Source organism: Microcaecilia unicolor, chromosome 2 (genome assembly GCF_901765095.1).
Source record: "Microcaecilia unicolor chromosome 2, aMicUni1.1, whole genome shotgun sequence".
Classification (NCBI taxonomy): Eukaryota; Metazoa; Chordata; class Amphibia; order Gymnophiona; family Siphonopidae; genus Microcaecilia; species Microcaecilia unicolor.
This window is the reverse complement of record NC_044032.1, coordinates 295,261,139-295,333,227: the sequence shown is the minus strand read 5'-3', so window position 1 is coordinate 295,333,227 and position 72,089 is coordinate 295,261,139.

Here is a 72,089-nt window from a genome sequence, read left to right as displayed (position 1 = left end):
TACTTATTTGGATCAAGGGTTTCCTGACCACTAGAACATATCAAGTGAAATCAAGCTCAAATATATCACCACCATGGAAAGCAGAATGTGGAGTACCTCAAGGATCACCACTATCACCAATCCTTTTCAATCTAATGATGACCCCACTAGCCAAATCCTTATCCAACCAAGGCCATAACCCTTTCATCTATGCGGGTGATGTCACAATATACATTCCTTACAAACGTGATCTGACAGAAATCACCAATGAAATCAAGCTCAGCTTGAATATCATGGACTCATGGACAAACGCATTTCAACTAAAACTCAACACAGAAAAAGCACACTGTCTCATCTTCTCATGCCAATACAATACGAACAAACCCACAAACATAAACACCCCAGATTACACCCTCCATATCTCAGACAGCCTGAAAATTCTCGGTGTTACAATCAACCGTAACCTCACACTAGAGAACCAAGTGAAATCTACAACAAAGAAAATGTTCCACTCAATGTGGAAACTCAAACGCGTGAAACCATTCTTCCCGAGGGAAACATTTCACAGCTTGATACAATCAACGGTACTAAGCCATGTAGACTACTGCAACAGAATTTATGCGGGATGCAAAGAACAAATTATAAAGAAACTTCAGACCGCTCAAAACACGGCAGCCAGGCTTATATCTGGAAAAACACGATTTGAAAGCGCCAAACCCCTCCGAGAAAAACTGCACTGGCTACCAATCAAAGAATGTATTGCTTTCAAAATCTGCACCCTGGTTCATAAAATTATCTACGGCAAAGCCCCCGGATACATGACAGACCTCATAGACCTACCAACCAGAAACACAACAGGATCAACACGAACATACCTAAATCTCCACCACCCAAGCTGCAAAGGACTCAAATACAAATCAACCTATACATCCAGCTTTTCCTACATAAGCACACAGCTATGGAACGCATTACCAAAAGATGTGAAAACAACTTATGATCACCTAAACTTCCGGAAATCATTAAAAACTAACCTGTTCAAAAAGGCATACCCTACCGACCCAACTTAAATGCCTGTACCCTGCAACACAATGAAACCAAAGCTCGTAATGGACATATAATAACTCTTCCTCTCTACGATTCTCTTCCTCTCTACGATTCCCTAATGTGTCTGTACACCCAAACCTTATTCTACCACAACATTACTGTATTTGTTCATACCGGAATTGGCGAACGCCTTTACGGTACTATGTAAGCCACATTGAGCCTGCAAACAGGTGGGAAAATGTGGGATACAAATGTAATAAATAAATAAAAATAAATAAAAGTACTTCACCACCAAAACTCAACTGCTCCCTCAGGTTTTCGTAGCCCAAATGCATGACCCTGCATTTATTTAGAATTTAATTTCTTAGCTGCCAAATTCTGAACCATTCTTCAAGCTTCACTAGGTCCCACCCATCAGGAGTGTCTATCCTATTGCAGAGTTTGGTATTATTCACAAAGAGGCAAACCTTACCAGACAGCCCTTCTGCAATATCACTTTTCAAAAATGTTAAAAAGAACTTGTCCAAGAACCACTGATAGCATCCCTTTCCTCAGAATGAGGTCCATTTACTACTACTCTTTGAGCCCATATTGAGGGCACTCACTTTATTTATGTCATCTATGTGGAACTAAGTCAGTAGCATTGCTAAAATCTAAGTACCCCACATCTAGTGCTCTTCCTTGATCTAACTCTGGTCATCGAGTCAAAGAAGTTAATAAGAATTTTCTGACAAAACGTGCCTCAGAACCTGCAATCCACTGGAACCCAGAAATCTTACTATTATCTTTTTTGAAGTGTTTTCATTAATTTGCTTAACAAAGATGTCAGACTAACTGGCCTGTAATTCCCAACTTCCTCTTTACATCCGCTTCTGTGAAGAAGGAACACATCCGTCATTCTCCAGTCCTCCAGGACCACTACCAACTCTAGAGAAGAATTGAATATGTCAGCCAGCTGATCTGCCAGAACTTCTCCTTCACCCTAGAATCTCACAATGATATTTTTGCACTTCCTCCTATCACTAACATATCTAAAAATGTCTTGTCTCCCCATTTTACTGTATTGACTTTTTATTTCCATTTGCATGTTTACTTTCTTGACTACTTTGCCAGCTTCTCTTAGCTTTTCCACATGTTACTTGTCTTCCTCTTTCTGCAATCTCTTATGAAGGATAACCTTTTTTTTCCTTATCTTTTCAGCTACTACTTATATGAACCAAAGTGGCCTTCTTTTCCTCTTACTGTTATTGACTTGCTTCACAAAAAGCTTTATTGCCCTTAAAATAGGTTCTTTCTGTTTCTGCTTTCCTACTTCTAACAAATGTTCCCATCCAGCTAACAACTTCATGAGGTAATCCCCCATCTCAACAAAGTTAGGTTTGTTTGCTTTTTTAAATCTAGAACCTTTACTTTTGAATGAATCCTCTCTATACCTGTCTTAATATTGAACTACCACCAATAATCACTGGATACCAGATGATCATCCATTATAACATCAGAAACACTATCCCCATTTATAAGCACTAAGGGGCAAATTATATTTACATCAGCCACAAAACTGGCACACACACACACACAAAAAACAATGCTTAGTGTGATTCTATAAGGAATATGCGTCCTTTATAGAATCACACTTACCGTAAAACCACACCTAAATGTAGGCGTCTGGAATTAGGCCTAATATAAGAAGGCCTAAATGCAGGCACCTACATTTAGGTGTGATTCTAGATTTATGCATGCATATCCTGCGAACACCCCAAGAATTCCCCCAGAACACCCCTAACTATGTCCCCATACAGGTATGCATGATTAAAGTTAGACGCATATCCGATATGCGCCTAACTCACAATTAAGCCCAATTAGTGCTGATAATTGGTTGTTACCACCTAATTACAGCACTGATTTGCTCATTATTCAATTAAGTAATGCATTTAAATTGTGCATGTACCCAATTTAACGTGCACAACTCAAGGAGCCATATACAGAATTTGGGGGTATGTCAATATGGCTCCATCCTTGTTGGGTTCCATTGCCCTCTGCTGGAACAGTTCTTCCTGTAGAGATTCCAGGATCTCCCTACTTCTAGATAACTCCAATCAACAACTGGCATATTAAAGTCACCTATTAATAGTACTTCCCCTTTCATAGAAGTATTTTGAATGTCTTCAATTAAATCTCAGTCCACTTCTGCCTAAGAAGGAGGCTGTATATGACACCAATGTAAAAAGACTTTCCTTTCCCTCTTTCTAGACTGACCACAGTGCCTCTTCCTTAGGCCATAAGTCCTGTAATTCTGTTGCTTTAATATTGTCTTCAATATATAATGCCACTTTCCCTCCATTTCTTCCTACACTATCTTTCCTGAACAGATTATTGCCCAGTATAACTATATCCCAATCATGGTTCTCTGAGGCCAAAACAATTATTAAAATATAAAACCGGGGTTTATACTAAGGAAGGAGGGGGATCTCCTACAATAGTACCCTCCCTCAGTTTGTGATGTAACACATTAGATCCTCTTTCCTTCTGCAATAGGATGGAAAAATGTAAGAGCTGTGTAGTGCTCTGCTTTAATGAAGTTTAGACAAATTTCTTCTAGGAAAGTCTATCAACAATTATTAACTGGATTGACTTAGGGAACGCCATCCCTTATTCTTAAAACAAGCAGACCCTGTAGTGGTTGCCCTAGTATAGAAGGGTGGAAAGTCCATGGAGCTGACCAATTTTGGCATTGCCAATATAGGTGAGGGCTGTCAAGTGGGTGGAGCCCTGGGAGGACTGGATGAGGTGCTGGAAGGGCTCCGTTGTCTCACTAGCTGGGGGAGAGAAGGGAAGCAAAGGTAGCGTGGATGCCCTCCATGGCACAATGGGTGCCCTCCATGCTGGTACATAGAGAGGTGATGTGAGTCATGCATTGTTCTTCAAATACCCTCCTGGCACTCACCTCCCTAATAAGGACATACAGCCTCCTGTTAAGTCTAGTGACCTCCTCCCTGAACAGGACTTGTTCCCGATGAATATTCTATCCAGTGTTAACTAAAATGTTTTCTTCATCCTGCTCAAGGAGGCCAGAATGGTATTCTGGCTCTTCAATTCCCCTCAGTTGCTTGTCCTTCTGCATGGTATCAGGCACCTTATCCTCAACCTACTCCTCTACAGCCTTATCCAGTTCCTCTGCTGCTGCTGGTGCTGCTGTTCCTATTGGTTCTGCTAGTGCTCCCTGACCTTCCACCAGCTCCTCCTGCTGCTCCTGCTGCTCCTGCTCCTCCTCCATCTCCCTTAGAGCCTCTGGAACCTGGCCTTGAGCAGCCTGAGCATCTGGACATCATGGACAACATGGGATATTAGCATGGCCAGACATGTGAAATTGGTATGTGGGCACATAGCAGGACCCTGGAACAATGAAGACTGAAATGGACACACTAGACATGCTGAATAGATATGGCAACACAGCTCACTGCCAGTTATGCGAACAGAGACCTTTGACATAACATCAGAGGCTTCCTGGCAGGTAAACTGTTGATTTTCTGGCCTGTTGCTGTACATATTTTGTCACAGATCACTGAACCCAAGCTGTTAGCATACACAAATATGACTAATAGTGCTGTTACCATGAGTTGAGGAAGGAATAGGGAGGGGGCAAGTGGCTTGCAATGAGGGCACTCCAAGACAGCAGGTCAGATGGTTCATGTGACTATCCATCACCAAACAGCGTTATACAGGAGTGGTTATATGGATGAGGGATGAACAATCAGTGGAACAGTTACATGAGGGTGTGAGCAGAGCTATTTACCAGATATGGCTTCCAAAAAAGACTTCTGCAGCTGAGGATGGATTCCCCCACCTCCCCAAAAAATAAAACACATTTTGTTTTCTATTAGTGTACAAGTCAGCCTTAAACTTCTGACTTTCTGCTTCAGAGGCAGCCACCTTCCAGGTAAAGCTATTCTCTTCACACTGCAATGATTGAGAAAAAGTCCTGCTTACCTCACCCCCTAAGGTTTTCTCTGCATGAGTCCGGCCACCTTTTTTCCTAGAAGAAAAAATCAATGGTTATATGGGATGTATAGTATATAATTTTACTTCTGCATCTGCAGGCTATGTCTCGCCCTCCAAAACCAGCCACCAGAGTTGACGGGTCTACTGTGGCCAACACCTCCCTCTCGATGGCAGTCAGAGTAATGTTGATGCCAGGTTCTTCTTCCTCTCTCCGGTTGTGCTTAGTTCAGGCCCAGTTACACAGATCCTGCCATTTCTTTTGTAAATCTTCTGCCTTATGGTTTTGGCAGTATATGTCATTCATGAAGATGTGCTCCCAGATAGCAAGTTTGGCATTGGCACTCATTTTAGCTTCAACCCCATACAGGATATTGTAATTTTCCATTATGTCCCTCGCTAGGAGGCACAACTCTACAGGCAAGAAATTACTATTTCTCTTCCCCGACATTCTACAGATCCAAGCATGTCACTTCTGTAAGGAAGCAGGTTTTATATAATATGGCGTTTAATTAATATGTGATGCTATCAGCCAATCATGTGTTGAACGTTTTGGCATGGAAATTACTACAGTAGGGTGCACATTTGCATGCTCAGCCGCCTTCTGTGGCAATCCTTTGGTGTGGTTTTCCTCACCCAACCACCCCCTTTTATTTTACATTGCATTGTACAGACATAGGTGCTCCCCCCCCCCCCCACCCCATGATCTCTGCTTCTGTAGAATACTTCACCCTTTCTTAGAGGACCTTTAACTCTAGCTGCTCCCTGCAATCAGAGTTAATTTCCTGTCTCATCTGTGCTGGCATTTTGAATTCAGCTAGAATGATAAGGGTGGAGCATTCCAAGCTTATATAAGTGATATGCTTCCCTCATTTCATAGATCTCTCTACTCTGAAACTCCTCTTGGATGCCTGATTGGCTGAGAACATATGCATCATGGCAGGAATCAGGATAATTTGCACAGACATCTGTTATTTTCTAGGATACATCACATACCACTTGCATATTTAAGGAATGGTATCACTTCCTATTTCTATATACTGCTTCATTGCCTGAAGGATGTTCTGAAGGCAATGTGGGTACCATCTATGGCTCCCAGGACCGATGGCAGGCCTACCACCTCATAAAAGGCTGTCATGGTCCTCTGTTGTTTAGGCTCAAAGATGGAGAATGTATTATACTGAGTGTCCCTCCTCAGAAAACAGTCCAGGAAGTTTGCAAAGTAACATGAGGTGACTGGCTGACTGACCTGCAGCATCTCCCACAGGGTCTGAAAGGTCCCTGTGGCCCTCAAAATACTGGGTTCCATATCTTCCTGTAGCTACTCTCAGAGATCTCCCTATTGTATCTGTGAGGTCCATGAACTGTGTTTTATGCCTATAGACCCACTACACCACCCCTCTCCCCCCTCTCTCTATTTGCTTTTGCACAACATTGGTAGCAAGATTGTTTTGGGGTTTGTACTCTGTCCTGCATTAACAGCAAGATTGCCTAAAATTCCCACAATGCAAGTTTGTTTGTTGTACCACAGAGGTTCAGAATTTGGACAAAAACCTTACAGTTGTAGGCCAGGGGACATGTAGGTAAAGGTCAGGATCCAATCAGGGCCAGAATTGTATCCTGTGAGGGGGGCAGACTGATGCACTACATAACACATGCTAGTTTGGGGGCAGTAACAGAGCTTCCACATTACCCAGTTCCAGACGGGAGGTTTGTGGCCAGTTCTTGATTTTGTCAAAATCATTCTGATACATTGTAGAACATGCAGTTGGTAGGATCAGCCACTACAAATCCCAAACTGCTTTGAGGTTTCATTACTAACAATTATGGTGATTGGGGTATGGTATACAAATCTGCAGGAGCCTCTATTGCACTTCACATCCCATACCAGAGTGGTTTGTGGTTGACCACAGATGTTGCATAGCTACCCTAATACAAATACTAAAAAGAAGAAGATGGTCCCCCAATGCAAAGTCAACAAAGAAAAAAATAAAAGTAGGGGAGGACCAATTCATTTCCAGCACAAGGGTAAAATAAATAAGTTTATTGACCAAACTCTTAGAATAAATTGATAAAACAGACTCGACAAAGATCTATGTTTTGGCGCATGAACGCCTGCCTCAGGAGTCGACAAATCAGTATATGTGATGTCAGTTCCACAGTAATAATCAACATTAGCAAAAGCAGTATAGACTGTAACAACCCTTGCAGTAGTATCATCATGAAGTTTTCCAGCTAAAGCCACAGAAAGAAAAACATAGCTATCCTATGCATTGCTCAGGGTCCATCACTATAAATGTTTGGAGCTCTGGCTGGAACAGTTTCCTAATGATTGGGACAGCTGCATAGGAGTTGGGTTCAATTCTCACCTCTGCCACTGGTGATTGGTTCACCTAACCCTGTAATGCCTAAGCATTGCAATAGCTAAGCTTGAGTCCACCAGGGCCAGAGAAGGTGCCTTTATAAACTGATGTCTGTAAACTTTGTACCTTATACCATACAACAATCTTCTGGTTGTGGCTGGTGAAGGACCAATATTGTGTACCATGCATTATTGTTCTGTTCTCAAGCTGAATTCTGTGTTAGTGTACCTGTTGGGGTGTATTATTATCTGCCGCATACCATTTGCTGAGCTTCACAAACTCTATTGTCTTGTATCAGTGTATGTTCTGTTCAAAGTTATTATGGAAGGCCTTTAGAAATTCAGAGAATAACACAATAATATTCCACAGAAAAATGTTAAAGTCTTTTTTGTTTGATGAGAAAGTTGGTTTTATAGTTTCAATGTGCTTAATGAGAAAGATGCCTTTTAGTTTCAATGGATTAGATATGCAACTGTAATTAATGTTTGAGATGTGCAACTGATGAAAAAGATTTTTTTTTTTAGGTTCGGTGTATTAGATATGCAATTGTAAATTCTCCTGAAGGACTTATTGTTTGTGATCCACTTAGAATCTCTTTTGAACTTAGCATAATATACAATTCATATAGCATAGCATAAAGGGCTCACTACTTCTTACTCAGTGTTTGCTCTATCATTTTCTAGGAATATGGTATAGGAGGGCAAGAGCCCATTGTGACCGGGTATTGTGGCTCATAGGTGACATGGGTTCAAAGCAGCCCTTGGAATAACAGGTGTTGCAAAGAGATTCCCTTCTGATACACTTGCAGGTGATACATGCATCAGACAGGGCACTGTAACAGCACTCCTTATCCCTCCCTTCCGCTCTTCAAAGTGGGCAGGAAACCTATGTAGTAACCTCACAGCTACTATCAGTTAGGGCAACCAAGGGTATTGAAAGCAAAACACAGGATACCCATATTAATAAACAACTCTTTTATCAATAAAAAAAATATAGAATAAAATTTGAACTATATATATTATAATTAAAATCTATATTAGAAATAATTTTAAAAATAGTGTCATTATAAAAATAAAAAGCCACAATTTTTAAAAATATATTATTTATAAAATATAACATTATATACACAAAACAAAAAGGATTAAGGGGAATGGATCACAGTGAGCAGAGGGAAGGGAGGGGATGAGATGAAGGCCGCCCAAGATGTAGAAGCTGCCTCAGGGGGTGGTCCTGGGATGGATCAGTTTGCAGGATCCCAGCATTCTCTAAACCAGTTGCTGGTCCATGGCCTCAAGTATTGACTCCATCCCCTTCAACACAGATATAGTTCCAGTTACAGATACAGAGCAAGTTGCTACTGTACCTGCACCTGCCTCTGGAACTGGCAGAGACTCAACTCTCTGTGTTCAAAGAGATGGGAACAGCAGCTGGAGGTCACTGTCCTGCTGCTCCTGGGGTGGCACGAGGAGGCTGGGGTGGGCAGGAGGGGGTGGGATGTTGGGCTGGGTCTCCTTCCGCTTCTTCTTTTTTTTTCCTCCTCTTCTTCCTCCTCCTTCTCTCTTTCTTCCTCTGCTTTTTTCTCTTCCTCCTCCTCCCACTCTCTGGGATCTGCTGGGTGTAGCCCTGTGGCAGCAGGGGTGATGCAGCTGGTGGCTGAGCTACAAAGGTATGAAACATAGACATTGGTTACAGTCAGCTCTGCATCAGATGCACATTTGATCATTATATATATATTCCAAGGTGGGCATTGTAGTTTGGGAGTTAACCATGGAATATGGGGGTTAAGGGTCAACCTTTGCCTATCGGTTATAAATTGCCACCTCCTGTTTACAGTAACCCTGTTCGAATGTTCAGGTAGGGTGACAGTTCATTCAGTACCTCCCTTCTTCTAAGATTAGTGAGAAGAAGAGAGGGAGCCTATGTTGTGTACACCATTTATAGAATTTAGTCTTATATCTACTTCTGAGAAAGAAATATTCTAAGACTGTAAAAATGATAATAAGTGGCAATCATGAATTATATCAACAAACTTCTATCAGTCTGTTAATGACCAAAAACTAACATCTTGAAATCCAATCATTACATCATCTTAATGATGCTACAAAAAAAAAATACCTTCAAAACATTATTATGCTGCTTATCAGTATGAGTCAAACAATGGATTTAGATTCTCAGAACATCTTCCCCATCAGTGTGGGAATAGAAAATCACTTTTTACAAAGAGTGCTGTACCAAGGACATTCAAAGTGTCTGAAATACCTCTGAAAGAAAAAATATATTTTAGTTAATTAAAAATATTTGAAAGGCAATTCTATAAATTCTCACCTAAGAGTGTGCACCAAATATCACCATATGTTACCTATATTAGCATATTTTAGGGTAAGAAGCACCACTTCCTGGCACTTATTGTGTATGGGCTAGCCTTGATTCTATAAAATATGCATGCATTTTCTTTAGTGTGTATGTGAAAGAGGGTGTTCATGTGGATAAAACATGGGCAACCATTGGGAGACTCTATTGCATTGCAGGGGTGCTCAATGTCAGTCCTCGAGGTCCGCAACCCAGTCAGATTTTCAGGATTTTCCCAATGAATATGCATGTGATTTATTACATACAATGAAGGCAGTGCATGCAAATAGATCTCATGCATATACATTGTGGAAATCCTGAAAATCTGACTGAGTTGCGGAAGTTGAGGACTGACACTGAGCACTCCTGCTCTGTTGGGTGCACATGAGTACTGTAAGCTATGCACAAATGTGATGCCACATAGACAGAAAATATATGCCAGCTATTGACATGGCATACTGATTGCAGCTACATATTTGTGCATAAGTGGTGCCTTATTCCCATAAATAACACTTACCTATGTAAGTGCCCTTATCATAGCTTGGTGCTATGATTTTTGTTGTGAATTTCGAGCACCCTTAGGAACCCTTTACTGCATCGTAGGAACCCTCTCATACCCCAATGGACACGCTTTACTGAATTGCCTCCTTAGTAAATGAAATGTTTACAGTATTATGTGTGTAAATCAAAATGCCAGATGCTTTGGTACCATTACACAATTCTAAATTCAATGTGGCAACAGTGAATAAATAAACTCAAAATGTTCTAATTAAAAGCCCACCAAGTAAAAAAAATGTGGGGACTAATATCCAACATAGATTAGCAAAATGTCCCAAACATTTGAACTTTCCACACAAATTTCATATAACTGCAATGCCAACCAATTTTGTTTAGTTTTTTATGGGGATCATCAGATCTAACTGCATCTCACACCATATGAACAATCATGTCCTTTCTTCACAGGAAAAAATGGTTGTGGTGCAAATCTTCATAAGATCACTCTTATTTTTAATTTTCTGTTTTCTTTTCTTATTATTTTACATCTAAATATATGTCATAACTGTCCAGTATACCAGTGTTGTTTACATAAGGCAAATGTGCATTTTAGCACGAACTTATCTTTGAGAAACGGCAGCATTAAACCACGGAAATTGATTGGTGGTCTTTGCTCTAACAGGATTGGTTGAATAGGTTTTGCTTTTCATCCAATTCGGGTGCTTTCTTTCATATCAGCTGTAGCCTATTAAAAGATAGTTCTGCGCTGAGACGCCGCAGCCATTTTCTCCATATGCGGGAGTACATGAAATATGCTATGGTAAGAATCTGCAATGCTTTTTGCTTAGGTTTATTTTACATCCCATGCCGTTTTACGTTAAACTTTATGAATTGTTTTTCTGTAGAGAGCCTCTTCCTTGAGAAAGCTTGTTGCAAAACCTGGCCACATCGGTGGAGGTTCTCCTGCGGTTTAATGCTGCTGCTTCTCAAAGACCTGGATTGGCCACTGTTGGAAACAGGGTACTGGGCTAGATGGGCCATTGGTTTGACCCAGTATGGCTACTCTTATGTTCTTATGTATCTTTCTTTGTAAGCCACATCGAACCATTTTTGGAAAATATGGGATATAAATAAATAAATAAATGTGTCTTCTCAAATTACTGAATGTTGGCTATCAGGACACTTAAAGCTCCCTACTTTACCTTTGATTATTTGGGATTCCCCTGCACAATCGATGAGTTATTTTAAGTACATGGAGATCATTTTTGATCTGAGGTTATCTTTCAATGATCAAGTGTCCTCAGTGATGCAGATGGGTTTGTTAGTCCTTAGGCAATTTCATACACTCTGGTATTTGTTCAATTTTGAGACCTTACATATTCTTGTGATTGCCCTTATTTTTTCACAATTAGGTTATTATAACAGTTTATGCCGGTGTTCCTTTATATCAGATCAACGTCTACAATTATTACAAAATATAGCAGCCAGATTTCTCTGCAGAACAAAAAGGTTTGGTCATATCACCCATATTTTTAGGAAATTGTACTTTCTTCTGGTTCGATTTCATTTTCAATTTAAGGTTCTTTCCTGAACTGATTGAGCACTTCATGAAGGTATTCCCTCTTATTTGTCTGGTTTGATTTCTCCTTGTGTCTTGGGATACTCTTTCCATTCCATTCATGAACAACGTAATTATTCCCTCATCATCTTGGGCACACCTTGAATCCACATGCCAACCAGCTTTCTTTTTCATCTTTCCTTTGTTGTGGAATGATTTACTTATACCTGTTTGCAAGAAATTATCATTGAGGACATTTAAAACCATATTAAAAACCTTGTTTTTTTGTTCATGCTTTTGAGTAGTAGGTAGGAAAGATTTTTTTTTTTTTTTTTTTTTTCATTAGCCAGTTGTCTTTGTACGTTTCTGGCATGGCTGTTTTCTTGTACAAATGGGCTCTTTCTTCTAAATATATTTTTATTGTATTGTACCCTGCCTTGACCTGTATTTTCAGAAAAGGCAGTATAACAAGTTTTACTTAAGCATAAACATATTATCACCCCACCTCATGCCTTCATGACAACTGTGACAAAAAAATGTAGTCCCTCCACAGTATGCTGTCAGTCAACCTAGTGGGATACCAATGGTGATTCTAGACAGGTGTTCCTCTTACAGCAAGTACCTGGTCTCTGACTAAAATGTAAACAAATAGGCACTGGTAGATAGTACACAAGCACAAATGTGAAGTAGAAGGTGAGAAAGATATTGATCTTAATAGAGGAAAGTGTCTTGCCTACATACAGTAAATAATGACATGTAATAAATACATCACTGACGCTGAAGAGAAAAGAAGGGGTAATTTCTATGAGATATAGGCTTTTCAGATTGTATCACAGGCTGCACAACTCCCAGATGGTGAATGACTCATCTGATGAAGAGTATGATCATTACTGAGAGCACAAATTATATCTACGTTTTCCCTTATGTAACGTAAATTGGGATGATGGTGGGAGGAGGATTCCAAATGACTCATGTACTCCTAACAATGACCATTACTGCCAAGTAATCTGACACAGACAACAGGCCTGACGAGAATAGGGAAACATGTGATAGCATTATCAGTTGATTAAGGCTGAATGCTAAATCATAAGATTCAGTATACATGCCAGTCTCATTTGTGTGCTATTTAAACTACCTTTAGAGGATATCCTTGTGTCAGAAAGCTGGCATGTGGCTGACATGCCTGTAGTTTATTGCAAAATGTTCTGAAGATGAGCATAGCCAGCCACTGGGTAAGCTCTAATTCTGCCAGAGGAATCAAATAATTTTCTAGATGATGCCACAGAAAATTTGAGTATAGCTCTGGTAAGTGGGACTTATCTGATGAGTAAGGCAATAGTAGTCAATGTGATTGAAAACTCAGGGCCAGATATTCAGCCAGCGGCAATCAGCATTTTGCTGAACGCTGCTGCTATTAAACCCAGAAATTCAATGCTGGGCCATTTTCATGCACCAGCTTTGAATTTCCAGGTTTCTGGAGCCAGTTAACTACAATATTCAACACTTAACCAGCTATGGGTTACCACATAAAGATAGGACTGGCTTTTATGCAGTCCTATTTATGCGGTTACCTTGGCTGGTTAAGTACTGAATATCAACACTTAACAAGTCAAGTGTCGATTCCACCCCTGGAACGCTCCCAAAATAGCTATTTTTCAATCCAGTGCTAACCAGTTATTTTCAGTGACACTAACTGGTTAAGTACGCTGAAAATTAGTGGTAGCCCCAAACAGGTGATTTAACTGGCCAGGAACTGTTTCTGGCCAGTTAGTGGTAGAAGAAAATTGATTCAGACATGTTATATTATCTGAGTTGTGGAATGTTGGTGAGCAATGATTCATTGTCCAAGACAATCAGATATATAGGTGAAGGGCAATTCTAGAATCTAGGTGCCCGCATTTAAGTAGCTCTTGCACATGTGAATGTCTAGAATGCTAGTGCTTGCATGTGTAAGTGTACTGTTACCCATGAAAGTGCCAGCAGGGTACATGAGTGCTATCCTGCCTGTACACACTTAACTTTCATAGCACATATTTGCCTGAGTGAGGCATGAGTGGGGCTCCAAGTTATTCTTTTAACTTACAGAACGCTGTAAATTAATGCGTCCCTGACACATGCATTTTTGATATGATGTCTAAATCCAACTTTGGACGTTTTGATGAAAATGTCCAAAAATCAAGTGGTGAAAGTGACCATTTTCAAATCTGAAAAATATCTATCTTTTAAGTTTCGAAAATGGCCATTTCCTAGACATTTTCTAGAAGTTTTGTACTTAGTATGTCTATCTTTTTGGACCATCTAAAAAGAAAAACAAATGTCCAAGTGAAAACCGCACAAAATCAAGTCATTGGGATATATGGGGTGGGCCATCATTCTTAGTAGACTAGTCATACAGGCCTCCCAACAGAGCAGTGGGGCAACCTAGGGTGCACTGCAGTGGACTTCAAATAAAAGCTCCCAGGTACACATCTCACCCTTACCTTCTTATATTATATGGGGAGCCCTCCAAAACCAATGAAAGACCTACTGTAACCAACTGTACACCACTACAATAGCCCTAACAGCTGCAAGTGTCACCTATATGTAGATATAGTAGGTTTTCAGGGGGGGGGGGTTGGGGGGCTGACACTGTCCACCACAAGTATAATAGAGTGGATTATGGGCCTGGGTCCCCTTCTCTAAAGTACACTGCACAAACCACTAGGCTATTCCAGGGACCTGCTTGCAGTTCTAATGGGACTGGCCATAACATGGCCATAAAGGCTAGTATATACTGTTCCATTCACATTTTGGGGGGTGGGAGGTGGTCAGTGACCACTGGGGGAGTAAGGGAGAGTCATTCCTTTGTTCCTCCAGTGGTCATCTGGTAATGTAGGACACATTTTGTGGCTTAGTCATTATTAAAAGACATCTAGACCAAAATGTCCAACTTTTAGCCCTGGACTTTTTTTTTTTGTTCTATTTTGGAATACCCAAATCCCACCCTTAATGCATCCCTTGTGATTTAGATGCACTGCGGATGAACAGCATAGAAAAATGTTCTAAAAATGGGTTTCAAAAATAGCAATTTTGATATTTTTCTGAGAAAAATGCCCATTTGCCGGTTTATGCCACATTTTGGATTTTCTCTTTCACAAATGAGCCCCTTACACAACCACAGTTAGGCCAATCTATGTCTGGTGTAAGAGCAGGTGTACAAATGTTAGGTGAGCCAGTACCAGGACGTGGTAAGGCCTGCACTAATCCAGCAGTAACTAGGCAGCAAGCGAGGTTGCCCAATTACCACTGGGTAAGCCCCCAGCACTAAAAATAGAAAATTATTTTTTTAAGCACTGAAAATGGAGCATGGTGGGGACAGGAGCTATTACTACTAATCATTTCTATATTGCTACTAGACATATGCAGTGCTGTACATATTATATACAGGTACTTTCTCTGCCCCTAGAGGGCTCACAATTTAAGTTCTTGTACCTGGGGGAATGGAGGGTTAAGTGACTTGCCCAAGGTCACAAGGAGCTACAGTGTGAATCAAACCCAGGATCAAAGAGTGCTGTAATAACCATTAGGCCACTCCTCCACCTGGCTGCAATGCTGAATTGGCATGTGGCAAGCCCACAGTAGGCTTGCCATGTCTTTGTTGAAGGGACCTTTAGTGAGTCTTCATAAATTTAGTGCAAACTGAATCAATTTAATGCATGATAACCTATGAATTAATGCATATTATAGGGGTCTTTTGCTAAAGATTAGCACGTTATCTGCTGCAGGGCCCACTGGAATAAAATGGGTGTTGTGGCAGATAACATGCACTAATCTTTAATAAAAGGGAAAGGGAAATGATGTACTGCTTTTCTGAGGTTTTTGCAACTACATTCAAAGCGGTTTACATATGTTCAGGTACTTATTTTGTACCAGGGGCAATGGAGAGTTAAGTGACTTGCCCAGAGCCACAAGGAGCTGCAGTGGGAATTAAACTCAGTTCCCCAAGATCAAAGTCCACTGCACTAACCACTAGGCTACTCCTCCACTCGAGGGGACAGCCTATGTTGTTTAAAATATATTAATTTTTAATTTAAATGAATGATGTGAAACAAACCAGAAATATGTCCAAAAATCCAGAAAAAGTCTTAAAATGACACAAAATGAACCAATTGATTTCCCATGTATTTTGTTACCAGCAAAATGGTATAAGTGTGCTGGGGAGAAAGGTGGATATGAAGCAGAAACGAAAGTGAGGAGGACTCTACATCAACCCTCTGTCTCCCATCCATGAGGAAGAATTTGACCAGACTTGCCTCCAATCCAAACCTTGGTTGCAGTGTTCCTGGAAGAACAGGAAAGGTGTTTATCTTCTTTTCCTGCTTCTGCTGAAATTAATTGGAAACACATAATTCCATGGGTGGACACAAATGGCCAGATTTAATAAATGATGTTGAAAATTATGTGACAGGAAAAATCCACAGCACCATTCTATAAAGGGTACTCCGGGCTGATTACTCTTTATAGAATAGGGCCTAGTGGAGATTCCCGAGCCTAACCGTCAGTGTGAGGACTTACACCAATCCTGGTGCATAAGTTGGGTGCATATCCCTGGAATTCCGTAACACTACGCATATATTTTGTGAACACCCCTGACATGGCTATGCCCCTTATATAGCCACGCGCTATTTTGAGTTGCATGTGAGAAGATTGGGGTGTGAATCTTAATAGAACTGAATGCAGCCAAAGCCACGCACAAATCCAAATTAGTGCCAATTAACCTCAATAATTGATTTTTCACACTCAATTATTGATTATTAATAGTTCATTACCTAATTTATTTGCGTACAGATCTCAGGAATTGTACACGTCTTTGGGGGACAGAGAGCAATTCTGAAAAGGGCAGCAAAATGCATGGCCTGACCACAAATTCTACAACAACATCTGGGCACCCTGATTCCGTGATAGAATAGAGCATAAACCTGCATTTGTGTGCCAGTGTTTAAGAACTATCCCTTATGCTCTGTAAATGTGAGCATGCAAATGTTACTCTTTAGGGATGGATTCTATAAATTGCACATAAAAAAATCAGCACCAAAAAACCCCCTGCTTAAATGGTATTTTATAAGCCATACCTAAAGTTCAGCGCAGTTTATAGAATAATGCTTAAGTGGAGAGGTTGCATGTAAATTTAGGTGCCGCCATTTGCACCAACAAAAATGTGGTGCAAATTCCCATGCCCACATTTTATTTAATTACCAAACAATTAGCACCAATAATTGGGCACTTATAATCGATTATCGACACTAAATGGCAACAATTAGAATTTACACACGCCTCTTGCTATGCACATTTTATAAAGATGCATATGTAAATTCTAGTGCATGCATCTGAAAAGGAGGTGTAGCCATGGGAGGGGCATGGGTGGGGTATGGACATTCTAAGAATTTCTGCACTGTTACAGAATATTTATTTATTTATATGTTGCATGTATCCCACATTTTCCCACCTATTTGCAGGCTCAATGTGGCTTACATAGTATCATGATAGTGATCGCCAATTCCGGTATGAGAAATACAGGGTGGTATTGTGTTAAAGTTCATGAGTGACAGAGTACATTAGGTTGTCAGGAGAAAGAGTTAAGTTTTGTCCAGATCTGGTTTGAGTTTCGTTTTGTTGCAGGGTTCAGGTGTTTAAGTTGGATCATTATGGTATGCATTGTTTTCATGACATTTGGTAGTGCATTCCATAGTTGCGTGCTTATGTAGGAGAAGCTGAATGCATATGTTGATTTATATTTTAGTCCTTTGCAGCTAGGGTAGTGGAGGTTTAGGTATGTGCGTGATGACTTTTTTGAGTTCCTGGTTGGTAAGTTAATGAGGTCTGTCATGTATACCGGGGCCTCGTCGTGAATGATTTTATGAACCAGAACATCCTCGATCTGCGCCTAATTTAAGTGCAGTGATCCTCATGCCTAAAGGTTAGGCATGGATCCCGGCACTAGTAGGCACTCTTCTATAAATGGCACCCAACTTGGAGCACCATTAATAAGATAGTGCTTAATGGTCATTTCTTTGATGCCATATATATAATTTTGTTGTTAATGCCCACATAACACTTATGCAATAAATGCCACAGTATTCTATCATCTCAGCATGCAAATGGTTGGTGTTAAAGGTTATGGAATGAAGGGGGTGTTGTCTGATTCAGGGCCCAGTTAATTAAAATCAGGACATGAGCCTCTTGTGCTAGTCTCTTGCAAAGATATTTTTAGTGGAAACCATTCATTGTTTTCATGTTAGTTTAGGAACATTTTGTGGTGGCTTTTAATTGATTTAAAAAGTAAAGATTTCATATAGAAATGTAGAATATATAAACCATAGTAGGAAAAAAAAAAACAATAAACAAAGGAGATATTTAAAGTAAATCACATGAAGAATGGAGTGCATTCTTCGGCTGGGTATAGAAACTGACCAACTGCCTCTTAGGCTTAGTGTTCTTTGTTTCAAATATTTTCTGGTTACCCCCAAAGGAGAGGTGACTAATTACAGAAACAAACCACATAACCAATCTCAATATTTTCAGAAAGAAACAAGGAGGAGAAAATCCATTAAGGTTTCACTGTGCAAACATATTCAATTTGAAGTGATCAGTAACTAAACATTTGTTATCTCTGTTATTGGAATTCAATTGTGTGCATGAGGAAGTAAAAATAAAAGAACAATCTCACTCTAAAGCCTGATTGTTTTTCAAGGTGCTTTTAAGGAGCATGGTTACTGTCTTAGTCCAAATAGGATTTGATAACCTTTTGATATGATTAACAATACATTTTGGGAATCATTTTCTAAGGAGCCATCTAGTTTTAGCTAGTACAAATGTGCATAAATGCTGCAATTTAGTTACTTACATGTGTAAAAGGCCTCTTACATGCCTATATGACCTCTTATAAAATACCAGTTACTGTGAAAGTTCACATTTTCACGGCAGGTATGCACAGGGGTGAAGTTTGGGTGGATCACAGGCGGAGTCTGAACTTACATGCATAGATTATACTGGTATTCCCTCTTACATATCGACTCTGATCGTTCCCTACAGATCTGCACACCCCTTAAGCTCTTCCACTGGAAATCACTTATCTGTCCCTCCCCTCTCCAGTTTGAGACTTGAATCCACTCCACACTGTGTTTTCTTGTCTCTGGTCCCTCCCTCTGGCATACCCTCCCTCCTCACCTCCGAGCTGAACTATCCTATGCCCCATTTAAGGCTTCCCTTAAAACCCACCTTTTTTTCCAAGGTGTTCTATAGCTTTGCCGGTAGACTGAGAAAGCAGGAGATATCCAGGCTCTCTGCTTTCTTTATATCTTAATTTTCTTCTTTCTTTTCCCCCTTTTACAAAGCCACACTAGCGGCTGCTGGTGCAGTAGTGCCGACACAGCCCATTCAAAGTGAATGGGCTGTGTTTCGGCATTACCACATAGCGGCTGCTAATGCACCTTTGTAAAAGGGTGGGGGTGGGGGGTTGGCTTTCCTATACATTATTATAGTTCATGTCTATCTATTATTTTAGTTGTTAACCATTTTGATTTGTGTTTTGAAAGGCGGTATACCGAGTGCAACTAAACTAAAGTAAATTAGACTTTCAAAAAAAAAAGTATGCGCATACTTGTGGAAAATACACTCTACCATGAACAAGAGCCTTGCAGCTGGTATAAAAGTGCCGGCCCCTACATGTAGGTGCTTCCTTTTGCACCCATGCTACTATTTTATAAAATGTTTTAAAAATTACCTCCAAATAAGGCATGTACTTGACTTTATAAAATATGTAGAAAATAAGAACATTAAAAAATGCACTACTTAGGTGCAACTTTTCAAAATTGCCTTCTGTGTGACTTATTTTGAGGGAGCTGATGAAGGGAATGTTAGCTCCAAAAAGTTAACCGAAAAATGGATTTAATCTATCGTCCAGTGTCAAATCTGCCTTTTCTTTCTAAGTTACTCAAAATTTTGGTGTTCAATCAAATACAAACTGATGCTGAATTAATCAATGCTCTTCATCTGCGTCAATCAGGTTTTTGGATGTAGGACACAGCACAGAAACTGTTGTTACTGCCCTGGTTAGTGAATTACATGGAGGGGCATTTTCGAAAGGGACGTCCAAGTTGCAATTTGGACGTCCTTGCAAACAGCGAAATCCAGGGGCGGGGAAATCTGTATTTTCGAAACAAGATGGACGTCCATCTTTTGTTTCGAAAATAGCACCGGAGGTCATCATTGATTCTCTCTGGTGGTCATCTGGAGGGGGATAATTGACCGGGGGTGCCCATCTCTAAGGGTGCCTATCTCTAAGGATGGCCCCATATTATCGAAACAAGATGGATGTCCATCTTTCATTTTAATAATACGGTCGGGGATGCCCAAATCATGAAATTTAGGTTGACCTTAGAGATGGTCGTCCCCGGTTTTCAGCGATAATGGAAAGCGAGGATGCCCATCTCAGAATCGACCAAATCCAAACCATTTATTCGTGGGAGGAGCCAGCATTCGTAGTGCACTGGTCCCACTAACTGAATGGAAAAAGCTCTTCCCTTGCAGATCTGGAAAGGAACAGGCATGTATGAAGGAAATTGCATGCAAATGAGCTGCTTGCTGTTAGCTCATGGTTTCTTTCCTAAGGAGGGGAAGCAACAGCAGTTGAGGACGTCCAAAATGTGGATGTTTCTGTGAGTAGGATGTCCATGCCTTTGCTATGCCTCTGACACCCTCTTTATTTATTTGGATTACAAGTAGCAGCAGTGGGATTTGAACCAGCCACCTCTAGATTGCAAGACCAGTGCTCTAACCACTAGGCTACTCTGCCACTCTATTCCACTCCCTTGAAATTTGGCCATCCCTGTGAGGGGGCAGCTGAGGATGTCCAAAATGTTTGAAAGAAGGATGTCCATGCCTTTGTTATGCCTCCACTGATACACACATGCCTCCTCCCCCAGATACCTACATACTAGCCCCCCCCCCCCCCCCGCAAGGATGGCCAAATTTCAATGGAGCATAGAGGAGTGGCCTAGTGGTTAGAGCATTGATCTTACAATCCAGAAGTGGCCAGTTCAAATCCCACTGCTGCTACTTGTGATCCAAAATCCACATAAATAAATAAAGACAGTTTCAGATACATAGCAAAGGCATGGATGTCCTTCTCACAGAAACATCCACATTTTGGACGTCCTCAACTGCCGTTGCAGGGACAGAGGCATAGCAAAGGACATACTCTAAAAAAGACAAAAGTTTTTGAAGTTGTTTTTTGGGGGGTGGGAAGTGGTTAGTGACCACTGGGGAAGTCGGGGAGGTCATCCCGGATTCCCTCTGGTGGTCATCTGGTCAGTTCAGGCACCTTTTTGATGCTTGTTCATGAAAAAAAATGGACCAAGTAAAGTCGGCCAAATACTCGCCAGGGATGCCCTTCTTTTTTCCATTATCAGCCGAGGAAGCCCATCTGTTAACCACGTCCCCATCCCGCCTTCGGTACACTGCCAGCATGCTCCCTTGAACTTTGGTCATCCCCGCAACGGAAAGCAGTTGAGGAACGCCTAAAATCGGTTTCTGATTAAGTCAGTTTGGGCGACCTTAGGAGAAGGACGTCAATCTCCCGATTTGTGTCGGAAGATGGGCTCCCTTCTCCTTCGAAAATAAGCAGGCTGGTCATTTAGGGCACCTTTTTGTGCCTTAGTCGTAAGAAAAACAGGTCGGGGTGAAAACGTCCAATGGGCTAATTTTCGAAAGAGAAGGACGTCCATCTTTCGACCTAAATTGAAAGATGGACGCCCTTCTCCCAGGGATGTCCAAATTGGTATAATCGAAACCCGATTTAGGACGTCTCCAACTGCACTCTGTCGCAAGGACAGCCAAAGTTCAAGGGATGTGTCAGAGGTGTAGCGAAGGCGGGACTTGGGCGTGCCTAACACTTGGACGTCCCAATAGTGTCCTCAGACCTATCACCTGCATTTGATCTAGTAAACCATTCTTTACTTCTTCAACATCATGAAGCTTTAGGTATTACCTGTACGGTTTACAATTCGGTCTCTTTTTTGGCCCACCAGTCTTTCCAAGTGAAGCAATGAAACTCTTCTTCTTCTTCTATTTGTTCTCTATCCTGTTCAATCCCTTTTTAAGTGCATTAGCACTTCTGATTCAGACACACGATTTTAGTTCATTTTCTTATGCTGATGATATTCTTCCTGTATATTATAACTCCATAGATCTCCAACCCTTACAATCATGTCTTCAAGAGGTAGCCAACTGGTTTAAGGAACCAACCCAGACAAAACAGTGGCCTGTTGAGTTACCAGGGCAGCCTCTCCACCATCACTAGTGCCAACTCTCTTTGATAGACCAGTACCACCGGTTACATCTTTTCATTATTGTCAGACTTGTGAGTTCTTGTACCAAGTAAAGCGCTGCTGAGCCCGGTACTCAGACCAGGTTCTGCTTGGCTGCTGGACAACCCTGGGTTTCACCTGTGCTGACCGCCATTCCCCAGAGGTTGAGCCCCTAGGTGCAGACGGCCTGCAGGACTTACGGTACAGAGCTGGAAGCGGGGTGATGAATGTATCGGCCAGACAGGCAGCAGGTCAAGAGAGTAATCCAGGTGCAAGCGGCAGTCAGTAGGCAGGCGGAAGGCAAGAGAGTAATCCAGGTACAGGCAAGTCAGTAGGCAGATGGCAGGCAAGAGAGTAATCCAGATGCAGGCAAAAGTCAGTAGGCAGGCGGCAGGCAAGAGAGTAATCCAGGTACAGGCGAAAGTTAGTAGGCAGGCAGCAGGCAGAAGGGTAATCCAGGTACAGGCAAAGTCAGAAACGAGGGACCAGTTGATAAGAAGCAGACTACAGAGTTAGAAACACCTACCAAAGTAGAAGCCGAAGCATGGAGTCCAGGGAAAGCTCAGCTGATAAAGTGCTGGCGTCTGATATCAGCAGGGAGAAGGGGCACAGCCATAGGACAAGAGCAGGGGAAGGAGGAACTGGAAGACCAATAGGAGAGAAGTAAGGGAAGCCAGGCAGAGGAAGAGCAGACCCAGGTGGGTGGAAGCAAACCAATCAAGGAGCCTGGAAGCCAGGCAGAGAGAGAGAGAGAGAGAGAGAGAGAGAGAGAGAGCAGAAACAGGTGTATGGAAAGCAATTAAGGAGCCTGGAACCACCACTCTCTGAACAAACCCAGAGAGGACTACACACACATGGCTTAGGCCGAGGACGCCGCTTGCGTTGAGGTAGGGGACATGACAATTATCTTGGTATTTTTCTTGAATCTGCACTCTTCTTCTCACCTCAGATTTCTAATATGCTTAAAACAGGGTTTTACTTTCTCTGTAAACTTAGGGCCATTCATAACCAGGGCTTTTTTTGAGGAGGTACTTGGGGGTACTGTGTACCGGCACCCTTTCCATTGTCTGCTAAAATTGACCCATAGACACCAAGTTTTACTGAAAGAGCTCAGGCTTTACACACCAATTCTGCCTTGTCATAGATTCTGTGACTGGTTGCAGGGGGCCTGGCTATTGTGGGGTGGGTCCCTCGGTGATCACCCCACCCTTGAAGGGTGGCCTAGCATATGAATAGAAAAAAAACTCACCGTTCATAATTAAATAGATACCGACTCTTTTCATATATTATTCTATGCATACATTAATTCAAATATGATTACTTCAACACCATCTATGCAGTAATAACAAAATCCAATCTCAAACGTTTACAAACCCTTCAAAATACAGCTGCGCGAATACTCTGCCGGGCCAAGTGCTACGATTGTGCCATTCCATTATTGAAACAATGACACTGGTTGCCAATAGAACACAGAATCCAGTACAAAATGTTGACACTAGTTCGCAAAGTTCTTGATATTGGTACACTAGCATATCTATCTTCTCTCATCATCCCTTATACACCTGCACGTGCTCTTCAGTCATTACATGACAACAGACTTGTTATACTTCACCACTCACAAGCCAACTGGGCTTCTACCTGAAGCTCTGCATTCAGTGGCGTACCTAGGTTAGCTGCCACCTAGGGTGGGTCGCTGCTATGCTCACAGCACATCACCCCCCGCCCGGTGCATCACCCCACCTCCTCCTGAAGTGCATCATGCTCATCACCTGGGGTTTCACAGAGCAGTCACGCGGCTGTTGGCTCTGCCAGTGTCTTGTACCAGTACAGGAAGTAATGTCATAAGGGGCAGGGCCCTGGTGGAGCTGACAGTCGCATAACATTTTTTTGGCTCAAGATATGTAGAATTCTTTGCCAAAACATATGCATTTGGAACACTGCTACAATAAATTTTGCGCTGATCTAAGTCTTATCTTTTTGATACAGCATTTGCAGCTTCTTAACTTGACTCTGGAATAGGAAAGCGCAGCAGCACCCAGTAGTGAGACTACAATTCCTGAATGAGTGAATTATATATTGTATCTGCTTCTTGGTTGATTGGTTCTTTCATGTCATATTATGGAGTTCTGCAAAAGAGCGGCATATTAAAGTTAATAAATGATAAACGATAAAAGGAGTGTATCTTTCACCTGCTTTAGTTGTTTTCTGAAATGTAACTAGATTTCAAAATGTTTTCTAGTTACTAAATATATGTCTTTTTTACATGTTTGAACATGAACGGGAACAATGAAAGATGCACATCTTCAGGAGTACAACCTATCTGGAGTGCTGGTATATGTATTCAGCAAATGGATGAATCGAGCCTTCTATAGTCTCGGAGATCTCTGTCTGGAATATGGTTACTTAGAAAAACTGATCTGGGAAGTCTCTCAGAAAACAAAACGAAAAGTGGGTGGATATAACAAGAAGTTGATAAAATAACCACAGCTGGACAATAGAAAGGCTTGTAGCGATCAATTTTTTTTTTTTTAAACTTGGCATCTAAGTTAATAGGGTACGAATCTTAAATGTCTAAAATATTAGCAGGACAGGATGGGTATGCAAGTATTATGTTCTGAAATGGCAACTTAAACATATATGTGCTGGGACACAAATATCTATGCTAGTCATTTGAGAAAATTAAAATGTTTGTTTTCCCCAAGCTGTCACAGATCCTGTTATCCCCTGACAGTCTTGCATTTTCTTCTGGTGGGGGGGGGGGGGGGGGGGGCATCAGTCACTGGGGAATTAAGTGGGACAACCTCCCCTAATCCCTTTAGTGGAGCATTGCTATATACAGTAGGAGTACTTTTTCTGAAATCTAGATGTTCTGGGAACAGGTGCAGATTTCAACGTCTATCTTTTTGGACACAGATGAAAAGAAAGAATAGCTAAAAAAATTCTGATTGGACGAATAAATGAATGAAGAGCATGACCAGTAACATAAGGAGTCAGATACACCAAAGGAAATGAAGACAGGCCAGTACAGAAAATTATATAAACCAAAAGCAACATTTTGTACTGTAATCTATACTGTACAGGAAGCCAATGTTCAGACTGTAACAATGGGGTAGCGTGATCAAATTTTCTTCTACCCCAAAGCAATTTAACCACAGCAGTCTGTACAATTATTTAAACCTCCCAGACTATTGCAGCACAAAGATAGATTTCATCCACTTGCACAGAAGACGAGATGGCTGCAGTGGTTTCTGAGTATGTTTCTACCACCACCATACATCATTGAATGTCAGCAAGTTGTTATTTAAACTCTCTCCTCATGTTGATGCCTACCTCATGATCACTTTTCTGCAGATCTTTAATTTGCAGTAGATAATGCATGAAGGACTGAAGTAAGATATTTATATATATAGTTTGTTTGCATCTTTTCAGTTGTGGCTCAATGTACATTACATTCAGCTACTGTAGGTTTTTCTCTGTCCCCAAAGAGTTTACAATCTAAGGGTTCTTATCCTAAGCAGCGGTAAAAATTGGCCTGCGTTAATGTAGGCACTTGTTTTGGGTTCACGCCAGGCTAGTTTTTACCACATCTACGTAAAAACTGAAATCAGCATGCGCCTAAAACAGGCCTGATCCCTTAATTCCACCCATTGATCTTGTGATAAGGGCTCACATGGTACACGTGCGGTGGCCAGTTAGCACACGCCAACTGCCGATTACCACTGGAAAGGCCGCAAATGGGATGAAATAAATAAATAAATCTTCCAGGCATTATGGGCGCACGTCAAACCTGAAATTACCACCAGGGGGCATGTTAGCCTAGCAGTAGTCTCATTTTGGCGTGTGCTGTACACGTGTAGAGCCTAATGCACCTTTGTAAAAGGGCCCCAAGTTTGTACCTGAGACAACAGAGGATTATGTGACTTGTCCAAGATCCCAAGGAGCAGTAATAGAATTTGAATTGGGTTTCCCTGGTTCTTAGTTCACTGTTCTGTTAAGCTACTACTCCACTCACCAGCTTTTTTTTTTTTTTGACAGAATGGTTTATCTTTTACTTGAAAGTTTCCATAAGAGTAAGGATGGGGATAAGGGTCATGCATTTGATATACTGACTTCTGTGGTATATCTAAAGCAATTTACATATTATACACAGGTACCTTATTTGTCCCTAGTGGGCTTAAAATCTAAGTTTTACCCGGGGCAATGCAGATTTAAGTGACTTGCCCAAGGTCACAAGGAGCTACAGATTAGCTAAAACTAACACAGTACCTGTTCCTCAAATCAGTAGATCTATCTCAGAGTCCAATCACACTGGTAGAATTTTGGGGATTCACCATGGATAAATTTGATATTGATTCCAGTAAAACAGTAATCTGCATTGCATTTGATCAGATTTTTTTCCCAGATTTGCCAAAATTTGCTTGATCCAAGTTCAGCTTCAGGTTTTCTATATATCCCTATTCCTGTCTCTGCTGGAGGGAGGGGGTTGCTAATGAGTTCTGCCAGGAATAAGAAAGGAGATTCCAAGCCATCTAAAATCCTATATCATCTTTCCAATTCTCTATCTTTGGACCAAACTTCATATTGCTGCTGTGGTGTGATGGCTTTCAACAAACCTGGCAAACTGGCTATTCCACCCTGATGCAGAGAAGTTTTAAAGGGAGAATAATGTGAGCACAACCCAAGAAAATTGTCATCATGAATGAGGCAACAGAGAAGGGTTAGCTCACCCTCTGCAATGGGGTAGAAAAGCTAAAAAGCCCCCCTCCCCAGGGTCATCCAAAGTCTTGATTCCCCCCAGCCCCTTGATATGATCTTCAATCCTCTGATCATTCAACCCTTGATCCAGTCACCCAGCCCCTGAACCCCCAGACACCCTCCAAAAAATATCTCTGGTAGTTTAGCAACCTGCCTCCCTCCTCCTGACCTTGACCCCTCTATCCTAATTTTTTTTTTTTTATTTGCAAGAAGTCTTTATTAATCATTGAAACAGCACAATGGAACCACAAAAACTAACAAAGTACCACATGCTTATTCTAATACAAGATTCTACCCTTACAGCTTATAAGAGTACATTCAATCGTTTCAATAGAACTATGTCATCAGCAATAAACTTCACATTTTTATCCAATTTTCAGAAAAACAAAGATTTCTCCACCCATCCCCCCCTCCCCCCTCCCCCACCCTCCAAATGGACACTACTAGGCACTACCCCTCATGGCATTCAATGTATTTAGTAACTAGATTTATAGAGCATCAATAGAGACGGGTTCCCAAACTAATCGCCACTTAACCATTTGTTGTTTACGTTCCGCCACTAGTCTCTCCATTTCCCGAACATATCTCAACTTATTAAGCCATCGAGATAAAGATGGAACTCCCTCCTTTCGCCAATGTGCCGCCACAATGACCCTTGCTGTGCCAACCGCATATTGAACTAGGGTCTGCTGATGTGACAGTAAGCCTGCGGCCCTAGCTGAAAACAAGAACATCTCAGGGGCCCATGGCACAACACACCCCAACCAGTGCTGTAGCCTAGAATGTACAGCTTTCCAAAATGCCCGAATTTTAATACAACTCCACCAAATGTGCCCCATTGTACCTTTGTGACCACACCTTCTCCAGCACATGTCCGAAGAGGACGGAAAGATCCTCTGCAGACGGGCCGGCGTAAGGTACCATCGATATAATACTTTGACCGCATTCTCTTGCAAGGGAACATGAACTGATACCCGCATCACTGCTCTTTCTATTCTCTCCCACTCGGACTCTCCCATCTGCACACCCAGTTCCCGCTCCCAGACTCCCCTATGTTTTCCACCATCGGAAGCCTGATTACTCAGGATACGGTACAAAGAACCTATCAAACCCCGAGAAGATTCAAACTTCTCACATATCTCCTCCAGGTCAATTTTCTTACGCTGCATTACCTCTCGCACAGCCTTACTCTTGAGAAGGGATGCCAATTGGCAATAGGCAAACTCGTCGCCCTCTACCCCTGGGTAACTATCCCGCAGTGCATTAAATGGCAGCAGTGACTCCGCCTCGAACAGCTGGCCCCATGTTCTCACACCCAATTCACGCCATTTAGTGAAAATCCCCTTTACTGTGCCAGGTAAGAATAAGGGATTAAATGCAATTGGAGTGTACCTGGTCAATACACATTGTCTCTTAGGAAACAAACTATCCCAATAGTGAAGTGTAACAGCTATGGGGGGGCAAGCTCGTTCAGCCATATTTCTAAAAGGCCGTGGCAGCCACATTAGGGCACTCAGGGGCTGATCACCCATCGAATGTTGTTCAATATGCACCCATTGACGATCTGGGTAATCTTGGTACCATTCAAGTGCTGCTTTCCCTTGTGCTGCCTTATAGTACCAAGTAAGATTGGGTACCCCCAACCCCCCCTTCTTCCTATCCTTGTATAACAGCGATCTCGCCAACCGCGGACGTTTTCCTGCCCAGACGAATCTCACCAACCTGTCTTGCAGAGTAGCCAAGAATCGCCTGGGCATTATCACAGGCAGCGTCTGAAAGAGGTATAACAATCTGGGCAATATATTCATTTTAAGGATGGCTATTCTACCGAACCACGAAGTTCCCAGTTCTCCCCATCTCTCTAGGTCCTCCATGATGGTTTTACCCAACCCCCTGTAATTTGCATTAAAGAGTTCTGACATTTCCCTTGTAAGCATCACCCCCAAGTACCTAATCTGTTTGGGAGCCCAACTAAACGGGGATGAAGTCTTTAATGACTCCACCACCTCATCAGTGAGTGTTACGTTCAGAGCCTCTGATTTTGCCATGTTGACCCTGAAACCCGACACTGCAGAGTATTCTCTGATCATCTGCTCGAGATGTGGGAGAGTGGATTGAGGGCGAGTAACAAACAGCAGCACATCGTCTGCAAAGAGGGCCATTTTATGAGTTCTATCTGCTATTTTAGCTCCTGAAATAATAGGGTCCAACCTCATCTGGGCCGCAAAAGGCTCCATCACCAATGCAAACAGCAAGGGCGACAGGGGACAACCCTGTCTAGTCCCTCTATGCAGCGTGAACAGCTCTGAATTTCCACCATTAACCCGAACACAAGCCCTTGGAGACTCATAAAAGGCCTGAATCCATCTGCAGAACTGTGTCCCAAACCCCATATTCTCCATTACTCCATACATGAAGGGCCAGTGAACCCGGTCAAAGGCTTTTTCCGCGTCAAGACTTAAGAGGCAAAGCGGTTTATTATTTAATTTTGCCAAGTACATAATATCAACCACCCTTCTAATATTATCCATCGCTTTGCGATGAGATACAAAACCCACTTGATCTGGGTGTATAAGAACTGGGAGAATTGGGGCCAAACGATTAGCCAGAACCTTAGCCAGAATTTTGACATCAGTATTTAATACCGATATGGGTCTATAAGATCCGCACTCAAAATGATCTTTGCCCGGCTTGGGTAATACAGCTATCCACGCTTCCATCATTGACTGAGGTAATGATCCCCCTATCCCAACTTGATTAAACAAGTCTGCTAAGAGCGGAGATAACTCGGGAGCGAACTTCCTATAGAATTCGTTAGGCAACCCATCCAAGCCAGGTGATTTACTCAATGGCAAACTACTGATCGCCTCCTGAATTTCTTTGGGAGTAACCATTTCATTTAGTAATGCCTGTTGTTGGGAGCTCAGAGAAGGTAGTTCACTATCTCTTATATATTGATCTATGGATTCCAGGGAAGGGCTAATCTCCTGGGCATACAAATCCTGGTAGAATTCCCCAAATCTTTTTCGTATTTGCTCCGATGTACCGAGTTCACCCCCACCCGAATCCCGTATCTTTAAAATTGCCCTGTCAACTTTTTGTCTGCGTAACCTTATGGCAAGGAGACGCCCCACCTTGTTGGCATGCTCATAGGAGTTCATCCTGTTCTTATTTTGTAGCATATTAAGTTGCTCTGAGTATACAGAATCTAGCCACGCTCTCTGATTACTAAGCTCACTCAGAACCCTCTCTGACCCATTTGCCTTATGCTGTTCCTCCAGAGAACGGATATTCTCCATACATTTTGCTATCTGCGCTTTACGGGCCTTTGATTTTTTACTAGCTACTTGAAGAAAGTAGCCCCGGGATACCGCCTTCATAGCATCCCAAACAATGCTGAGTGAGGGTCCCGATTCCAAGTTAAACTCAAGATACTCCTTCAGCATTTGTTTATAACCTGTCACCACTTCCCCCTCCTGTAGAAGGCCCACATTCAATGTCCATCTTCTATCTTTATTTTCAGCCCTAATAGTTGGCAAAGTAACCCATATTGGGGCATGGTCCGATAGGGTCACACTGCCGATCCCTGCGTCAGGTCCCCGTTCCACTAATGTGGCATCCAAGAATAGATAATCAATACGGGAATAGGTTTTATGCACTGCGGAATAGAATGTATAGTCTCGCACCCTCTGGTGTTTTACTCTCCACATATCCACCGTACCCAGGGAGTTTGCTAAGGATCTTAAAGCCAGGGAATCCCTCTGCCATTCATTTCTATTAGGGCCTGATCGGTCAAGTCCGGGGTTCATCACAGTATTGAAATCCCCTCCTATTACCAGAGAACCCTGCGCAAAAATGGCTAGAGAGTTTTTAACCTTTTCTAAAAAATCCGCCTGCCCCGTGTTAGGCGCATAGATGGACGCCAGAGTGAGATCTGTTTGGTCAATTTTTATATGCAAGAAAATATAACGGCCTCCCATATCCCTTTTTACCTTAATCACCTGTGCGCCCACTGCAGCCTGAATTAGGATCGCCACTCCAGCTTTCTTTGATCCCGCTGCAGAGGCGAAATACGCCACCGGGTAGTCCGAGTAGGAGAGAAGTCTTTCATATTTGCCCGCCAGGTGTGTCTCTTGGAGGAGAACCACATGAGGCCCTAACTGCCTCAACTCTTTATATAGCTTTTGTCTTTTCTGTGGCATGTTCAGGCCTTTCACATTATAGGAGAGAATCTTTAAGTCAGTGCCCATCCTATCATGTTGTGAACAGGCTTGTCGGCCCCTGCCCTTATCAACAGCTCTGCTAATTGCCATATTACTTTGTACCCATTTATCCCAGTAGTGACCTGCCCACTCCACTTATTGTAACCAGTCTCCCACCCTCCCCTCCCAACCTTCTGCCCCTGTGAGCCCCCTAGGCCCAACCCCATGGACTTCATCCACCAGCCAGAACCTTAAGGTCCTGAGTGGGAGGACTCCCCAATGCGCCCTAACAGACACCAACTGATCCCCCAAACCCTCACAACAATCCGCCCCCCCCTTCTGTTTTTACCATCATCCAGTCCCCCTTCTGCTCTTCTCCTTCTTGAATACCACCCCACTTCTTACCAGTTCAACTCCCATGCTACATCTTAGAACAGTAACATAGGCAGAGCCTGGGAACAGATTTAACAGCCCATAAATCATTACCAACGACACAATGTCATATCAGTCATGTTCGCAGCTTAGCGTCTTGCTTCTTGGATTTTTGAGGCACTCTCTTCCACTGCTGCAATTTTTCTCGCGTTGCGGAGGCCATGTCCCCTGCAGGTACCGCTTGGGTGGTCAAATCAGCTTCATGCAAGAACTTCCACACCTCATCCAGCCGACGAAACCGATGCTGCTTGCCTTTAAATTCCACACTCAGGGCAAAGGGAAAGTTCCATCTATAGGATATCTTCTCCTTCTGTAAAATTTCCAACGCGGGTCTCATCGCTCGCCTCTGGGTTAATGTAAACAGCGATAAGTCCTGGTAGACGGAGACTCTGGCCTCATTATATTCCACTGGCGGATTTTGGCGCGCTTTTTGCCATATTTTTTCTTTAAGCGTGTATGATGAAAATCTCACCACTATGTCTCTGGGTCTATTATCTGTTGGCTTCCTGAGAGCTCTGTGGGCCCGGTCAAATATAAGATCTACTGGCTCCAATTGCTCTCCCAATAGCTTCTCACATATCGAACGCACAAGCGTGGGCACATCTTCCATGTTGCCATTTTCGGGGACTCCACGAAATCTAAGATTTTGACGTCGCCCGCGATTTTCCCGGTCGTCTAGTTTATATTGCAGCTCTTCAGACTGTTCATTTAGTTTTGTAAAACGGGCCTCTGCCGCCTCTGCTTTCTCAGCTTGCTCGTCCACACGCTCTTCCAGCGTCTCGACCCTGCCCCCTAATTCACGGAGATCGAGGCTAATGGCGTCCACGTGGTCGAGAATTTCTTGTTTAGAGGCCTTGATCTCTGCTCTGATTTCCTTGAGACATTTAGCCAGCTCTTTGGGTAATACGGCGCTTAAAGCAGTTCTACGCACCTCGGCGCTAGAAGCAGCTGACTCAGAGCCGGAAGAGTTTCCCGGATCAGGCGACACGCGCCTCGAGCGGTTTTTCGCCCCTTGTCTCGTCGAGCTCCGCTCTCCTTCTCTCGACTGGGAGGCTGTTGTTTTGCTCATTCTGTGCTCGGGTTCTCGTCGCGTCTTAAGATACCGGTCCCTCCACTTTTATCGGTCTGGATGACCGCAAATGAAGCGATTTGTAAGCGGGTAGGCGCGGAGCTAAGGGTTCAGGCAACCATTCAGGTCCGTGACGTCACCGGAAGTCCCCCTCTATCCTAATTTTAAAAGTTTCACTGGTGTCTAGCACCACCCCTATCAGCACCACCACCAACATCAGCAACATCTTGAAAGTTAGTGTTAGTGTCACTCCTCCCTCCTCCTCTCCGCTCCTATCCACTCTTCTTTTTAAAAAAAATCCCCCAGTGTCTAGTAGCACCCACAATTTCCTCTTCCTCCATGCCTTGATGAGGCAAGAGCAATGCCCACTTGCTCCTGCCTCTGTGCTACCATCTTAGATAATGGAGGCACCCCACTCAGTGAATCCTGAGATGTAAAGGAATAAACTGAACTGTAACACACAGTGCTCTTCTAGGCTCTGGTGCATCCCTCCCCTTGTGACGAACATTTCCTATTGTCGTGGGGGCAGGATGCATCACACCCCAGTGGAGCTCTAGATTGAGGTTACAAGCCAATTATAGGGGCCATTTTAAGATTTTATCAAATAAGTACTAAATATTTTAGTAATTGCACCAGATCCTGATGACATTATAAAAAGATGTATCAACTAGATGGATAGAAAGCTCATCATTTTTTTTTTTACCAAAACAAAAATAAAATATGACATTAAACAAAAAGATATGACACTAACAGGCTTATTTTCAAAAGAGAAGGGCACCCATCTTCCGACACAAATCGGGAGATGGGCGTCCTTCTCACAGGGTCACCCAAATCGGCATAATCAAAAGCCGATTTTGTGCGCCCTCAACTGCTTTCCATCGCGAGGATGACCAAAATTCTCGAGGGCGTGTTGGCAGCGTAGCGAAGGTGGGACTGGGGCGTACCTAACACATGGGCGTCCTCGGCCGATAATGGAAAAAAGAAGGGCGTCCCTGATGAGCATTTGGCCGACTTTACTTGGTCCATTTTTTCTTGCGACCAAGCCTCAAAAAGGTGCCCGAACTGACCAGATGACCACCGGAGGGAATCGGGGATCACCTCCCCTTACTCCCCAGTGGTCACCAACCCCCTCCCACCCTAAAAAAACTTTAAAAAGTTTTTTTTGCCAGCCTCTATGCCAGCCTCAAAATTATACCCAGCTCCATGACAGCAGTATGCAGGTCCTTGGAGCAGTTTTTGTGGGTGCAGTGCACTTCAGGCAGGCGGACCCAGGCCCATCCCCCCCTACCTGTTACACTTGTGGTGGTAAATGTGAGCCCTTCAAACCCCACCACAAACCCACTGTACCCACATGTAGGTGCCCCCTTCACCCCTTAGGGCTATGGTAGTGGTGTACAGTTGTGGGTAGTGGGTTCTTAGGGGGGGTTGGGGGGCTCAGCACCCAAGGTAAGGGAGCTATGCACCTGGAAGCAATTTCTGAAGTCCACTGCAGTGCCTCTGATGGTGCCTGGTTAGTGTCCTGGCATATGAGGGGGACCAGTGCACTACGAATGCTGACTCCTCCCACGACCAAATGGCTTGGATTTGGTCGTTTCCGAGATGGGCGTCCTCACTTTCCATTATCGCCGAAAATCGGGGACAACCATCTCTAAGGACGGCCATCTCTAAGGTCGACCTAAATGTTGAGATTTGGGTGTCCCTGACCGTATTATCGAAATGAAAGACGGCCGCCCATCTTGTTTCAATAATACAGGTTTCCCCACCCCTTCGCTAGGACATCCTGCGAGGACATCCTCAGGAAAACTTGGGCGCCCCGTTCGATTATGCCCTTCCATGGGGCTCATTTTTTAAAAAGTCCAAAAAACATCATAAGTTGGCAGGACATTTTTCTCTCAAAAACGTCCAAGTTACAATTTTTGACACCATGATCTTAGATGTTTTGCTCCACAGTTTATTCAAATTTCAAGGGGACATGATGGGGGTGTGCACAGAAATCTTGGCACAATATATAGAATCCAGGGGAAAATCCAGGCTATAATCTATTTAGGAAGGATAGAGAGGGTCGTAAAGGTGGCGGAGTAGCTCTGTATGTGAGGAATGATATCACTGCGACTGAAATGACAGGGACCTGGGGAAAGGAAGAAGCGATATGGATCACCTTAAAAAGAGATGATAGAACCTCTGTCCACATGGGTGTTGTCTACAAACCTCCAACACAATTGGAGGAATTAGATAAAGACCTGATCGCGGATATTCAAAAGTTGGGAAGCAAGAGAGAGGTGCTGTTGCTGGGAGATTTCAATCTGCCGGATGTAGATTGGAAGGTTCCCTCTGCAAAATTGGAAAGAAGTAGAGGGATCGTGGATGCTTTCCAAAGTGTTTTGTTCAGACAAATGGTGATGGAACCCACGAGGGAGGGAGCGACACTGGATCTAGTGCTCACAAATGGGGATAGCGTGTCAAATATCCGAGTGGGTGCCCACCTGGGCAACAGTGACCATCAAACGGTTTGGTTTAATATGACAGCTAAAGTGGAGAGCGGCCACTCAAAACTCAAAGTCCTGGATTTCAAGCGTGCTGACTTTAGTAAAATGGGGGAATACCTGAGGAAGGAGATGATGGGCTGGGAGGAAATACGAGAAGTGGAAGGACAGTGGTCCAGGCTGAAAGAAGCTATAAATAGGGCCACAAACCTTTATGTAAGGAAAGTAAATAAAAGCAAGAGAAAAAGGAAACCAATATGGTTCTCCAAGCAAGTGGTTGAGAAAATAAAGGCTAAAGAGTTGGCGTTCCAGAAATACAGAAAAACTCAAGAAAAGGAACACATGGAGGATTACCGGATGAAAAAGAAAGAAGCCAAGAGAGAGATATGACTGGCAAAAGCGCAAGCAGAAGAACAAATGGCTAGAAATGTAAGGAGGGGTGACAAAAATTTCTTCAGGTATATTAGTGAAAGGAGAATGACTAAAAAGGGAATTGTGAGACTAAAAGATACTGCGAACCGCTATGTGGAAAATGATGAAGAAAAAGCAAATTTGCTAAATAGATACTTTTGTTCTGTTTTCACAGAAGAAAATCCTGGAGAAGGACCGTGATGGACTGGAAATAATACAATTGAGAATGAAGTGGATACAGCACCGTTCACGGAAGAAAGTGTGTATCAACAACTTGAAAAGCTAAAGGTGGACAAAGCCATGGGACCGGACGGGATCCACCCCAGGATATTGAGGGAGCTCAGAGAGGTTTTGGCGGGTCCTCTTAAAGATTTGTTTAATATATCCTTGCAGACGGGAAAGGTTCCGAGGGATTGGAGAACGGCGGAGGTGGTCCCTCTTCACAAAAGTGGTGATAGGGAAGAAGCTGGAAAGTACAGGCCGGTAAGCCTCACTTCAGTTATTGGAAAAGTAATGGAAGCAATGCTGAAGGAAAGGATAGTGAATTTTCTGGAAGCCAATAAGTTGCAAGATCTGAGACAACATGGCTTTACCAAAGGGAAATCGTGCCAAATGAATCTCATTGAGTTCTTTGATTGGGTGACAGGAGAATTGAATCAGGGACGAGCTATGGACGTAATCTACTGTTTTAATTTCCCCCTCTTGGACCTCTTTCTGACTCCAGATCACACGGGGGACTAAAGATACCTATTTTACCTAACAGGTTCTGTATGGTTTCTCCAACCTCCATTGTCACCCAATCACAAGGAGGTCTGCTCTGGGTTTGCATTAGGGGCTGTAATCGAATTCTAATTCCCATAACTACTGCTTTCTGTCTTCCTGGATCTAGGTATACTCTGGGCCATTTATGTTCCCAGATAATGCCTAATAAAAATCTGTCTAAGTTTCTCCAGAGACTGAGTGTATGTAATCTGCCTTGTAAACTAAATGTAAGGTAAAGAGAAGATAGAATAAAGACAGAGATAGATTTGAATAAATAGATACATTTTATTTCTTACCCAAAGACAAGTCTTCAAGTTGGTACAAGTACAGACATCAGACTTTAATCAGGTACATTCAGCAGAGAGATTCTGAGTACAACCGGACAGAGCTTCGCCCTCTGAGAAGACTCCCCTCTAAGGCACAATTTTCCCTCTTTTATACACAACCTCCCCATAGAAATCAATGGTGGGAAACCTAGCTCTCAATTCCTGAGATGATACGTTCTCACGCGCTCTTATCAGTATGTTTTGGGAACAAGTTCTTTTCTGAGACACCTGTTCCCTGTTGCAATAGTTTTCACATACTTTTCACACCATCTTAAGAACTCTGTAATAGGCTCCATTTTGTTCATCTTAAGAACTATGTAATAGGCTCCATTTTGTTCATCTGAACCATCCTTTTTGTTTTTGTTTTCCCCATTACAGGAGCTGTATTTGAATTAAAAATTGTACCAATTTGTGGCAGGACTCATTATTCAGAACCGCTTTTTACTGATTCTCAAATATTAAATCATGTACTTGTTATTTGGCCTAGTCAGTACTTCTTCAGTTATTTTAGGCTTCATAGCTTTGGCCTTCACTATTCCAGTGGTAGATCCAAAGCCAGGCCATATATTAACATTCCCCTCTTCACCCTATCCCATAGGGTGACACCAGGGTTAACGTACCGTGGTACCATCCATTCCAGAAGGTATTCTATGAGGCCATCAAATTATCTGAGTCTTAAGGTCAACTGGTACAATTTGTTTTGTTTACGGTGTGAACTTATCATCCTAACAAAACTTCAATTATGACAATCCTACACAAACTTATAGTTAGTACACTATTAATTTTCTACAACTTTTCCATATGCCTGTTCTATGTTACTCATATCTATGTGATTATATATACATTGTTATAAATCAAAAAGCTTTGGTTATATACTGATTATATCTTAACCATACATTTGCATACAGTTGCACAATTTATCACATTATCGCGCTATTATAGAGCTGCAGACATTTCTCCCATGCACGCGCAGAACCAACACTACTTAGATTTCAGCAAAGCTTTTGACACGGTTCCCCACAGGAGGCTCTTAAATAAACTGGAGGGGCTGAAGATAGGACCTGAAGTGGTGAACTGGATTAGGAACTGGTTGACGGACAGACGCCAGAGGGTGGTGGTGAATGGAATTCGCTCGGAGGAAGGAAAGGTGAGTAGTGGAGTGCCTCAGGGATCGGTGCTGGGGCCGATTCTGTTCAATATATTTGTGAGTGACATTGCCGAAGGGTTAGAAGGTAAAGTTTGCCTATTTGCGGATGATACTAAGATCTGTAACAGAGTGGACACCACGGAGGGAGTGGAAAACATGAAAAAAGATCTGAGGAAGCTAGAAGAATGGTCTAAGGTTTGGCAATTAAAATTCAATGCAAAGAAATGCAAAATGATGCACTTAGGGAATAGAAATCCACGGGAGACGTATGTGTTAGGTGGGGAGAGTCTGATAGGTACGGACGGAGAAAGGGATCTTGGGGTGATAGTATCTGAGGATTTGAAGGTGACGAAACAGTGTGACAAGGCGGTGGCCATAGCTAGAAGGTTGTTAGGCTGTATAGAGAGAGGTGTGACCAGCAGAAGAAAGGGGGTGTTGATGCCCCTGTATAAGTCGTTGGTGAGGCCCCACCTGGAGTATTGTGTTCAGTTTTGGAGGCCGTATCTTGTTAAGGATGAAAAAGAATTGAAGCGGTGCAAAGAAAAGCTACGAGAATGGTATGGGATTTGCGTTACAAGACGTATGAGGAGAGACTTGCTGAACTAAACATGTATACTCTGGAGGAAAGGAGAAACAGGGGTGATATGATACAGACGTTCAAATATTTGAAAGGTATTAATCCGCAAATGAACCTTTTCCGGAGCTGGGAAGGTGGTAGAACAGGAAGACATGAAATGAGATTGAAGGGGGGCAGACTCAAGAAAAATGTCAGGAAGTATTTTTTCACGGAGAGAGTAGTGGATGCTTGGAATGCCCTCCCGCGGGAGGTGGTGGAAATGAAAATGGTAACGGAATTCAAACATGCGTGGGATAAGCATAAAGGAATCCTGTGCCGAAGGAATGGATCCTCAGGAGCCTAGTCAGGATCGGGAGGCGGGGCTGGTGGTTGGGAGGCAGGGATAGTGCTGGACAGACTTGTACGGTCTGTGCCAGAGCCGGTGGTGGGCAGCGGGACTGGTGGTTGGGAGGCGGGGATAGTGCTGGACAGACTTGTACGGTCTGTACCCGAGCCGGTGGTTGGGAGGCAGGGCTGATGGTTGGGAGGTGAGGATAGTGCTGGGCAGACTTATATGGTCTGTGTCAGAGCCAGTGGTTGGGAGGCGGGGATAGTGCTGGGCAGACTTATACGGTCTGTGCCCTGAAGAGCAGGTCTTTTTCTGCCGTCATCTACTATGTTACTATGTTACTATGTCAAGGAAAAATGCTATTTTCAAGCCAAAAAGAGAGACATTTTTCAGGTTCCAAAATCGCAATGTTCACCACTCAATTTTTGGATGTTTCTAGCAAAACTTCCAAAATTGGACTTAGACATTTTATTGAAAATGCCCCTGCATGCCAACAGGCTGGCCCTCTGACTTACCATTTTTACTTTTCCTAATAGTCATATTTTCTTTATCAAAGCAAGGATCTCCTGCTTACGTCTCCTGTTTTTATAAATTAAAATTATGCCTGCATAGGGATGCTGAATAATACTTTTGATTAAAGTGGATTTCTACCCTGAAGAGACAGAACCCATGACGATACATGCTTACACTTGCAGATATCCCATGTGGTTGCTTGAGGCAGAAAAAGCGTGGTAACGGAGATCATTAAATGAGATTGAAAAGTAAAGTATGCATAGAAACAGAAAATGGGGCAGTGTTGGACCATTTTTTTCTGCAACCCTCCTCCTCCCCATACTTACCAGTGATTCCTATAGTTCAGTGCTCTCTCCTTTGGATGCAGGTACACAGCTGTCCCTCTGGTGACAGTGTCTCCAGGGCAGCACCCTCTTTTTCTCTACCCTTCTATCTAACACTTCTTTTTCTCTTCCTCTACTCCTTTTCATGTAATGGCTTTTCCCATTATTCCATCTCTTACCCTGTGTGTTCTCTCTCTCTCTCTTTCTCTCTCTCTCTCTCATACCCACACATTCTCTCTGCTTGCCCTACGTCCTTACTTTCCCCACCCATTCTTTGCCCTGCATTACCTTTCTTTATCCCTTCTACTACTTGTCCAGCAGATTTTCTCTTATCCCTCCAACTCATCCCTTTCCCAACAGCCTCCCATCTATCCTTCAGCAGTAAAGGCAGATAGAGTAACTTGAAACAAAATCAGCAAGAGGTCCTCGATTATTGTGTTCAATTCTGGTTGCCACATCTCAAAAAGATATAGTGGAATTGGAAAAGGTGCAGAGAAGGGCGACGGAAATGATAAAGGGGATGGGATGATTTCCCTATGAGGAAAGGCTAAAGCGGCTAGGGCTCTTCAGCTTGGAGCAGTGGCGTAGCCAGATCTGACATTTTGGGTGGGCCCAGCGCTAATATGGGTGGGCACTATATATATAGGTATGAGTAGTGTTTCCTGGGGTACTACAAAATAATGCTTTCCTTTTTTTACCTTACCCCCCCACCACCACCATCTATCCCTGTAGCTTGGTATCAGCCCTTCCCTTCCCTTCCCCACCATCCATCCCATAGCTAGGCATTAGCCCTGTCCTACCCCCCTGTCCATCCTCATTAAATATAAGATTTTTTTTAATGTCCTAGGCACTGCAGAGCCCGCCTCCACCCAAAAAAAACACCTCCACTTTAAAAAACTTTTTTTAACCAGGGCGCTGCAGAGACTATCCCCACCCAAAAACCCACCAATATGAGAAACAGATAACCTTTTTTAAATTTTAACCTGGGCAATATTAAAATTTATCATTGGTGGGTTTCTGGATGGGGGTGGGCTCTTCACTGCCTAGGGCAAAAAAAAGCATATTTAATGATTAAATATACCTTTTTTGTCTTAGGCAGTGATGAGCTCACCTCCACCCAGAGGCCCCCCACCAGTTAGCATTTTGATTACACCTGTACACATTAAAAATAAAATTACAAAATATATTTATTTTACCTGAACAGCTGCTTGCACATGGTGGCAGGTGGTGCAGAGCACTGAGCTGGCTCCTGTGCCTGTCGTGTGGTGCCAAAGAAAGGTGCTGCTGGGGAGAGGAGAGGGGGGAAATCGATGAGGCTGATTGCATCTAGCGAAGGCACCCGTGACCAGGCACAGTGCAGAGGAACCGTGCCCGTGACACATCTGGCAGCCAGAAGCCTTTCCCATGCGGCACTGCGGGCGCGGCACCGTCTCACCTCACACACTAAGGGAAGCAACTTGAAGCAAGTGAGGTTTGGCAAACCGTTCAGGACTCTGAGTCAGGAGCAGCTTACCAAACGGGACAGGACTTAGTATTTTGCCAGAAAATAGCAGTAGCGGTGCAGAAAGGCTGTTGAGCACTTCTGTGCCTCACTGGGTGAGTGGGCCTGCTCTTAGTATTTTGCCAGAAAGTAGCGGTAGCGGTGCAGTCATGCTGCAGCGCTTAGGTGAGACTTCCACATTAGGACCCGACCCGCGGCGCACCGAACTAAAAAAAAAAAAATCAGAAACATTTAGACAGGCAGGTAGGAGGAGCCTGAGAGGAGGAGGCCCGGGAGAGCTGCTGGCTGCCTAAAAGCAGGTGGGAGGTGGCTGAGACTGAGCCGCGGCAGAAAGGCTGTTGAGCACTTCTGTGCCTCACTGGGTGAGTGGGCCTGCGCTGAGATTGGGTGGGCCTGGGCCCACCCAGGCCCACCCGTAGCTACGCCCCTGGCTTAGAGAAAAGGCAGCTGAGGGGAGATATGATAGAGGTCTATAAAATAATGAGTAGAGTTGAACGGGTAGATGTGAAGCATCTGTTTACACTTTCCAAAAATACTAGGACTAGGGGGCATGCGATGAAGCTACAAAGTAGTAAATTTAAAAAGAATCAGACAAAATGTTTCTTCACTCAAAGTGTAATTAAACTCTGGAATTCGTTGCCAGCGAATGTGGTAAAGGTGGCTAGCTTAGCAGAGTTTAAAAAAGGTTTGGATGGCTTCCTAAAGGAAAAGTCTATAGACCATTATTAAATTGGACTTGGGGAAAATCCACTATTTCTGGGGAAAAGCAGTATAAAATGTTTTGTACTTTTTTGAGATCTTGCCAGGTATTTGTGACCTGGATTGGCCACTGTTGGAAACAGAATGCTGGGCTTGATGGACCTTTAGTCTGTCCCAGTATGGCAATACTTATGTACATATGAGCCACCACATGCTTGAAGGCTTTGAGGCAGCCCTTCCTCCTTCTTCCATGCAAGTCCAGTAAAAGGTCTTTCTGTGCACTCTGGCTCAAAGTCTCTGCACCATTTGTTGCTGTCAATGGTACTGGTCAGTGGGAGACACTAATGACCAAGACCACTTTTATTCAGTGATGGGGTTTTTGGAAGAGTAATAAGACAGGAGATGCTGTACCCCCAATAGAAAGAAGGGTGATGGTATGGCGGACATGGTGGGGCATAGGGGATAAGGACCCAGACAGGAGATGCTGGACTATAGGGGGTGGGGGCATATCTTACATAAGAATAGCCATATTGAGTCAGACCGATGTCCTATACAGCCCAGTATCCTGTTTCCTACTGTGGCCATGGTACATATGATGGGGCTGTGATGGATGTAAGGACTTAGAGGGAAGATGCTGGATGATTAGTGGGGGAGACAAAGAGGAGAATAAGGAAAGATTAGACATTGAATGGGGGAAGATAGGGGAGGTAGAGTGAGTATGCTGGACATAGGAGGAAGAATAGGGAGAAATAAGGGGCGATGCTGGATACAGGGAGGGATAGGGATAGAGGGATTATGCTGGATTATGAAGACACTGCACATGAGGGAAGGAATAGAGACAGGGACAGAAAAGGGAGATGCTGGACATGGAGGGAAAATAGATGGTAGACATGGAGAGAAATGAATTGAACATGAACATGAAAACAGAGTAGAACCAGACAAAAATAATGTGTTTCGAATTTAATTTTGCAGGTGAGCCTGTTTAACTGTGGAATGAGGTGTCTGACCTCCCAGCCTGGATGAGCTGAAACAAGTGTGCTGTTAAGGACCTTGCATTATGAGCAAGGCCAGTGCAAGTATATTAGCCACCCTAGTTCAGTAGTTGTCAAACCAGGGAAACTCAGCCAGTCAGAGTTTCAGATATCCATAATGAATATGCATGAAATAGGTTTGCAATACTCTGCCTCTAGTCCATATCCTGAAAATCTTACTGGTTGGAAGTAGGTTTGGGAACTGCCACCCTAGATGAACCTTCATCCTTGTAGCTCTCCATTAACATTCAGGCCCATAGGTATCCTCCCCTGAGGTTTTGATAATTAAACTTAGTCATTATGATCACACCACTACCCCTTCCAGAACAATCCTGTAAAGTCATATATTTGTAAAGAAACTGTTGAAGCAGACATGGTTGGAAGATGAAACAAAAAATGTATTAGTAGTTAAATTAATATGATGCTCATGTCTAGAAATGATTACTAAACTGCATTTGAAAACCAAATTCTCATCCAAACAGTTCATCCATAAATAAAATCTTTTAAGCACGGCCTTATTACCCTGTCATATCTATAAAATATCATCACTATAATGTTTCTATCAAACAATATTGTTTACAAATTCATGTTCAGTTAAAAAGATTTTTTTTGAACCTTGCCACTATGGCCCCATCTATAGAAACATACTTGGCAAGATAAGCCTGATATCAGTGCCGTGCAAGAAACTATTATAAAGAATAAAATTACAGAACACATAGACAAACATGGTTTAATAGGACAGAGTTAGCATGGGTTCAGCCATAATGAAAAAAGGGATGGAACTCCTCTCGTATGAGGAAAGCCTAAAGAGGTTAGGACTCTTCAGCTTGAAAAAGAGTCAGATGAGGGGAGATATGATTGAGGTCTATAAAATCCTCTGTGGTGTAGAATGAGTAGAAGTAAATTCAATTTTCACTCGTTCCAAAAGTACAAAGACTAGCATCTGTGTTTAAAAAGGTATGCTATAGGCATGTTAGCGTTTTTAACATGCGTTAAACGTTAACATGCATCAAACGCTAATGTGCCTATAGGAATGTATTGGCACACTAGCATTTAACACGCCTTAACTTTAAAGGCACGTTAAAAATGCTAACACGCAGGCTTTCAATCCAAGATGGCCGCACGTACTTGAGGAACGGCAGACTCCCTTTCTCTTACCTCAAAGAAATGTCTAAACACCAGGGTAAAGCAGCGGTTCGAGCCTCCCCGCTGCTGGTATTCTCAATTGTGGGTCCTATGGATCATCATGTGAGGAGTCTGGGGGCTGGAGGAGAAGTCAGGAGCAGTCCCATAGAAGACGCTGGCTTGAGAGAGGAGGTGACGACGTCTTCTGGGCTTGAGATGACACTGAGCCCTGGCAATAGAGCTCCTCCCATGCAACCACAAGGCTCAATCTCTCCCCTTTCTAAATCAACTTTCAAATAGGGCTAGACACTTTGAAGGCTGACTATGAATCGCCGGTGCAGTAATGCGCAGGAGGAAGAAGGCTTCAGGGAAGTAAAAAGTGACCACATGGACAGGAGAGATGGGCAGAAGAGACTGGAAAAGATTAAGACTCGGGAGGGAGGGAGCAAAAAAAATATTTATTGGCACGAGGCGCATAGGCGCCATTTTTTCAAAACAGCTGTTTGGATGAGCGACCGCTCCCCCTGTGCCCCACCTAGCTACACCACTGAATGTATGTACATTTATCACATGAAACCAGAATCTTGTCTTGGTCCAAGGGTTTGGTCTTGTCAGTGGTAGAAGCAGTGGTAGAAGTTTTAGGGGCTCTTTGTTTCTTTACCATAGTTCCAAATGAACATATTGGTTCATTCCCTGGTAATTACGCAGCTTGAATACTGTAACTCACTTTATAAAGGTTTGAGACAAAAAGGATCAGTGTCACCTACAAATGATACAAAACACTTCCATCAAATTATTCACAGGCTCACGGAAATTTGATCACGCCACACCACTTCTCAAAAATGCACATTGGCTACCACTTACACAAGGGATCACCTATAAAATTCTTCTCTTAGTCTTCAAAGTTAAAAACTCTGGATCTCCTCCCTTTATGGCAAGACTACTAACCCCATATGCTCCTATGTGCACTCTTCACTCATGCCAACAACATCTATTGGCTGTATAATCATTCTGTCATATCAGATACGATGCTACCTGTCAGTCTATCAGTTCTGTTAGGTCCATCCCTATGGAATGCATTACCCCCTTTCCTTAGATCACTGACATCTCTGAGTAAGGCAGATCTTAAAATCTAACTGTTTGAGGATGCCTTCATGCTATCCTATGCAACCATTTTAGACTTCCTGCCTCCTCTGACCCATCTTTTATCTACAGTATCTTTCTATCTGATAATGGAATTCTTTTTCCACTTTCCCCCATTCTATTCCTTCTTTCTCTTAAATTTTGTTTCCTCTATTTCTTATGTATTTTAGTATTGTAATCTGCATAAATATTTTGTGATGTGTCAGATAGCAAACCTTTAATATCCGAATATTGGTATTATTCAGTTGCTTTACAGATAAGTTAACCATCTACTTTAGGCCTGCTGAACCTTTAAATTAGTATAGTCAACACGCCAGCTTAATATTGAACTTAATGTGAATGTCAGAGATGAGTGAAGATTATTTCTCTTGCAAAAGTCATTAGTCCATAATTCCTCACAGCAGGACCATTGTTCAAAATATGCATGGCTTCCACTTGTTTGTCCAGTTCCAGTAGCGTTACGCTATTTCTTTAAGTACTGTACACCTACTAGAGCAGAGGTGCTCAACTCAGTCTTCAGCACACCCAACCAGTTAGGTTTCAGGATACCTATCCTATATAATAAAAAGCACCTCCAACATTCTGAAGCTGACTCTGTGGCACTGTGGCAGTGTAGGGTTCGTAAGTCTGTAGTTCAGCGTTTCATTGGTTCTCACTGCCCCGCCCTCACGTCGAGGAAACGGAACGCTGCATAGTTGCCAAGCAAACAAACGCGACGTCACAGGAATGAAGAACCAATCAGACAGAACGGAACTTGGAGGAGGGAAGTGGAGTGGATTGAATCTCTAACAAACAATCATATACAGGGAGGTACGAACATCAGTGGAGGCAAGTGCACCGAATGGAAGGGAAGACAAACATTTAATCACTTTGTCACTCACAGACATCACACACACACACACACACACACACACTCAATCACTCTGCGTATCTCCCTCTTACACTGTCTGTAAAACACACTGTCACTCTCATTCTCTCACATGGCCAACTGTATGTTGCATTCTCACGAGCTCTTCTGATGTGATTGTTAAACTGATTGAAGGGCCTGAACAAGGAAAACTTTTACCACATTGTAACACAGTTTACACAAAAAATATTGTATATAAAGAAATCTTATACATGTAAACAACAATTATATTCAGAATACAACCGTGGAAACGTTAATGGCAGGAACTCATTACATTGCTAGCACTCGTTTCAGTGCGTTAAGAAACGGGCCTTTTTTTACTAGTAATAAATATGCATGAGACTTATTTGCACACAATGGAAGTAGTGCATGTAGATTTATCTCCTGCATGTTCATTGTGCACATCCTGAAAACCTGACTAGTTAGGTATGTCCAGAGGACTAGGTTAAGAACCACTGTACTAGAGTGATGCAGCATAAGTGGGCACTTAAAAAAAAAGTTTTACCTAATGTAGAAAAAATCTAATGACAATCTTTTTTTTTTCCCTTTCTTGCTTGAATACAAAAAAAAAAAGAAAAAAAACCTTCCAAACATTTGTGGAATTTTTTAAAATGTCATTTCTGACCATTTTGAAGAACATTCAAATTTGAACACATCTGCCACCTTGTTTCCTTTCTCCCCCCGTTCCCCCCACCACAAAGAAAATCTGTTTAAATTTTGCAGGTGTGACTCACAAGAGATGCAACATCTGTGCCTCACAGAAGGAAGTGATGAAGACAGGCAGGTGATCAGTTGCTAACAGCCAGCGAACGCACAGCTTTATAAGTCTTCACAAATTCACAAATAATAAATATGCAGCTCAGAGGTCAGTACATTTTTCCAGCTGCACATTGCTAATGTCTACAGACTCACTGAATCTTTGGAAGCTGCTGTTTTTAACCATAGTTTCTAACAATCAATGCATAATGCCAAATTTCTCTTTGTTCTTGTGAGCAGTGTACTATTAAATCACCTGGTCATGGTGTTTACGCTGAATGTCTTGCATGAGATGGAGAACTGCTGAGAAATGGTTGCAACAACTGAAGTTGCATAAAGGTTGGATACATTATTATTTATATCCCGCTGTGAAACATCTTTGACAAAAAGCATGTATCAAGTGATACAAAAGTGGCTGGAACATGAGTACTGTACAGCTGCACTTCATGGTGTTCGTAGTTTAGCCTTGTGAAGACATCTCTGTGTGAAGTTTAGCTATGCTCACTGAGCTTGCCAGGAAAACAGTTCTGAGAAGGCAATGTGGCCCATCACAGGAGCAGAAAGATTCTAAAGAATCCATTCCAGTTATTAGGTTAACTTTCTCTCATCTTACACAAGAGTATTCCTGCAGGAAAGAAGTTAGACTGCCAGTAAGGAAAGGCTACAAAGATGTCATTTTAAATACGCCTATTTTGATAAAGGAGCCATCTAGAAAAATCACATTGTATCTCCTTTTCATGCTATCATAAACATCATCCACAAGGCACTCAAACACTCGGATTCAGTTAATGTTCATTAGCTATCTGGTACAATGGTTCTCAAACCTGTCCTGGGGGGGATCCTATTTTCAGGATGTCCATAAGGACAATATATGAGCTAGGCTGAAGTACCCAGGTGCATATAAATAAAGAACAGACAGAGATAAACGATTCCAAATTACCTCATCAACTGCTATGCAAGCTGTGAATACAAATAAGAAAGAGACTTCCAATTGCCTATATGCAAATACCCAGCACTCTAAAAAGGAATATTAGAGAGTTAGAATGTATGACACACAATGAAGATGTGGACAGAACAGATTGCCTAGGTGTGTAGGGGCCTATTTTATAAAGACTGATAGGTGACTATGGAATTTATTTTAAAAGCATCTTCACATGTTATCAGTGGCATTTACATGTATAGATCAAATACATGTATAAATGGCAATTTCAGAAAGCTGCTGTGTTACACACACAGATCCATAGCGTACACAGATTTCAAAAGAGTGTGGTGGGGGCATGATTTGGGCATGGCTTTGGTGGGCCACAAATCTATACATATATATTGGATAAAATTTCCTCATCAGGTTTTGCACCAACTCAGAAGCCTCTTTCAACTAGGACTTGAAATGAAGGATTAAAGGAGCAAAGCCATCCCCCCCTAATTCTTTGTTGTTTATTTCCACCTACAAAATGAAACAAAAGTAAAATTACAGCCTCTCACCTTATTTGGAAGTATTTACATGGAAAGGTATGTAAAATAGGCTGGCCCTACATGGGTGAGGTACCATTTAAATGGGGCAGTTGCCAAATCTCCGCTTCCACTTGAAAGTGCTGGCTGCCGGGTTTGTGCTTCTCATTTTTTTCTATGTGCATATATAAAATGTATTCTGCCACTGTGTGTGTCAGCAATTACATGTGCAATCCTGCACATCCTTATACATATTTTATAAAAGTGTTTGTGTTCAGCAGAGCCTTTTGTAAAATACCACCAGACTTGAACACATCTCAACCCAAACATCTCAAATCCACTCCTAATATTCATTATAAAATGGATCTATATGTACATAAATTGTGAATCCATCTAATCTTTGCCCTCTTTTAAAATAAACTTAGATTGAATATACACGTGTAAATACCAGGCTTTCTAAAATCAGGTTTTACACATGTATGCTAAATGCATATGCAAGGGTTAGTATTTACAGGTGTATGCACTTATAAGATAAGAATCTTTGTGTGAGAGGCATGCAAACCAAACACATGTAGAAAAAAGTGAAGCTGGAACTGTTGGAATGTAATTGTATTTTAAATGCATTGCCTGTCACCTATTATTTCTCTGTGATTACTCTGTGACCTCTGATGTGAATTACTTAGAGAGGTCACACTGCTATGCAACTTCCTGTGGGGGTTAGACAGCAGACACATGCAGCACATGGAGCACATGGAGCTCATGATCTCTCCTAACCTGAGAGGATCTATGGTGGTGTGAGCATCCATTACCATCTAAGCACATGGAAGGAGCTGATAAGACAAATGTATAGTAATATGTAAATATAAGCCTATCTGATTATAATCTAACTACAAACTGTGAGTAAACAGATGTTTTGTTACTTCAACTTTAAAGTGACTCAGCAGTGAATTATTCAGGGGTGAATGAGAGAGAGATGAAGAAAGAAATTAACATTTCTAAAGCTGAAGCTGTGTGTACTAAAATCTGCTAATTATTTACTACAAATAATCCAACAAAAGGGTTATGGGCCCCAGGGTCCAGGAATTGAAAAAGAAGAGAAATATTACCAGGCAGAAAAAAAGGCCACATTTTTCTCTTAAGTTTTAAAGGAAAGATTCAGTCTGTCTCTCTCTCCCCCCACACAGCAGACAGAAGGCTAAGAAAATGGCTGAGGGAAGAAATTCACTATTGTTCTACTCTCTCAAGGTGCCTAAATTAACTGAGTTTAATTATCGGCAGTGGGAACTAAGATTCATATGTCTCCTTCGAGCAAAAAGATTAAATATATGCTTAGACCAAGACAGAACAGCTGAAAATATGGCTGAATGGGACAATGCAAACTATTATGTGAAGTGCATGCTTTTGGAAGCTCTCTCAGAGAAACAAGCCATATTAGTGGAGGGAAAAGATACACCAAAGGACATTTTATATAAACTGAGAACTATGTATGCAACTACATATGCAAAGCAGCAACCAATTTGGCTGGCAGAGTTGAATGAGACCAAATTAAGGGATAAAAGTAAATGTAATGATCACATTATGCATCTTATGTCTTCATTTCAAAAGCTAGAACTTTCTGGAATTCCCATGTGTGATGCATTGAAAAGAGCATTTCTTTTTACCTCACTATCAAAGAAGTTTGATGTTTTTAGGTCTGTAAATGAGGCCATTGAAGGGCAATCTTTTGAACAGGCAACATCAAAACTAAGGCAGGAATGCATAATAAATGATTCTGAGGAGATGTGTTCTCAAAGCAAGTCAGAGAGAAATGAAACAAATTTCTTGGCAAAGAACAGAGGAAGGCGGAGCTATGGGAAAACTCCACCCAAGGGCAAGCTGATTTGCTACTCATGTGGAAAGGAGGGACATGTATCTAAATGGTGTAAGGAAACACAAAACACTCCCTCTAGCTCACCTAAGCCAATGGAACTAAAGAATTTTCAAACCAGGAAATGTATGAAGGACAAAGATAAACACAAGGGCTTTCTAATGGCAGAAAAATCTTTGACTATGGTAAATAATAATTCAAATGAAAGTACTTGGATTTTGGATTCGGGGAGCACATGCCATTTAACCAATTGTAAGAATTTCTTTCAGGAAATGTGTCCAGAGGAAGGTATTCTTAAAACTGCAAACGCAGGGACTGCTCAGATCCAAGCAAAAGGAATTGGATTCTTAAAATGCAAAGTGTCTAATGAAGTTAAAGAAATTCCTGTAAGTGATGTCTTGTATATTCCCCAAGCAGTTTGCAATATGCTTAGTGTATCTACATTAGATAAGAAGGGATTTGTGATTCATTTTGAAAACAGTAAGTGCACAATCTCTAAAAATGATGAAGTGTATGCTGAAGCTTTTATGCATAATGATGTTTATAAGCTGAGCATTTCAGGTGAAGCCTCACATATGGCGCAAGTAAGGAAGAATGATGGTAAATGTAGTCTGGAAATCTGGCACCGCCGCCTGGGACATCGTGATTCTAAGGTGATCCAGGATCTTTACAGTAAGCAACTGGCCACCGGCATTCAGATAAGTGCAGATGCTGGTAAAATTGAGAAATGCATAGACTGTGTTACTCAAAAAGGTGTGAGACCCTCATTTCCTGCATACACAGGAAATAGGAGTAATAAAGTGCTGGACTTAATACACAGTGACTTATGTGGACCGTTTAATATCCCATCATTGGGAAATAACAGATTTGTGCTAATATTCTTGGATGATTTCTCTAGATACTGTGTGGCCTATTTGCTGAAAGAAAAAAGTCAAGTCACAGACATGCTGAAGAAATACGTAGCCATGGTGAGCAATAAATTTGAAAGAAAACCAAAGGTTCTTCAGACCGACAATGGTGGTGAGTTCACTTCACAAAGCATGCGCACATTTCTAGAACAAGAAGGCATTCAGCATATCACAACAGTAGCTTATACACCAGAGCAAAATTCTGTTGCAGAGAGAAAATTTAGGTCACTTGTGGAAATGACCAGATGTATGCTGTCAGATAGCAATCTCCCTAAAAGACTATGGGGGGAAGCCATTCTCACAGCAGTGTACCTACAAAACAGAATGCCAACTAAAGGCGCTGAGCGCACACCACATGAGACATGGCATGGTAGGAAGCCAAACCTGTCACACATAAGAACATTTGGAAGTACAGCATATGCTCATGTACCAAAGCAAAGAAGGCATAAGCTGGATTCCACAACAGAAAGGGGCATTTTAGTTGGCTATGCTCCAGGACACAAAGGATATAGAATTTTGAATCTGAAAACTGGCATTGTTGGCATAAGACATGTTACATATTTTGATGAAAACAAAAGGGTTGATAAAGGCTGGATTATCCCAGATGAGCCTTATCATCCAGAATATGAAACTAGAACCATAATAGACATGCCAGTGTATATAAATGCCATACCAAGGCAGATGTCTGAAAGCAACTCATCTGTATCTAACGAGGAACAGGCAGAGGAAGCAGACACAGAAAGGATCATTGAAGAAGACAGTACAGTTGGAGAAGGGGAATCAATTGGAGAAGAACTCTCAGATTTAGAGGATGCGGAAAGGTCAGACCAACCTGTTGTCAGACGCTCATCCAGGGAAAATAAAGGTGTTCCACCCCCAAGACTGTCTTACCTAACAAAGTCAGCAGAAGCTCAAGAGCCCTTAACATGGGATGAGATTGAGAAAATGCCAGCAGAAGAAGCTGCTGAATGGCATAAAGCTGCACAAGAAGAAATTGATGCATTGGATAAAAATAATACTTGGATTCTTACAGAATTACCTCCTGGCAAGAAAGCTATAGGATGCAAATGGGTATTCAAGTTAAAAAGGAATGCACAAGGAAAAGTGGAAAGGTATAAAGCAAGATTAGTCGCAAAGGGATATCTTCAAAAATATGGAGAAGATTTTGATGAAGTGTTTGCACCTGTAGTGAAACACACGACAATCAGAACACTTCTGAGCATTGCAGTCTCAAAAGGCATGCAAGTCAACCACATTGATGTGAAAACAGCATTTCTTCACGGAGATATAACTGAAGACTTGTACATGGAACAACCAACAGGTTTCATAAATACAAAACAAAGACAGCTAGTGTGTAAATTAAACAAAGGTCTTTATGGATTAAAGCAAAGTGCAGAATGTTGGAATGACAAATTGCATGAAATATTGACAAATTTAGGATTTAAGCAAGGTGAAGCAGATAAATGCTTGTACACTAGGTGCACAAATGGACAATATGCATACATTTTAGCTTTTGTTGATGATCTGCTCATTGCAAGCAAAAGTGAGCAAGAGTACAAGGACATTGTAAAGTGTTTAAACCTGAATGTTGAGATAAAAGAACTTGGAAATGTGTCATACTATCTTGGTATAGAAATTGAGAAACAAAATGATGGTTCTTATCTTCTAAGCCAGAAGCAGAAAATAAATGAGCTTATTGAAAGTTTAGGTATGCAAGATGCCCAAGTTGTAAGCACTCCCATGATCACTGATTTTCTGAAGGATGAAACAGTAAGAGAACCTTTACCAGATAACATCCAATATAGATCAGCCATAGGTAAGCTTTTATATCTAGCTACCACATACAGGGCTGATATAGCAAATGCAGTAGGAATTTTGAGCAGAAGGGTCAGCTCACCTACCAAATCAGATTGGACTGCAGTTAAAAGGATGGTAAGGTATTTAAAGGGTACCATTGATTGTAAATTAAAGATTTCAGCCAATAGTAATCCAAAACTAATATGTTACTGTGATTCAGATTGGGCAGGGGATCATTCTGATTATAAATCCACAAGTGGATATGTGTTTATGTATGGAAATGTACAAATTTCATGGGCCAGTCATAAACAAAGTATTGTGAGTTTGTCTTCTACAGAAGCTGAATATGTGGCCGTATCGGAAGCGTGCAGAGAACTGATGTGGATTGAAAAACTTTTGCTGGATTTCGGAATAGCTGAAAAAAGACCAATCCAGATAATGGAAGATAATCAGAGCTGCATCCGACTGTCACAGAATGACAAGGTTCAGTCACGCACCAAGCACATCGCAACGAAATACCACAACGTGCGAGAGTTGGCGAAAGAAGGGGTCATCAGTCTACACTATTGTCACACCAGTGAGATGACAGCTGACATCATGACCAAACCGTTACCCAGAGAACATTTTGTGAATCTGCGTATAAAGCTTGGACTTTGTATGAATAAATAATTGCATGACAGTTATGCATGAGAAGGGGTTTGTTGGAATGTAATTGTATTTTACATGCATTGCCTGTCACCTATTATTTCTCTGTGATTACTCTGTGACCTCTGATGTGAATTACTTAGAGAGGTCACACTGCTATGCAACTTCCTGTGGGGGTTAGACAGCAGACACATGCAGCACATGGAGCACATGGAGCTCATGATCTCTCCTAACCTGAGAGGATCTATGGTGGTGTGAGCATCCATTACCATCTAAGCACATGGAAGGAGCTGATAAGACAAATGTATAGTAATATGTAAATATAAGCCTGTCTGATTATAATCTAACTACAAACTGTGAGTAAACAGATGTTTTGTTACTTCAACTTTAAAGTGACTCAGCAGTGAATTATTCAGGGGTGAATGAGAGAGAGATGAAGAAAGAAATTAACATTTCTAAAGCTGAAGCTGTGTGTACTAAAATCTGCTAATTATTTACTACAAATAATCCAACAGGAACTAGGTAGAACGAGATCTAATATCTTTTATGTGCATCTGAAGCAAATCAGCTTAAGGCTGAATGGCTGGGGGAATCATATCACTCAGTGGGAAAATCAATTGGTGCAGGTATAACAACATTAATTCCAAGGGCAGCATGTGTAGAGTGGTTAATAAATGAAGATAAAGAGGATGGGGGCTTTAGCCCTAGAACTGAAACTTCAAGAAGAAGCTGTCTATTTAGTGTACATAGATGTACCTAATATGGGACAAGTTCAATTCCTACAAATTATAATTCAGAAAAGATGGGCCTGGACTCATTCTCCTTTTAAATGATAAGAGGAGATTTCAATTGTGTAATGGATGAAGGATGGGACAAGATAACTAAAGGGAGATGAGGAGTTAAAATAAGAATTGGAACATTGGTTGGCTTAATGAAAAAGTGATCTAGATTTTATTCATTTGGGTTTTGCTCTTACCTTTTCCAGTAGTAGTTCAACATGAGTTACATTCAGGTACACTGGGTCTTTCCCTGTCCCTGGAGGGCTCACAATCTAAGTTTGTACCTGAGGCAATGGAAGGTTGAGTGACTTGCCCAAGATTACAAGGTGCAACAGTGGGATTTGAATTGGGCACTGCTGGCTGTTAAGTCCAGTGCTCTAACCATTAGGCCACTCCTCCATTCCATCTAAATGATGTGTGTAGACTTAAAAATCCATCAAATAATTAAAAATAAAATAATAATAATAATGCTACATCAATGCTAATTGCAAGCACACAAAACATACTCAAGACTCTTTTATGTGTTAGTCTTCCTTTATGTATTCAAACAGATGACTGTCAGATTGATTAGATAGCTTGAGCTGACCAGTCCCTGGTACATCTAACATTTATGAAGGGTAGAGGCAAAGAGAAGGCGAAAGATCTGGGTGATGGATAAGTCTGCTGTCACAGAATTATGCACAGTAGAGATACGTATTTGTTTGAAACAACATTTCCCTGGTCATTTCATGTATACACTCTGCAAATTAAAATAATAATAATAACCCATACAAAATAAAAACTCCTATAAATAAATAAATAAATAAATAAATGATATGGGAAACTAAACAAAATGAAAAATGTTGGACTGCACACCAATAATACATAATAGTTTAAGGGCCCTGTTTTCTAAGTTGCATTAGTGTTTTTAGTAAACCTACTCTTAGCGTGTGCACTAACCATGTAGGCGCCTATAGGAATATTGTAGGCACATACACGATTAACACACATACATGGTTAACACGCATTAAAAAATATTAATGCGCCTATAACGCTGCTTAGTAAACAGGGCCCTAAATGAAAAAAATAATAATAATTAAAGAATATAAAGCTATAAATGAAATGGGGAAAATAGGAGTTGCCAGGTGTGGGATGCCTTAAAAGTTGTGATTATGATTAAATTTATTGAATACGGGACCAGAGTAAAGAGGGGGAAGGCTCAGAAAATAGTTGCTCTCAAAGAAAGGTTTTAAAAGAATTACTAATATCTCATATGGAAAACCAGTCTGAAGAATTAACTTTAAAAATATTGAAAACAAGAGGAGAAATAGATGCTTTATTCTCAGACGAAGTGGAATATATATACAGAAAATTAGCGCACCAGTATTATGCTGTTGAGGCAAAGATTGATATGGGGTTGGCAGCCCAGCTTAAATAGAAACTAGCTCAATTGGCCGTTCTACACATTCATATGTGGAGGAGATGTAAGGAGTCACCCAGATCATATCTCCTAGATATTTGTTAATTACTATCAAAAGCTATAATCATGTGAGTTGCAACATTCTCAGAAGCAAATTATGGGTTTTCTATAAAGAAAGGGGGAGAAATAAAAAGAAAAAAATCCATTCAGAATAGATTGGAAACAAATGGCAGGCAGGCAGGCAGGCAGGCAATTGCTTGATGCCCCTGTCTCTGAGATAGAGCTGAGGAGGCCATTAGGAGCTGCCAATGGGAAAAGCCAAAGAGCTGAATGGCTGTCCATCTGAATTCTATACAGGATTTATGGATGAATTTGCTTCTTTTTTTTATTACAGGTCTTTAATGATGTGGCATCAACAGGGCTAGAGCCTAGAAGATTCTTATAGGCATATATTACCCTAACAAATAAAGAGGGGGGAAAAACCCTTGAATGTAGTCCCTATAGATCAGTTTCATTATTGAATACAGATGGTACAATTCTAACAAAAATCTTTGCAAGAAGATTAAACATAATAGTGCCAACACTATTACAGAGGGGCCAAACTAGTTTTATCAGGGGTAGAAATGTGTATAATAATGTTCACAGAGTTCTGCGAATTACACAGTATTGTACAAGAGTGACTCCCACTCCTGCCATTTTTTTGGCACTAGATGTTGAAAAGGCTTTTGACAGAGGCAAGTGGTCTATTTCAGGTTCTACTTCATATTAACAGCTGGCCCGCTTTTATGTGGGTGATAAGAGCACTGGATAGTTTGCCTATCACCTGCTTAAAAAATAACATCGTACTCTTCACAGAATTTTGATTGGCTAGAGGAACCTGGCAGGGTTGTCCTTTCTCCCCATTATTAGTTGCTTTGCCATTAGAACCATTTGTGCAATTAACAAAGCGGAATAGCAGTATTTTCACAAAGTACTAAAGGTAGATTAATTTTCTAACAGAAAACGTTTGGTCATACTTCACCTTTAATTATTGACCTTCATTGGCTCCCCCTTCAAGCACAGGTGGTTTTTACATTGGCTTGTTTTGTTCTTAAAGTTTTTAATGGTATGGCTTCTGAGAATTTATCTCTCCATTAGTGATATTCCCTTCTGGTAGGTGTTGTTCCAGATCAAGAGGCTGTTATTCCTTGATCTTTCCATCATTCAAGTCAGTTTGTTATAAGAAAATGTTAGAACTATCTTTTTTCTTATAAAGCAGTTCAGACCTGGAATGACCTGCCTTTATTGATAAAGAAACAGTCTCTTTGTTTTTTGTAAGTGTTTAAAGTCATAATTGTTTCAAAGGTTTTTGACCAAATATTAGCTTTATTTTTATTTATATTGTAAACCACTCTGGATCCATGTTTGGGGACAGAGCACTCTATATGTGTTGAATTAGATTAGATTAGTTGTGATATGGGAGGTAGAACAAAAAAATAGCTTTATACGCAAATGATAGACTGATATTCAAAAAGGACCTATTAATGCCATTAAAATCTATCAAGAGTATCAGAGTATGAAATGAATGTTTCCAAATCCACTATACTGCCAATAAATTGAATAGAAACAGAGCAAGGTATCAGTCCACAGTTTTCATTACAGTGATAAATGAATAGAATAAGTTATTTAGGAGGGATATTGCAAATTCTTTGCACAAAGTATACAGACTATATGCCACCCCCATTGTTGGCAAGGGTACAACAGGTTTTAAACAAATGGATTTTTTTTTAATAAGATCACTTTTTACCAGGATAAATTTAGCAAAAATGAATCTCCTTCCTCAGTTTCTATACTTGCTTATAAAGTATCTGAGTGTGTGAGTGTGTGTGTAATAGATTAATTATCAGATATCTTTGAAAGGGAAGGCAACCAAGAGTAAAACTATAAGATTTCATAATGCTGAAGAACAGTGTGGCCCAACTTTACCAAATTTGAAAAATTATGTGGCAGCCCAATAAAGAATGATTTTATATTTGGGTCTGAGAAATTCAGACCAGCAATGTCTGCAAATTGAAATGGCACGTGCTGGTGTCTCAGATCTAAATACCCTCCCATTTATGAAGAGTCCCTTTAATAAGAGCTTGGTAGCGGAACCACTTGGTCCTACATCTCTATTGATTTCAATACATCATCATCCAAAGTGTAGCTCAAGAGAAGAAAATCTGTCCAAATTGCACAAGATGGAGGAAAGATATTTAAAAAGAGCTACTGATTTTTATTAAAAATGGATTTTATTATTATTGTTGTTGTTGATAAGTGCAAGTAACCTCTTTATAATTTTTTCCTGCTTAAGCTAGAACATTATTAGCAATTTGATAAGAAGCAGTTTGTCAATTGAATCCATTGGAGAATTTATTTTCCATAAGACAAGGGGTGGAAAGGGGCTGATAGGAAAGTTATATAAAAATAATAGACACTTAACCCTAAATTCTATATACTGTGCCTTAATTTCTGTGTAGAAATTGAAACATATTCTGTAACGATGCACATAACTTAGGGCGTCTTTTACTAAGGCGTGCTCATGTTTTTAGTGTGCGCTAAAATTGTGGGTGTGCTAAACGTTAGAGATGCCCATAGGAATGCATTGGCATCTCTAACTTTTAGCGCACCTACAGTTTTAGCGTGCACCAAAAATGTGAGCTTGCCTTAGTAAAAGACCCCCTCAATTGGTTAACTAGCTAATCAGTGCTGTCAATTGGATGTTAACAAGCAGTTATTTATTTATTTATTTGTAGCATTTGTATCCCACATTGTCTTACCTATTTGTAGGCTCAATGTGGCTTACATTGTTCCGTAACGGTGATCACCAATTCCAGAAAAGAGAAATACATAGTTAAATATGGTGGTGACAGAGTGGAATTAGGTAGTCAAATAATTAAAGTTCATTTTCGTAATAAGAAATAAAAGGTAATTGGATAAAACTTCAATCGTAGTAGATTAGCTTGAACAATCAGGAATAAAGAGTTATGTTTTGTGTAGTTCTGGTATAAATTTTGTTACTGGTATTTAGGATGGATCTTTGTGGTATGCCTTAATGAATAGGTTAGTTTTCAGTAATTTTTGGAAATTATTTATATTGTGTGTTGTTTTTATTGATTTTGCTAATTCATTCCATATTTGCGTGCTTATATAAGAGAAACTGGATGCATATGTTGATTTATATTTTAATCCTTTACAGTTGGAGATTCAGGAACGTACATGATAATCTAGTAGAATTCCTGATTGGTATGTCTATAAGGCCTGACATATACCCTGGAGCATCACCCTGTATGATCTTATGAACCAGAGTGCAGACCTTGAACACAATGCACTCTTTTAGTGGAAGCCAATGTAATTTTTCTCTTAGGGGACTGGCAGTTATCAGCAGTAATTGGCCTTAATTATGATGTACACGCACAACTCACCAAGCATATTCTGTAATATGGTGCACAACATAAATTACAAGTTCCATAGTTGAAAAGGGGTGTGGTTTGGGGGCATTTTTAAAATCTATCTGCTTTAATATAGAATACAACTGCTCTGCATCTGATATAGGCATTAGGATTTATGCCAAGTAAAACATGGCCTAAAAGGATGTGACCATATTTGGGTTCCAAGAAACAACAAGGCAAATGATCCGCAAACTCCAAAGTGGAAGACAACAAAGCAGATCAGTAGTAGATGTACACAAGCTTTATTAATAAAATTACATATAAAATATATTGCCTGACACAGTGTCGGGCAATATATTTTATATGTAATTTTATTAATAAAACTTGTGACCAAATTTGGTCACGTGGAGAGGTACTCAGCATATTCTATATACCACATGGAAATTTAAGCCTAGTCTATAAAATTTAGGCATACTTTACAGAATACACCGAGATGCATTTTTTTCCACGTGGATATATCAGACATCATATAAAGAATCTAGCCCTTAAAAAGTATCCCACACTTGCCAACATAAGTGAGAAGTAGACATGCAAAAACAATGTTCAGAGTAGCAGTGAGGGGATGTATGGGAAAATATCCAGAAAACCTCTATAGCAACCTTTTATTTAGACACTCAATATAGTAGTAAACCTGAGCTGATTTCCCACTGGATCTCCTCTGATGCTCTTGATATGCTGTTCATCACAGAAACCTGGATCAGAATACCTAAAGACCCCATCATGCTAGATCTCTGTCTGAAAGGCTACAAGATCATCCACTGGGACAGAATAGACAAAAGAGGTGGTGGGCTGGCACTCATTTATCGTTCCTACCTCACGGTAGAAACAAGTTCGGATTTGATATCTCCATCGCTGGAAATCACAGCAGTCAAGATTCATCACTCCTCCCTTCATGGCCAATTAGTCTGTGTGCTGTTCTACAGACCTCCGGCTGCCTGGTCTAGCAGTCAATCTGAGCTACTGGATTTCATCTCACACATCTGCTTGAATAACTCGAATATACTCCTATTGGGCAATCTCAACCTCCATTTAGATAATCCCGCTTCTCCGGATACATCCTAGTTCCTGGATTTTCTCTGCCTTTGCGACCTCGAATGCCCTATTACTGGTCCATCCCACTGCAAAGGTCATTCTCTAGATCTCCTTTTACTTAAATTTTTAGACGATAAGAATTTTTCCCTACATGATATTGGCTGGCTTGAAATGACTTGGTTGGACCACTTTAAGTTGCAGTTCTCCTTGCGTTGGCAAGCCTCAGGCCTCCCCCAGCCTTGTAAGACTCGTCAATATTACACTAGAGGTGTCATCGACCCCAGCCTATTCTGGAAGTCCCTCTACAGTTACGGCATGGAATTGCAACCAACCACGCCCACCTACCTCTCAGACTGGGAAAACAAATGCAAGGTTGTGCTGGATTATATTGCACCTCTACATCTCAAAACTTCCTACATCCGTAAATCAACACCCTGGTTCTCTGCTGATCTCAGAGCCCTAAAAATAGAGACTAGACGACTGGAAAGAACTTGGCATAAATGGAAAATGGATCTTGCTCTGGGGGCTTGGAAAAGCTGTCACCGCAAATATACGTATGCCATCCGGCAAGTAAAGCGAGTCTACTTTTCATCTAAGCTGCAGTCTGCTGGCCGGGACACTAAAAAGATATATCAGCTGCTAACCTCTGTCCTAGACACCCGTAATCTAGAATTCGTAAGTGTTGATCTTCCTTCTGCTACCCAACTTGCAACTTACTTCAATAAGAAAGTCCTAACCTTGCGGTCTTCAACTGTTAGCTGCCTCTCTGATGTGGACGACTTCCTGGAATCTTTGGCCATGCCAACGGGTGTCTGCCCGGCTGATCGCATTTGGACCAACTTCAATCGCCTATCATTTGAAAATGTATCCACTGCTTTACTTAAGTTCTCCAATAAACACTGTAGATTGGACTTTTTTCCAACCCATCTCCTAAAAGTTGCACCAAAGTGTTTTATTGAAGAACTTACTTGCTATCTCAACTTCATGTTAAGTGCAGGATCTTTCCCGCCAGGCCATGGTAACATCCTCCTCACCCCCATTCTGAAGAACCTAAAGGTCAAGCCTGACGTCATCTCCAACTATCGCCCAGTGGCTTCGCTGCCCCTAGTTACCAAGTTAATGGAGAGTATGGTCAACGTCCAGCTCAACGATTTCCTGGCTGATTTTGATATCCTCCACCTCTTGCAGTCTGTTTTCCCGAGCTCAATATAGCACAGAGTCTGTCCTGGTCACCCTCTTATCTAACTTTAAATGAGAGCTATCCATCGGACGGAAGGTTCTTTTGCTTCAATTTGGCATGTCTAGTGCTTTCGATATGGTGGACCATGAGCTCTTACTTCATCTGCTGGACTCTTTTGGCATAGGAGGACCTGTCTTACACTGGTTCAAGGGCTTTTTGACTACCAGAACTTACCAGGTCATAGTGAACTCCGCTACTTCTGATCCATGGAAGGCCTCTTGCAGGGTTCCACAGGGCTCTCCCCTTTCACCTACCTTATTCAATATTATGATGATGCCTTTAGCCTCAGCTCTCGCAAAATTGGACCTCAACCCTTTCATCTATGCTGATGATATTACAGTCTACATCCCCTTCCGCACCACCGTATCAGAAATTGCTAACCACATTGATGCCTGCTTCTCCACCATAGAGCATTGGGCTCAGGTATTCCGTTTCAAACTAAACAAGGACAAAACACAGTGTCTCATACTCTCGTCCATCCACACCCAAGTAATTGACACAATGCTTCCAGTAATGGGCTCTGCTCTTCCGATTGCCGACAGCCTGCGGCTTTTAGGAGTGCATCTGGACACACACCTCCAGTTGGACAATCATGTGCACTTGGTCTCCAGAAAAATGTTTCACGCTATGTGGAGGCTCCGGCGCATAAGATACTTCCTCACTAGAGACTTGTTCCATACACTTGTCCACTGGCTTGTCCTCTCCCACTTGGACTATTGCAACGGAATTTATGCAGGCTGCCAGGCCTCACTGTTGAAAAAGTTCCAAACAGTTCAAAACACTGCCGCTAGACTCATCCTAAGAGAACGACGCTTTGCATATGCCGTACCCTTGCACTTCAAACTCCATTGGCTGCCTGTACAGGAGCGCATTGCCTTTAAGCTCTGCTCCTTAACCCATAAAATCTATGGGGCTGCCCCGGATTATATGCACCCCTTGATCGACCTTCCGCCCAGGAATGCCAATCCTGCTGCTCGGTCCTTTCTCCATCTACACTTCCCGAACTGTAAGGGTGTCAAGTACAAGAAGATTTTCACCTCGTCCTTCCGCTATTGGAGTCCTAAATACTGGAATGCTCTCCCGCGGCACCTTAAAACTCAAGAGGACCACACCCTCTTCAAGAAGTTGTTGAAGACCTACTTCTTTGCTAAGACTTACTCCCCACTTTGCACCGCTGATTGATGCACCCTCCCTGACCCTTACCCTGCTTAGATTCATACTGTTAGGTACTGTTTCCCCCTGTTTACTCCTTGTATACTTTTCTAAGTTTCCTACCTTGTAATTTTACTTAACTTTTTGTAAGCTACATTGTGCTTGCATGAGTGGGAAAATGTGGGGTATAAGCGAAACATAAATAAATAAATAAAATTTGTTATAGAACTTATATAACCCTGACTCAACTTCATGAGATGGATGAGAAGATTTCATATAGCTGCTGGAAAGAATGTGGGGAGAGAGGAATATTTGAACATATCTGGCAGGACTGTCCCAAGATAATTCTATTCTGGGAGGAAATTATCACAATTAACCTTAATATAACAAAGGTGCCACCACTGGAAAGCTATGTATTGGCACTGCTGAGTTATACTGATACCTCAAATAATACATTTCTAAATAAATATGAATTAAACATCTTGTTCCCAGTGGCAAAAAATGGCTTTAGTGACAAGGTGGAAAGATCCAAAACCACCAACAAAGATGGAGTGGCTCAAAAGAATATGTCAGGTCATGGAGAAGAAAAGATTTATGGTAAGAATGACAGGATCACTGCAAAAAAATGACCAAATCTGGAATCTCTTTTGGAAACCATGTACATGATTGTTTGAATGCTAATGCTAAGGCTAATGCTAATGTTGACCTGGTAGATATTGAAAATAATATTATGAATGTTACAAAGTGGATAATATTACTCCCTGGAGAAGACACTGATCCATGGATATGGATATAACCATGAGCAGACTGGGATGCACACAAGAATCTGGTAGTTAGATAAGTTGATTGTGTGTTATCTTTTATGTTCAGTAAGAATAGAAGTGGACAAATAAGAAAGTGCTTCTGATTGCAGTAGATCACATTTTGTTCTTCAGTTGATGACATTGTAACACGTGATCCCATTAGACTAGGTAAGCTGTTGATAACAAAGAGTCACATTTAAGATCCTGCCAATCTGTCCTCCAGTTAGAAAAATGATGTAATTCTTAATTGGATTTAGCAGGACTTGTGGTACTTGATTACAATAACTAGAGAGAGGGTAGATTGTTCCTTTCTTCCAACTGTGACTGCAGTGAATTGAAAAGACCTAGAGAGTAGGAAATGAAATGAGCTTGAGAGCCTGGCACGAGACTTGTCTATAAGAATAAGTGCCAAATAACTGAAATCCTTACTTATGTCTTGCCTAAAAGACTTCCTCAGCCATGGTGCTTGTTGAAGCCTTTCCCTGGGCTTAGAGATGAATGGTTGATATCCATCTTCATACAGAGATGATACTGGAAACTTCAGACCAGTTAACCTTACCTCAATAGTAGGGATTCTTCTGAAAGTAAGGATTAGAGATGTCAGTATTGTTCCCTCTAAGCTGAGCAGGAGTCCTTCATTTACAGTACTGCCAGTGTAGGGGGGGGGGGGGTGCTGTTTCACTATTACATTTTCAATAGTGAGGGACAGGCAAGCACTGCAGGACTCCAGGAAAGCTGTCCGGCCCTAGTGCTTGAAAACACAATATTGAAGCACCATCCCACACTGGCAGCAATATAGTTGGAGGACTCCCGCTCAGCTGAGAGGAACAGTGGATGTCAGCTGGAAAAATTCTCCACTCAATATTCAGCCTGCAGCAGTAAGTGATTTCTAAGTTGCTCATAGATGTGGGCTGGATCTCAGTGGTCACACAGAAGTTAACTGGGCATCAGCCAAAATTCAGATTGGTGCCCAATTAACTTCACCACAAAAAGTTAGGGCAGCCTTTTTGTTATCCTAACTTTATGTGGTTGCTCAGCAGGTTAGCAGACTGAAAATCGCCACTGACTAAGTTTGCAGTCTGCCCATACCTCACCCCTGGACCTGCCCCTAGCCTAGCCGGTTAGGGGGATGGCCTGTTAACATGGATATTCAGCGTCACTAATTGTTGATAGTATCTCCTTAAGCCCAGGTATCTACCATTGTGATACTCTACCTGTTCAATGTACACCAGAAGTCATTCAGGATGTCTTTTACCAAGGTGTCTCAGTGTTTACTGCCAGCTGATTTCTACTGTGAGCTAAATATGCTACCGTGGCTTTGTAAAAGGACCCCATTTCCTAATTGTTGGGTTATTAGTTGGATTGATGAACTGCTAAACAATTTTACAAGTATTTTTATTTATTCTCTTACTTAAATTTATATATTGCAACTCCAACTATACTTGATGTGATTTACAAGCTAAAATTAATATACACATGTATACTGCAATTTCACACAGATTTTGAAAATGTCTGATTCATGGCTACACAGAAGTGATACAGGGTGTGGAAGGGCAGCAGTAGAAAGTGGATTCATGTCCCTTACAGCTTTATATCTGCACCACGCTGGTTCTAAGAAGAAACTCTATTATTCCTCTTCAGACAGACCAGATTTGGATTTTGGACTTCAGGGAGACAGAGGTAGTGGTAGGTGCAGGAGGGAAAAGCCAATATGCAAAGCAGCCAGTCCTTTTCCTGTTTTTCCTCCACTGTATTTTTTATTTTATCATGTCTCTTTTCCAGCTCTCCTTCCCTTCTCTCCACCTCTCTTCTCTGCTTTTATTCATCACCATTTCACATATCTCTTGTCTTTTGCATCCTAGCAGTATTTTACTTCTTACCCTTACATATGTTTAAATCTGTTTTATTAAGAAATGCAAAGAATCTTGACACAACAATCAAGATAGCCATAACAAGGAAAACTTTGAACAGTGAAGTGAACTCTAAATGGCGGCTATAAAGAATCATTTTAACACAAACTAGTCTTAAACCCCCCTCCCCCCTAGACACCCTGATCATAGACACCCTGATCATCCCCCCTCCCCCTTTCTCATTCTCAGAATCAGTTGTTTAGTAAATCAATTTAAAGGTCTGCTGTGGCTGCCGGCTGGAGCATCACCCAGAACCGCTCCCAGACTCGCTGGAAGCATTCCCCCTGCAGAGAAGCAATATCAGAAACATCCAATCTTTCCATGGAAAGTAAAGAAATTGTGATTGCCCCATCTCCAAGACTAGCATGGTAGATGATCTCCAGTGTGTCAATATCATCCTCAGTCCCATCAGTACCAAGCGGGCTAAGAATCCTCGCAACCTCTGCAGGGTCGGTTTAGAAAGTTTATATTCTACAAACAGCCACAGAGGGTGCATTGGGAGTCATCACCCCCACTGAATTGCTGTAAGTCTTCTAATCCATCTCCAGAATATACATGTCGTAGGCCAGCCCCAAAACATGTGACCAAGGGAGGCCGCACATTGACCACACTTGGGGCAGTTCCCAGTTACTACACTGTCCCAGTGCCTTGCTCTTGCAGGAAAGACATATAAATGTAATTCAAACTTGTATTGTAATTCACATAGAACAGTATTTCTGAATTGACATTTCAGGGTTGTTATAGAGGTTTGAAGCTGAGATCCAGTGAGCTCAATAACAAAGTCTGATGACCAGGCACACGCCATTTCCTCAAAGTCTAAATCTTCCATTGTATACCATATATATAGGACAATGGCACCTTATTCTGTGAACCCAATGTCAATACCTCTGCCAAAGTGTCCTGAACATCCTTGCATAGATCTTGCCAGGGGAGACTATGCACATAGTACACAGTTGGAAGTAAGCAAAGTAGTCTGAATTTGGTAGAGTATAAGTGGATTGTAGATTCAGGAATGGTTCGACCTTCCCTCTTCCGAGAGTACGTGGTAAAGAAATTTGATCCCCACTGTCTGCCAGCTAGCAAATGCTGTGGAGTCTTTCCGTGGTGGGAAATCAGGGTTGTTCATGAGGAAAAGGAAGGGGGTCACTGAAGTGGAAAAATGATGCCTTCTACACAATCAACACCAAGCAGCCCTTGCAGGTTGTAGAAATATATTATGGGTCAAGTTGCAAGGTGTACGTCCTGGTATACTGTGAATGTCCCAACCGAACTGATTGGTCGAGAATACAGTAGTTGCTAGTGGGGTAGCAGAAAAATCTGAAGTTCCTCTATATCAATCATTTAAATGTCTCATTGTTCATGCTACTATAAGATATCTCAAGTTAAGCAATTCCAATCCCTCATGGTCCCTAGGCTTCTGCAGCACTGATATTGGGAATCAAGCCCTCTGTCCCAACCACAAATAACTCTAGCTCTCTATGCAGCAAATGCTCATCTTTCACTTTTAAAAACAACGGTAGCCTTTGAAACACATAGAGCCACCTGGGGGCTGTTATCATGTTAAACAAATTAATACGGCCTAGCAGTGAGAGCGGATAGGCGCTCCAGAGACCCAATGTGCCCCATAATTGAGTTAGTAAGGGTCGTAGATTCAAGGCATAGAGTTTAGATGGATCTGCTGGGATCAACACCCCAAGGTATTTAATATGATCAGTTGCCCACAACAATGGAAAAACTCCTCTCTAATGTCATTGTATGCTGGGATTCTTAGGGAGAGCCTGGGACTTAGATAAATCTAATCAGAACCCTGACAAGGCTCCATAGTCATTGATTAATTGTAATAAAGCTGTCAACGAGGCCTGAGGCTCTAAAAGGATAACCAGCAGATCATCTGCAAACGCTAGTAGTTTAAAGTTTCCCCCGTTGATCCCCATTCCCTGTATTACAGCCCTGCCCCACAATGTACATAAAAAGACAGTAAAAAAAAAAAGCAGCAGAAACAGGCGACAGCACTGTCAGGTTCTCCAGTGAATTAAAAATGCCTCCATGCGTACCCCATTGACTAGCAGAGGCACACCCAGATCAGTGTAGAGGGCCCTTATGGCCTGATAAAACCAGTGGGAAATTCCCACATACTGAAGAGTCTACATTAAAAATGGTCACCCCACTCTATCAAAGGTGCGCTTTGCATCTAGACTTGTGAAAAGAAGAGGAACCCCTCTCCATCCCCCATAGGCCATCGCCAGCAACAACCAACGTACATTAAGTACTGTTTGGTGATCTCGCACAAAACCCACCTGATCAGAATATATTACATCTAGTAGTGTCCCCGCCAGCCGATCAGCCATGATCCTAGAAAAAAATCTTAATGTCTACATTGATGAGAGGTATAGGTCGGTAGAAGCCTGGCTGCTCTGAGGGCCTACCCGGCTTTGGTATTAGGCTAATTAATGCCACATTCTGATGTTGGGAAAATTGTATGTTCTCCATTGCATCATCAAAATAGTCAACCAGGGGGCCAATTAACTTCACTTATAGGTGTCACGATTGTGACTATTTTCCATGTCTGTGCTCACTTTGCCCCCTGGTGGTCGGACCCTGTGGTTGCTATGGACTGTCTTGTTCTTGTTTCTCAAGCATGTTCCAGAAGTCATTCCAGTCCGGTCCAGATCTTTCAGCCTTCCAGACTTGCGTGGGATTTTTGGTACTATGCCTCACCCTTACTGGTGATCTCAGCTGTGAGATTGCCTTTATTAACCAGCTAGGAACTTTTTAGTTTGCCTTTGCAATGCCAAATGTCTCGAGGTTAGTTGGTGTGCTGTGTAGCACTTCTGCCTTGCTTTGTTTCTTGCCTGTATGCCTTGCCTTGTTCTTGTTTAGTCTGTGTGCAGCTAAGCTCTTAAGCAGTACTGCTTTTATCCTACTTTGTGGCTGCTTGTCAGCCTTCAGCCATTGCTTTTTACTTGTCTGTGTATCCTTCTTTGTGGCTGCCTGTCAGCCATCAGCCATTGCTCTTTTGTTTGTCTGTGTATCCTTCTCTGTGGCTGCCTGTCAGCCTTCAACCATTGCTTTATTGTTTGTCTGTGTGGCCTAGTTTTGTATCCTGCCTAGCCTGCCTTGTTTGTTCTTTTCCCCTCTGACCTTCAGTGCCTGTTCAGTCAAGCTTGCTTCAGTATCCTATACCCTGAGTGAGAATCCTGAGTCCTGAATCCTGAATCCTGTTTTAGTCAAGCTTGTTTAGTATCCAGTGTCCGGTGTGAGAATCCTGTTGTTCCAGTCAGTCTGGTCCAGCATTTCTTGTCTACCAGCTTCGTCCTGTAAGTCCTGCAGGCCACCTGCACCTAGGGGCTCAACCTTTGGGGAATGGTGGTCAGCGCAGGTGAAGTCCGGTTGCTCCAGTCCTGTTATTCCAGTCTAGTCCATTCCAGTATTTGGGTCCAGCCAAGCCAAGTCCATTCCAGATTCCAGCTCCATCCTTGCTCGTTTGTCCAGTCCTGGTTGGGGGATTTTGTCTGCTGCTGCTGCTCCTCGACAGTAGCCCAAGGGCTCACATTGTTCCAGTGTCCGAGAGCCTGAGACCATGACAATAGGATCTTGTAGTGTTCCCCAGATAATCCATCTGAGCCCGGGGCCGAGTGTACTTTGAGAGCTTTGATGGCCATCTGGGTTTCTTTATCTGTGATAGGTTGATTAAGGGATTGTAATGTGGTATCAGAGAACTTGGGCATTCCAGAGCTAATAAGGTAGAACCATATCTTGTCTATAAGGGATGTGCCACCAATGGATTCTCTATATAGATTATGGAAATGGGTAAAGAAAAGTTGTGCGATTTCACTCATCTTACTATGCTTGAGCCCTTCTGGATATTGAATAGTGCGAATGTCTTTGCCCCCCTCCAGTTCTTTGTCACCCAAGCTAGTAGACGACCTGATTTGTTACCATGTTGAAAAAATAGTGCCATGCGAGAAATGCGTTCATACAAAAGCGTGTTCGGAGTGGGAGTAGTCTCTTTCTTCTGGGTAAAGAGCCAACCAGTAAAGTGGACCAGCATCCCCTGGGTGCTTCCCTTCCCCGCTCTAGATTTTTCAGGTATATCCAGAAAAGGATCCATCACATCATTCATATCTCCCGCTATGATCAGTGGTGTGTCAGAATATTGGGAAGAAGAGTGAAGTAGTTGTTGGGAAAAGTTAGCGTTACTAGGCATCAGGCCATAGACTCCCACTATCACCAATTCTTTACCCTGGATATTGAGATGGGCCCCAACAAAACAACCCTTATTATAATGGAATAATAATTTATTAGAATATGGTAGCGATTTAAGTATTAATACTACTCCTCCTCCCCATTAGCCAGCTGAAGAGGACCCAGATACCTCCCCAACTCACTGCCTGGTTAACTTTTGATGTTTGACCATGGATAACCTCATCTTTTGAAGGCAGACCACATCCATCTTATGATGTTGCGATGCTATGAGAATTTTGGACCACTTCACCAGTGATGATATCCCCCCTCCCCCACATCCCAGGAAAGAAAACATACTGTCCCCATGTGAGGGATTATCCATTGGTTCTCTTACAAACACTAATTCCAAAAATTATTAACATATGAATTACTTCCCCCAGATGCCCAGCCTCGCCCAGGGAGAACAGAGAATACTTTGGTCCTGACAAGCCCCATGACTACTACTACTACTACTACTACCTATCATTTCTATAGTGCTACTAGAAGTACGCAGCGCTGTACACTTGAAACAGCAAAATTTCTCCCATCCAAGCAACCACAGCAGACTATGAATACCCCTCTAGCTCCACCCAACTGCCCCAAACTACTCCCCCCCCCCCATGTTCCCCCTCCCTCCCTCTCCCTCCCCCTCTTATTTCCCAATGAGTGCCCCCACCCTCATGTTGCAGGGGAACTGAAGATCATCTTAATAGCTAGGAGACTTCCCGCCTATGCCAAGAATAAAAACATAACAATTCTATATTTTCAAGCAATACAGTATAAATGAGCATGCTTTCTTATACAGTGTGGCTTAGACAAATTACTTTCAGAGAAATCTCCTGGAATACCTTAGGAGGGTTGTATTACAGTGGGCAACAAATTAAATACATCTTGTGCTGCCTGTAACATGTCTATAGTTTTCCATTGACCCTCTAGAAGTCTTTAAAGTTGTTGGATAAATTAAAGAAAATCAATATCTTTTCTTATGTAAAGCAGCGCAGATTGGTGAGAAGCATTTCCTTCGTTCTGCTAGGGCTAGCGAGAAATCTTGAAAAAGCAGCACCTGCTTCTCATATTTTAATGCATCATGATTCTTCTGGTAGTGCTGTAGCAGTGCTGCTTTGTGAGCATAATTAAGAAGTTTTGTTATTACTACTCTGGGCCTCGTTTACTCAGGCCACAGGCAGCCTAGGCGATGTGTCTGCTCGATTCAGAAGGAATCTTTCTCACAGCCCGTAGTTAAGTAGGATTTAAGCCAAGACTTCAAGGTACTCACTAGTGAATGATCCACAAGCACCTCCAGTATTCTGACTAGTCTCACATTGTTTCTGCGTGATCTATTTTCAAAGTCATCAAGTTTTGCCACATAATCTTTCAATTGCATTTGAAGCACCTCAATATCTGAGTCTGTTGTTGCTGATGCATCCTCAAAATCGGATATGCACTTTTCTCTTTCCCCTACTCGTTTCACGATGCCTTTGATCCACAACTCAAAAGTCTGCATTTGCTGAAAGTGTTTAACCCAGCGAGGTTCTTAGGCTTGTTCTACTGCCATTGTTAACTGGGTAATCTGTGCTGATGAAATTTCTCAAGTCAGGGAAGTCCCAGGGTAAGCCATTTTGTCCTTGGCATGAGGCTGTGACTTGTCTTTTTTAACATTTCAGGTGGACATTGCTGATCCAGTCATCATAATAAACCTGTCCATGTAGCTCACAGAGTGGTTACTTAGAGTTGAGAGACAGGGACATTCATGCAATGCCTGATTAAAGCAAAAATATTGGTGGGGAGCCTCCAGAGCACTGACGACTCATGTCCTCATCGCTCACTCCCTCATGTGATCTACTGACCCTTACGTACATGCCTCTCATATTCCTCTCTTGTCACTCCAACCCTCCCTGTTTGGCATCACTCCTACCCACCTTTCTTCTTTTATGCCGCCTCCAAAAATGGTTTCCCCTTTTTCCTATTCTCTCCCAGTCTCCCACCTCTCTGTCTCCTTGGTGTTTCTTCTGATGGCCCTCCTTCCTCATATCCATGTCCCCTCTCTTTATGTGCTCTATTTAGCTTTCAGTTGAACTCTGTTCTATGTTCCTCTTTTCATTCCTATGCTTCCTAAATCATTCTCTAATCTCTCCTTCATGTTCATATACCTCCTCTGTCCTACTTCACTATGGGCCCCTCTGCCTCTTCTTTTTCTCCTTCAGTCACTAATGGCTGCCCTGTCCATTGCCACTCCATCTCTCCCCATGACCTCTCTTTCCTTCTCTCTCCCTTGTCTCCATTCTCTGCCACCCTTCCTTCCTTCTTTTTGACTCCCATTCCTTCTGAGAATTCCCCTCTAGCTCTCCCTTCTTCTCTCCTCTATTTTTCCATGCTATCTCTCACCTCCCTCCATGGTAACCAGATTGTTTAATAGCAACAAGTCAAATGGACTCAGAAAACAAATAATATACTTCTTTTATTAGCATATTATAGTGTAAACCAAGACAAAGAAAACACTCTTTAAATAGACCAAATCTCATGGGAAGCCTCTGAGGTTCCTGCAATAGGAACAGACCAAACGTAAAGGATTGGGGCACTTGGCATGGATGTTTAATCATATGCATGATGAATGTAAAGGAATGGGGTCAGATTCAGTGAATGGTGCTGAAAAATCAGTGCGGAATGCTATTAGTGTTGAGTGCTGATTTTGGTGCCCAAATTTAGGTGCCAAAACTTACACCTGCTGAAACCAGGTGTAACTCCAAGTGACCGATTTGGGCGCATATCCCCGGTATTCTATAACACTGAGCAC